This window comes from Martes martes, assembly GCF_963455335.1.
Source record: "Martes martes genome assembly, chromosome: 3".
Lineage (NCBI taxonomy): Eukaryota > Metazoa > Chordata > Mammalia > Carnivora > Mustelidae > Martes > Martes martes.
Window position 1 is genome coordinate 93,401,793 of NC_137890.1, and position 62,376 is coordinate 93,464,168.

A 62,376-nucleotide genomic window follows, 5' to 3' on the forward strand; every position below is an offset into this window, starting at 1 on the left:
GTATACAACAGGAAGCAAACAGCTACTTTTAGCTAGGTAACAAGAGACGGTATTAAAAGTCTGCTTTGAAATTTTAAGCAACATATGGTCACAGCACCATTGCATGCAAGCGGGTTTCCTCTGCCTGCTCACTCCTGAACTACCCAAGGCCAGGCTGGGCGGCGGCGGGGCCTGGAAGGTGGGCCCCCTGCCCAGCCGTCATGGTCAGGGGTGGCCACAGGCATCCCCCAAGAAGCCACGCCCACGTGGTTGTACTGTGGTACAGGACAAAATGCACTGAGTGCGAGATGGTTTCCCATGACCTCCCACCCACCGGAGCAGAAGGTACGAAAACAAGCATGGGGTCCGGCTCAGAGGTCACGGTCATGGCCAGAACTCCCTCCAACGGCCCGAGCGCCCGCCAGTCATGCGTCCACCACCCAGCTGTCTCAGACCTCTGAGGTCAGCTTGTTTGGGCTAGGAGGAGCAGTCCTTGAAGGAAAGGCCATCCTGTGTGAGCACAGCCACCAGGGCACACGGCAGCAGCCACCAAAGCGGGGCTGGGATGTTTCTTAAACTCAAGGTCTGGGTGCCCTTTGGGACCAGGCAGGAGGGCACACATTCCTGCCCATCGCCGCCCCCTGCCCTTGGAGCACTGCTCCTATTTCCCCAAGGAGGAGGACTCCGCAGAGGGGTGAGGGCTGCCCTTTCCATTCCAGATCCTTTCTCTGTCAACAAAACTGACTGTGGGAAGAGTATTGCTATAAATTACAATACAAATTGATTAATGCCATAAAAATGTGACTGAAACCACCGGCCCTTGCAAACAGTGGGGCTTATGTTGTCTGCTCAGCTCCCTGAAGGAACATTGCCCTTAAGAATTTGTGTATTGTTCGCCCTTTTTCTTGGCACACACACAAAATCCAAAGCCTATAATAATGCAGGTCATTAAACCAAACAACTGCATTTGGACCTTTTTCAAGGGAGTGATTCAGGCAAGCGCTTTCCTCACGGAATCAGTTTACATTCAGGGTGTTATCAGATGCTACCCTCCACTAAAAAGCCGGCAAAGACCAGCTCCGCGGTGTTTTCTTGGTAAAACAGACTTTTCCGTGGCCACCAGGTGGCGCTACCTGTTTACCAAAGCGGGCAGCTGTAGCCTGGGCGCCCCTCGGGACGCAGGGAAGTGTCCTGTCTTTTGTGCACAGAAATATGCACGGGAGGGAGAGGACCATTCTATGAGAAGCAGCCGAAAGTTTTATTCCGAGGAAGACCCCCCCCCCCACACCCCATGTGGCCGGAAAGGACTCCATCCCTGCTGTATTTGAGGAACCAGGAAGGAGGGGTTATAGGAGAGCCCCTTCAGACCCGCGTCTGCCGGCAGGTCCCTGTGCCCTGGGAGTCTCAGGCTGAGGACCAGCCCCGGCTCTGCCCACTAACTGTGCTGTCTGCTCTCCCTGGGTCACTGTGGCCATGATCCCAAGTACCAAGAAACGGGGCTGACGTCGGCCTGGCCCTCGAATAGGGCTGCTGGGAGGACCCAGCAACCCCAAGAATGTGAAAGCACCCTGAAAAGATAGAACATGCCTCCAACATATACTATTATCTTGTTAGTTATTATCAGAAAGCAGACTGGTAAGCTGAAGAGGGGGCATATGGCAATGGCAGATGCAAGGCAAGTCATCTTGCAAACTCAGGTTATCTGCTGCTTTTTAACATACCTTCTCTCTGATCAAACTCATTTCTTTTTTTAAAATTTGATTTTTTTATTTGACAGAGAGAGAGAACTCAAGCAGGGGGAACAGGAGAGGGAGAAGCAGACTCCCCACTAAGCAAGGAGCCTGATGCGGGGCTCGATCCCAGGACCCTGAGGTCTTGACCTGAGCCTAAGGCAGTCGCTTAACCGACAGCCACCCAGGTGCCCCAGCATGTTCACTATCCTTATCAAACTATTTTTAACTATGTATGTCAAAATTTTTTATAGCTGCAGAAAACAGAATGCTGGGTATTTAAGAGCACGCTACTGAAAATGGATTTAATGTAAGTGTTAAAATCAGTATAGAAAAGTCAGTGAAGTGTGCTATTTCCGATTCTGAGGGGATGGAACATGAAAAAAGCTTAAAGAGCATCCAAAGAATGTCAGTTTAAATCATGAAACAGGAGTGCCTGGGTGGCTCAGTCGTTAAGCATCTGCCTTTGGCTCAGATTATGATCCCAGGGTCCCGGGATCGAGTTCCACATCAGGCTCCCTGCTCAGCGAGGAGTCGGCTTCTCCCTCTGCCCCTCCCACTGCTCGTGCTCTCTCCCCCTCTCTCTCTTTCTCTCTCTCTCTCTTTCTCTCCCAAATTAAAAAAAAAATCTTTAAAAAAATACAAAATAAACCATGAAACAAAGGATCCAAAGTACCTACTTAACTAGAGAAAGTGAATCTTATGAGTAGCTTACAGGTTTTACTGCTACAATTTTTGCTGCTGTGTGAGCTCAAGCAGGTTTCTGCCCTTCTCCAAGTATCAGGCTACAACCATGGTGCCTTAAGTCCACAATGTTGATGAGGCTCTGGAGCAAGACCAGAGGCGATTAGCCTGGAAGGCCACCAGCTCTAAGCTGGGTAAACTTGCCCACTTCTGCTCCCAGATGGGTGGAGAACTGGCCCAAAAGAAGCCCTGCCGACCTGTTGTGAGGTCTGCTCTGCACTGAGGGTAACTAGCCCACTGAGGTTGTGAAGCCTGAGGGGGGCCTCTAGGATCCCCACCTCCTGCTGCTCACACCTACCCTCCAGTGCGGACAGGTGCTGTGACTTTCTTCTACGCAACACAGTATGGCTATCACTCCTGTGATGACCGGACATTGTGATCGCCACGACCTTATGGCTTGCTGGTCTTGAAGAAGCTAGCTGTCATGGGAACGCTGATGGAGGGGGCCACATGGCAGGGAACCACAGGAGGCCCGGGGAACTGAGGACAGCTTCCAGTCAACAGCCACCGAGGAAATGAAACTCACTTCTATGGCCTCAAGGAAACGAGTTCCGCCAACGACCTGCAGGAGATCAGAGGGGGGTCTTCCACTGTTGAGCCTCCAGATGAAAACGCAGCCCAGATGGCCCCTGGACTGCAAGCCTGTGACATCCTGAACAGAGGCCCCAGCTGAGCTGCCCCCATGCCCTAACCCATGGGATTCATAAGGTAATAAATGTATGCTTTCCAAGCCACTCGGTTTGTGCCGCACCAGACAACTCATAGACCCACTCCTCAAGGGTGTCCAGCATTAGAAGCTGAAGCTGCGCTGCACAAAGAGCCAGTCGGCGCTGGTGGGGGCAGAGGAGATGCAGCAGATGTATCACATAGAGGGGCTGTGGGCAGGAGGGGAGCACCAGCGGTCGGTCACGACAGCACGTTGCCCAGAGTGAGGAGGACTCCAGTTCTGCACGGGTCTGGCCCTCCATGTACACCTCTCCTGCTGACATCCTCCCGTCTCTCCCCGAAACCTGCTCATCAACCTGTGGTTCATGTCTCAGATGGTGCCCCCACAGCCTCGAGAGGCCCCCACAAGCAGAACGCCAGAAGTCATTGTGGATTCCGCACCCCCTCGGCCCCCAACCCAACCCCAAGTGGTTCTGATTTTACCTCTGAAAATGATCTCAACTGCAAACCCTTCTCTGTTTCCCCTTGGCCACTCCCCAGTTCACAAAAAGATCTCAGTCAACAGCAAGAGGCTAATCGATCCCACCCTCTCCAGTGTTACACCCCTTGTAAAACACCACACGTGGAGAGAAGGATCCATCATGTACCGTATTACTCTGCATCTACGATAACTTAAGCATGGCTCACAGATTTATACACATATACTCACTAAATCTTTCCAAAGACCCTAAAAAGAAAAGTGCCATTATCTCCATTTTAGAGATGAGAAAAGGATACCCAGAAATATTTAATAACATATCAACGGGCACAGAAATTCATTGCTAAGCCAAGACAGGAAGCTGCTCCATTCAAATCCTTCTTTCCACAAGCCACCCTCGAGCTACGAACAATCTAAATCCTTACGGCTGGGCCTGGAAGCTTCTGTGGTCCTGTCCTCAAGGATGGGGTCCCACAGGCAGAGGAGAGGAAGGACAGATTTGGTCTGGTGTTTCCTGGACACCCTTGTCTGGCACCAGCATCAACATGGTCCGCTCCAAACCTATCTGACAGGTCCCACCCCGAAGAGCTCTTGTCCATGCTGTGACCTCCAGATGCTCACCACCACCCGGCCTCTCCATTTTCCCATCAGGAAGGTAGAACCTTTTGGAGTTCCCTATATGCAGCTGGCCACATCCCTGTTCCTTCTGATTTTGTTCCTATTCTCCATTTGCCTTAAACTTCCTCTTTTCTTTGCCTCGTTGGCTCTCTCCTTTTTCATCCTTCAAGACTCATCTCATCACCACCTCTTCCGAGCAGCTTTCCTTCCCCTCCCAGACTACGTTATTTATTCCCCCGCCATTCTGCAAAACACGGACCTCACACTGCTAGCACGCGCAGTCATGTGGTTGATTACACAATAGCATGGTGGCCATGTGCACACCGCAGCTTACAACCGGACTCTTATTGGTGTCCATGCCCCCTGCCCCAACAACCTGGAAGCCCCTTGAGGGCAGCATTGTGTTTCTATTCCATCCCCAGTGCTTAGCCCAGAGCTCGGGACAGAGTAGGGTGTTGGTTGAAGTGATGTGTTCAGTCCAGGAAATGCAGCAGCAGCCCTCAGTGCCACAGCCCCGGGACTCGGTAAGCTGATTAAAGGCAAGGCTCATTTCATTCATGTTGCAGCCCTACCATCACCCACTTCAGCCCCCACCTGGCACAGGAGTTTATACAGATAGCTACTGGAAAAACACCTGTTGCATAACGGGCTCTCCCCAGCCTACCCATGAGCCTGCTGGGCTCCTGCCCTCCTTCCTGGAAGGAGAGTCCAACAGTCATCCCCATGCACGTGGACCGTGGGGCTGTACCTCCTAGGGGACATCTAGAAGCCCCTGGATGCCAACAAGCGTGGCTGGGAACATTCGGAGTATACCAGACAGAGGCAAAAGAATGACCCCAGTGGTCCTTGCTGGCTTTGTTCAAGTGTGAAGCACCAGGACACAGGAGAACATGTTCAGCTGGGAAAGATGTGGACATTTAAAGACTCTACCATTGAGAAAGAGCGCTGAGTGACATCTGAGGATTCTGACGATCACAGCAGAATAAACAGCTACAGAAATGCATAGTAAATAGTAACAAACCTTTTTGTTATTGTTAAAGTACACATCTAAGGCAGCAGGAACTAGAACACATTTCATCAATGTTTTAAAGTCTATGAAATTTTCAATTTAAAAAATGCCTTAAGGGGTTCAGTCGATGAAGCATCTGCCTTCAGCTCAGGTCATGATCTCGGGGTCCTGGGATTAAGCCCCGCATCGGGCTCCCTGCTCCATAGGAAGCCTGCTTCTCCCTCTCCCACTGCCCCTTCTCCCGCTTGTGCACTCTTTCTCTCATGCTTTCTCAAATAAATAAACTCTTTAAAAGAAATAAAAATTTTAAAATGCCTTGAGAAGCTCTAACATTCCAAACGATGTATACAGACAGTGGGTATATCATCGTGTATATTTCTTAAAAGGCATGTTTTTGAATGACACTTATCTTTAAAAAAAAAAAAAAAAAAAGTCCTCCCCTAGAATCACCAGTATTTTGCAATAGGAGAATTCGCAAGAAATGTCCCCAAACCAGGGCTCCGGCTCTACGAAAACCATCCCGCAGGTCTGCATGCACCAGCATATGCCCTTTCTCGATCCACACTCAGAACTTCCTCCCTTATGCCGTCTTCCTCCAGAGACATTGGTTAGAGCAGAAGTTCAGAACTGGCCAACTGGGTCTTACTATGTTCGCTTTCTGATTTGATTGTCTTTGTTTGCTTTGGTGGAAAGAGGGTGGCCCTTCTTTTTCTGATGGACAGGCAGAGTAGGAAAAGAAACAAACAACAAAAAATACCTTAGTTCCTTTTGTGAAACAGAAATCCCACCAGAATTTTCTCCCTGATTTAGCTCAGAAAGAAAATTTATAGCGATCTTTCGTAGTAACAGTAACATGTTAGTCCGTCCCAGGGCCTCTGAAACAGGCTGAAACATTGTCTTCCCAAGACCTAGACACTCGAGTTCAAGCGCTCACACGTGTGGGGCCACCCTGGCTAGCTGCTCCCCAGCACGCTTGCCCATGACTTAACCCTGGACCCGCCAGATGTAAAACTCAGGGAAGGCGCCCTGAGCCTTCTGCAGAGCAAACCCTCCCTCCCTCTGGATTAGGTGCCCACAAAGTCTACACCATCGGCAAAGCAGTAAAGCCCGCCAAGCTCCAGGAAGAACTCTCTTAAGTGTCAGGCTTACACGTACTCAGCACGGCCTCCTTGCACACCTTTTAGGGCAGGCCCTCTGCTGGTTACTCTTACAGTTCGGCACATACATTACACACGTAATGTTCCAGGAAGGACCTGAAGGAAATTTCCGTGTTTAAAACGGCTTTCCAGTCCCTTCCCTCTCTGATACTTAAGTTTCTTCATCCCAGAAGCTGGAAAAATTTCTAGAAAGTTCTTTATAAAAAGCAGCGTGGTGATGGAAACCACGGCGCTCTGTCACAGTTTTTGTCAATTTCCTACGAAACAACCTGCGGCACTGGTGTCCCCATCCAAAGACAAAGGCTGGCAGGGCAGCTCCATGGAATGTGCTGAGCCGGGTGACACAGGGAAGCAGGGTTGGGGGGGACCCTAACCTCGCCCGAGAGGGTGGTCTGTGGGAAAGAGGAGCAGAGACAGTGAAGGCAGGGGGCAAGGAGTTACCGACAGGATGCTAAAGAAAGAGAGACGGTATCCAGAGCAGAGGACAAGAGAGGCCTTCTGAGGTGAGCACATGGGAGGCCGAGAAGGGGTGAGGCTGCTGTGTCCCCTCAGAGGGAGGAGCGCCTTTCCAGGGTGGTGGCCCTGCGAGGATGCCTGGAACTTTATGAGCCGTGTACCGACTCTTCATAGTCTCCTGAGGAAGTCACTGCAGCCATCTCTGTGTTATGGATGTGGCCCATTCACAAAGCTAACATGAGGCAGAGCCAAAATTCAAATGGAGGGGCGCCTGAGTGGCTCAGTCTGTTGAGCGTCTGCCTTCAGCTCTGGTCATGACCCTGGGGTCCTGTGATGGAGTCTGGCGTTGGGCTCCCTGCCCAGCAGGAATTCTGCTTCTCCCTCTGCCCCTCCCCCCCGCTTGTGTTTTCTCTCTCTCTCTCTCTCTCTCTCTCTCTCTCTCTCTCATGCTCTCCCTCTTTCAAATAAATAAATTATTTTTAGAAAAAATTTTAGGGGCGTCTGGGTGGCTCAGCTGTTAAGCATCTGCCTTCGGCTCCTAGGGTCCTGGGATCAAGTCCCACATCGGGCTCCCTGCTCAACGGGAAGCCTGCTTCTGCCTCTCCCACTCCCCCTGCGTGTGTTCCCTCTCTTGCTGTGTCTCTCTCTGTCAAAGAAATAAAATCTTTTTTTTTTTAAGAAATAAAATCCTAAAAAAGAGAGAGAGCGAGCCACCACTTGATAAAGAAACTTTAATTAAGTACTTCATCAAGACGACATGACTTTATATTTGTGCTTTTTAACTCACTTTAGCCAACACTTGAGATCCTACAATGGGCCGAAAACAGTTGGAGGCCTGGAGACTGAGCTGAAGAGCCCGGGGTCTGTGTGCTCCCACGACTTACTGCGCCTTCCAAAGAGCACACAGAGAAGCAGCAGGTACCCATGTGAAGGGCTGGTAAGGAACATCCAGGAAAGTCACCAGGAAGTGGATCCCTTGGCATGTTTTGGGACTAGTGGGCAGGTGGGAGGTGTGGAGGCAGGGAAGTCCTGGGGACGATAGTGAGGAGGCTGAAGGTCGGCAGAGTGCTGGGCCCAGGCCTAATCCTGCAACTTCAGGACATTCGGGGTGAAGAGATGATCAGATCTGGACTTTAGAAAGATAATTTATTATTCACCCATAAATCTGAATTTTTTTTTTTTTATAAGAAGACAAGGAGGAGTGGGGAAGGTGGAGGAGGGGGAGGAGGGGGAGGCAGAGGAGGAGAATGAGAATGGACAAGAGTGAAGCCAGTAAAGGAATGAGACCCGGAACATTCCGAGGCTCAGGGAAAACCTGAAATGATGATTTCAGATGAAAAGAAAAAAAATGGGTAATGTTTTCCTATACCTACACAATCCAAGCATCTCTGCAGAAAAGAAAAAACCTATCCACACACCAAATGCAATTTACCCCCAGTAAAGGGCACAATCCACACAGCAGGAGTTGAGAGATAGTCAATCACATTTGGGGGTGTTGCCATTCATCAGAGCCCATCAGGAAGCTGCACCCCAGAGCCTCCATGATCGGGACACCGTCCCCAGCACCTCACTGGCTGCCCACCTCTGCGGGACACCTGCAACCCCTCCCCATGAGCTGAGAACCAGGCCGCAGCTGGGTGGTTAGCTGTGCTGAGCTGAGGAAGCTTCCTGGGCCCTGGCATCGCCCTCCCTTGGCCAGCTCACTAGAGGCAGCAGGTGACTCAGCAATGTCAGGACCAGCCGTCATTTACATATTTTACCACAGGTTTAAAATAAGGATACCGCACATTTGCTTTCACTGGGTCAGTCAGATTTTAGGAAAGCTTTTCCGGTCGCACCTCCTGAAAATACACAGGGATTATGTGGTGACTTAGCCCTTAAGAAGTTAATCAGGTTACCCTTTTGATTGCTGTGGCACACTCACCTTGAGATGCATTCGGTTTAAGTACTCAAAATAATTAAGTACTGGAAGTAATTAAGCTTTTTTATTTTTTTTAAGATTTTATTTATTCATCTGAGAGAGAGAGGGTGAGAGAGCACAAATGGGAGGAGGGGCAGAGGGCAAAGCAGGCTCCCCGATGAGCAGGGAGCCCAATGCAGGACTCTGATCCTGGGACCCTGGGATCCTGACCTGAGCCAAAGGCAGTCGCTTAACCGACCGAGCCACGGAGGCGCCCCATTAAGCTTGTTTTAAAATATAAAGTTGACAGAAGCCAACTTTCCTAAGGATTTTGGGACTCCAACATCGTTCAGAGGCCTGGCCCTTCCTCCATGTGTCAGGAGAAGATGTTGCAGCAAGAGAGTAAGAGACGAGATGATGCACAAAAGCCAATTCTGTCCTCCTGGCAGCAGGGGCTTCATTCCTGCTCAGGCCTAACCATGCGGACGCTTTTTAGCGTAGGTGGGGAATTCTCCTCAGATGGGCCATGCTACGGAGTTCCTCAGACACAGCCAAGGGCTGCGTTCTACTGCCAATGAACATGTCGGTACTGTGGACACTACTACCGGTACAACAGAATATCTAGCTTGGTGGCACACGTGTGAGTAGAAATGAACAGTTAGCGACACTACATCAGAACACGCTCTAGCTTTGAAATTAGTCAAAAACAGGAGGAAGGTGAGTGGTATCAGAGGCAGTATCTTTCTTCAGAAAGAAGTTTTGCCATAAACCCAAGGGCCCAAATTAGTTTTAAAAATTTTTTACATTCTTGGGGCACCTGAGTGGTTCAGTCAGTTGAGCATCCGCCTTGGGCTCAGGTCATAATCTCAGGGTCCTAGGATCAAGCTCCGCATCCGGCTCCCTGCTGAGTGGAGAGTCTGCTTCTCCCTCTGCCCCTCTCCCTGCTTGTGGTCTCCTTCGCTCTCTCTCTCTCAAATAAATAAAATCTTACAAAAAAAAATTTTTTTTACATTCTTTCCAAAATCCTCAAGAAGTGAAACTTAGGTAGTTACTCATAAAAAAGAAGTCAGGTAGTCGGTATCAGCAATATGCATTTTTAAAACCAGCATTGCCTGGGAGCAAGACAGTGGACAGACTGTAAATTGGCCAACGGGATACACCTAAGCCTGACGACAAAACAGATCTACATGATCCACTAACAGCACGAGTAAATCCACTCATATTTCTTGACCAGATTAACTAAGAGAACAAAGCCAACCACATTTCTAAAAAGATCGGACAAACTAGAAATCACTGCTTCATTCAGCAGTTTTATCTGTTCACACCCAAGAGATGAAAGACAAAAAACTGAACAAAATCAGGGCAGGCTTAGGGAAAATCCACGATTCCCCACTTTAAAATTGGATGACAAAAAAAGGAAATAAATATGAAATAAAAATAAAACAAAATAAAGTTGGGGGGAGCCTGGGTGGCTCAGCGGGTTAAAGACTCTGCCTTCGGCTCAGGTCATGATGCCAGGGTCCTGGGATCGAGCCCTACATCGGGGGGAGGGGGTCTCTGCTCAGCGAGGAGCCTGCTTCCTCCTCTCTCTCTGCCTGCCTCTCTGCCTACTTGTGATCTCTGTCAAATAAATAAATAAAATCTTAAAAAAAAAAAACAATAAAGTTGGTGGCAGAAGACAACCCGCCAGACCCAGGTCTGACCCCACATGATGAAGTCCACACCTCTGTAGAACAGGGATTGCCACAGACCCCCTCGTTGAGGATGAGTCCTACAGAGGCTCAGACCAATGGTTTCACTCCACCCCTCATGCAACGCTGATCTGCCGAAAAAAGGAAATAGTAAATACTTGTGAAAATGAGAACAGGTCAAAATGGAAGAGTGAGCTCAAATGTCAGTCCCCCCTGTTTCCTGACAGCTGCCTTCAAGTCCTAGTCAAGAAAGACTCCAATGGCTATGAGAATGAGAGAGGGACATTAAGTGATGCAGAAGTTTGACCGAGTTCTGGAAGCTGCACTCCAGAAGGGCACTCACTGATAGATGGAAAAGGAGGAAAGAAGGGGCTATGGAGAGGAGGGGCTGACTGCCCAGCTGGAGCCCCGAATCTGCAGACTGAGCAGCGGGCATATGGAGAGTGGCTGGGAACAGTGAGTTTACGCCGAGGTATGCTGGCAACAGTCCACCCTGCTCCTGCAGGCGACATAGCCTCTCCCTGCTCAGTGGGGAGCCCGCTTCTCCCTTTCTCCCTCTGCCTGCCACTCTGCTTACTTATGCTCTCTCTCTGTCAGATAAATAAATAAAATAAAAAAAAAAAAGAAAGAACAGAAGAGAGAGAAAAACTGGTTAAAAATTAAACAAAGGTAACTCTAGGAATAGAACTTTCCAAAGATCTAACATCCTCAGAAAGTCATACTATAGGGGGCCCTGGGTGGCTCAGTCAGTTGAGCATCTTTCTGTCAGTTTCAGTGAAGGTCATGATCTCTGGGTTGTGAGATCGGGCCCCGCCCACTGTGGAGCCTGCTTGAGACTCTTTCTCTCTCTCCCCACCCACACCCCCCACCCCCGCCTTAATTAATTAATTAAAAATCTTTTTTTTAAGTCATGCTATTGCATCCATGAGGCCAAGAACAGTTGCTATGAAAAAGGAACAATTAGAGACAAAGAAAGCTTTTGTTCACACAAACACACAAATAATGAGTTAGAAAAGAAAAGCTGATTGCTCTGTCGTAAGAGGGCAAAGGATTTCGTGTTTGGTCACTGCTGAATCTTGAGAACCTCCAACAGTGTTTGGCAAATCACAGGTGATGAAAAGAGAGGGAGAGGGAGGGAGGGAGGGAGGGCGGCTCTGGGAGAAAATAAACCTGGAACACCCAGGAAGAGATGGTGCAGATAAGCATCTAGGTGGTCCAAAAGCAGAGAACAGGAGTTCTGGAAAGCAAGCACAGAAAACAGAGGGGTGCCTGGGTGGCTCAGTCAGTTAAGTGTCTGCCTTTGGCTCAGGTTGTATCTCAGGGTCCTGGGATTGAGCCCTGCATCAGGCTCCCTGCTTAGCAGGGAGCCTGCTTCTCTCTCTGTCTCACCCTGCTCGTGCTCTCCTGCTCTTTCTCCCTCTCTCAAATAAATAAATAAAATAAAAAGCAAAAGCAAGCACAGAAAAACAGAAGAGAAGGATTATTCAAAGAAATTTCAGAAATGCATTTCTAGAGCTGAAGAGAGGTGAGTGCCCACTGAAAGATGCTGAGTGCCAGGCGGGATGAACAGGAAAGACCCATGTTCAGATCCATCATGGTGCTGTTTGGACACTACAGATAAATAGAGGATCCTCTACAATTCCAGAGGAGGGGAGAGCAGAGTGCCCAGTACAAAAGATGACAAGCAGAACAAGACCAGTTTTAACAGGAACCATATAGATGCTCAAAGACAATGAAGCAAAGCCTCCAAGTTCCAAGGGAAAATTATTTTGAGCTGAGAATTCCATGCCAAGCCAAACTAGCAATTTAAATAAAGGGCAAAGGTAACAAGACTTTCATACAGTGAGATACTCCGAAGGCTTACCTCCAATGCACCTTTTCTGAAAATGTCCTCCTGCACAACAAGTTAAAAACCAATAAGGAAGCTATGGGAGACTCAGGAACCTGGAAAGGACCCAAGTGTCTGTGAAAACCAGCCTCCATGCACCAGTTGTGTGGAGGACCTAGAAAGTCTTGGGTCCACATTAAATTGGGCAATCCGTGCGCTCTACGCAGGTCTTCCAAAGAACAATGGAATCAGATCCCAAGCAACAAAAGACAGTGGCACTGGGGAAAGAGACTATATTATTATCCTCCTCACCAGGAAAAAGCAATAAAACTTCAGGAAAAATGAGTTGGGGGCAGGGGACACTCCAAAGATGAAGCGAGCTAGAATGTGGAGTGACTCGGGCAACTGAGGGGGGTGACCACGTGACCGGACACTAAGGCCACTCTCCTTTGTGTGGTATCACCAGAACTGCTTAGCCTGAAGGAGAGGCCATCACCACGTGGTGTTTGGCCCAGCAATGAGTCATATTTACGTAAGTCACCGTAATCAAATTGTTGTTGACTGGTATTCAACTTTTAAAAGTAATCTACTGATAAAGCCAGGAACCTTGAGTGATGGTCACAGAACGGAATGTTCATGTCATTGACCTTGACAATACAAAAGTGAAAGGTGTCACAGAGAAGGAAGAGGTAGGAGAGGGTCAAGAGATAAAGGGCAGGCGTGTTAATAGCCTCACCTTTCAGAGTGGGGAGCCAAGAGATGCTGTCAAGTGTTGCGTGAATAATAAATAAGTACTATGGTTTTTTATATTTGTTAAAATATAAAATTAAAATTAAAAAAATAAATATTTGTATTTATTAAAACAAATAACATAGTTTTAAAAGGTGTAACTGTCACCACGAGAGGAATTAAAAGACTCCTATGACTGTCAAAAATGGAGTAGGGGTAAGGGACACAAAGGAGCTACACCCTCATCTACCACAGCAAGTCATCTCGGGGAAAGGCTAAGGTCAAAAACCAAGAAATCAAGGCCTAAGAACAGTATTGAGAAACTCAGGAGTACCTACTGAATGATTTGAGAATAGAAATGGTGTGGAATCTGACTTTTGGGGAAGAGGGCTGGAATAGGAAGACTGGGACTAGAGCTTCCATTACAAACACTTCTAGACCATTAGAATTTTGAAGCGCATGCAGTTACAATTTTGATTAAATAATTTTAACATATTTTTAAAATAAAAATATCTACATCAAATTTACTACTATAACATTAACCATATATATGTGTATTTTCCCCAGTTACTACTTACCCACTGTTCAGCTTCTATTGTATTGTAAGCTTCTAGACTAACAGAGGTGAATTCTGTATTTCAACTGCCATTGAAGTTTACATTCTGTTAATTCCCCTCATCTCAAACATGCAGTTTTTCCCACACCTTTATGTCACCGGAGTCAGGATGGGCTCACTTAATTGGCAGGTTCTTTTTCTTAGTGGTATATAAATTATGGTGACATCTTGCAATTAATGGCGTCTTGCATTTGATGAAACAGGATACTTGTAGCAAATTACACGTCTAGGTGTTTTTCCCCTACGTCATGTTATGAAACCATAAACTGCTACATTTTTTCTACTACTCGGCTCCTCCCTCATTCATCTCCAGCCATATGATCTTTGGGGTCTTTTCCTGAACACTGTTGGGCCTTTGGACCTGCCGTTTGCAAGGCTGGGCACCTGGCTTCAAGGGCAGGCACTCTCAGCTTAAATGTCACTCCCCTGAGAAGTCTGTTGACCATGCGGTCAAAATCAGCTCTACTGCCCACAAACGTTTGCTATCGTATTACCTGGTTTTATTTTCATCAAAATGCTTACCCTGGTCATTTTCATTTATTTGTCTCCTACATCACTGGAGGATAAGCTCCAGGAGAACAGAGCTCTTGCCTACCTTGTTCAATACCACATTCCAGCACCTAGAACCGAGCCTGAAACCAAATAGGTCCTCAAATATTTCTAGAATGAATGCTTTAGGAAAACAATGGTGGGCTCTTGGACAGAATAGTTCATCATTTAGCAAGGAACAGTGTTTCAAATTTATAAATAACATTGCACCCTTATTTTTCTATGTAAAAGAACCTCATATATATAAATTCTTTTGTTAGAAAGATACATTTCTTGGGACGCCTGGGTGGCTCAGTTGGTTAAGCAGCTGCCTTCGGCTCAGGTCATGATCCCAGGGTCCTGGGATCGAGTCCCACATCGGGCTCCTTGCTCAGCAGGGAGCCTGCTTCTCCCCCTGCCTCTGCCTGCCTCTCTGTCTGCCTGTGCTCACTCTCTCTGACAAATAAATAAAATAAAATAAAATAAAATCTTAAAAAAAAAAAAGAAAGATACATTTCTGATTGCTATCCAGTTAAATATAATTTTAGAGATACACTAATAGCACACACCAAGAATAATCTCTGTATCATGAAATAATTCATACCATCTTTAATATATTTGTACATCTTCCAAATCTACCTACTATTGACCACAACTGATATCAAACAGGTAGCAAACTATAATGAAAAGAAAAAGATTGTTTCAAAAACTTCGGGTGTGATTAACTTCAAGCTTTCAAATTTTACGAAGAAAGAGTAGTCTTCTCTCCCAAAGGAAAGATGAAGTTAAAATTACTGTTCATACTTAAACTATATTTCCCACAACCCAGTTCAAAGGATTAATTGAAACAAAATTTGTCTGATAATACAGAACATTTAACAAGATCAATAATGAGTAAGTTACTGTCAGTTTCTCTAATACTTGCATTTTACCTGTATGACAAGAGGAGAAAATAAAAAGGCTGAAAACTTGAAAAAGTGTTATTTGTCTGCTTTTTTTTTTTTTTATTAAAAAAGACCATGATTCTTTAGGAGGTGATACAAGATTGCTTTCCTTTCAGATCATAATTTCCACAATTTCTGTACTAACTATAAATTTGAACAGTTCCCACTCTCCCCACCCCAGTTCACTTTTGGCACCTATATGTGGAATATCACTTCCGAGAAATGGGGGAAAATGTGCTGAATACTGGGTCTAAGTACTCCTTTCCTGAGGAAAAATTTTCAGGTTGCTAAATTGAGAATATTGATACAAGAAAGCATAATAATATCTCAACAATAAAAGCCTTTTTCTAACCAGCTCTAAGGCTGTCTCAGAAGAAAATTATGTTAGAAGTAGCAGCCAATTCTCAGAGGTACAAGGGCAATGGCTTATCTTATCCTTTCCCTCTTCTCCTAAATTTAAATTTAGAATTACAGAGCAATTCTATGAGAGGTAGCAGAATGTCTGGCACAGGCTCTGGCTTCATGATTTGAGAATACAATTTCAACTCATCACATTCTTCAGAAGAACTCATTATACTGAAAAGAAATAAAAGAAGAGGCTCTCTTGACTTCTGAATGCAGAAACGTTGACCAGAAGGACAGATATTGGTTACCAGCAGAGGAGGAAGAGCCTAACCATGTCTGGCCATTAGGAAAGGATGTATCCCAAGATATATTCTTAATCTGATTAGAAAACTGTGCCATTTATAAAGTATACCAGTCTTGAGTCCTCGCTTGATCTGCTAAGAAGAAGCTTCTACACAAAAATCAGGATGCTACAGGAGAGAAATAGACAACACGGGCTATAATTGGCTGTTTAAATATGAAGAATTCAACTTTCATTTTTCATATGGGTGAAGGGTTTATGAGCTTATTACTGACCTATTTGGCCCGACTCATATTTATTTTTATTTTTTTGCTGTGCTTCAGATCCACAGGGTAGTGCCAAGAAACTTATCCCAAAAAATCTCTGAATTTTTATTAGCGCTTAACGGATTTTTTCAAGTACTTCTGTCAAGCTGATGAGAGTTAGGGAGGTTCTTATCCTACCCTCTCCCCAAAACTTAGTAAGACCTTTTCATTTCAAAATGGAAGACAGTGATGTTATAAAACTAGGGAGGGAAGTAAGATGCTATGACAGTACATTTCTTTTTTTAACAAACACTTATTTCTTACCTATACACTACGTATGTGATTAAACTTTCCGGAGGGAGGAGGGGAGGGAGAAGGAAACTGCCAAAACCTCCTGACAAAGTAGCTGTTCCAATGCATGGACAAGGGCTTATTTCTTCTGCTAGCCACTGGTTCACAAACATTTCCCCCATTTAAAGAAGTATGTGTGAATGAGGTTGGGGAGAGCAGGGAACACACCAGGGAGTCGACTATACTCTTCTCTTAATGAGCCCACCCCATGTCCTTCGCGGCGATCGACTTCATCCGCCATCTTGGTTTTCACAGTAAGCAACACCTTTCTTTAAAACTTTTCTTGTTCTTGCTGCTTTTCTTGCCATTCTTGTCTTTGTTCTCAGACATCTTTTTGGCTCTGATTTCTCTCATTAGATCAAAGAACACCTGGGTTGGGGAGGAAAAAGCCATTTAATGATTTCATGAAGTAATTCCACTAAGTAGGCTATGTAGTTATATTTTAAAGCATAAAGAAAACTTATTTTTATCAACCCTGTGCCAAATTTTGCATCAGACTTTCTAGCATCTCCAGCCACCGGGCAAGGTTAAGAATAGGAGTGCCTGCCACTGGGTACTTTCTTAGATACTACCATGTCATCCTTATCATGACCTTATGAAGGTAGGAACATCATTATGCCCAACAGCTTCCCCGGCAAAACTAGAAGACTCAGAACATGGAGGGGTGGGGAGAAGGGGGATAAAGCATAAACAAACTCAGTCTCCTGCACCAGGAAACTGGGGAGATGGGGAGGAGAGACATGCTGTCCCACACCCTCCCGCGCCCATGCCCCTGCCCTCCTTCTCAGGAACAGCCACTGTTCCATTCCTTGTGATGTTCACTGAAAGGAACTTTATCAAGAACTGATAGAAGGCTTGCCCTTTGAATGGCAGCATGTTATTCAGATACAAATTATCATTAGTCACAATAGTTTGGGTTTTGCCCGCTGCTACCAGCAATCATGCCAAAGTGCCAATGATACCCAAGCAGACAAAATACGCTTCCTACAAAGAAACATTTCAGATTTCTTGGAGGGAATGACAGAGACTAAAAGTGTGAGACTGGGTGTAGGCTTTAATCTTTGGATGTTCACACAAAAATGCAAGCTCCTTTTATTTTCATAGACATATCTTCTTGGTGAAAAGGAAGACCAACTTTCTGAGTGGGGGACTCCCTGTGCATCTACCACCAGCTCAGGGCACAGAAAAAGACCTTCTTCCTCCCAAAGTGACCTAAGCAGCCCACCCACCAGGGCAGCAATGAATGGCTTCAGATGTTACAGCTTTTTCTTTTTGTTCTAACAGCAAAGGCAGGAGGGAAATGGAATGTGTCCAATTCAAAATGATGACGAAGTTGTTCATGGGCTGATCTTATCAACAGCCTCCCATCCTTTCGTGTAAATTGTTTACGAGTGAATACAATGCTGCCAGTCATAAGTTTCTGCTGGGTCCTGTTTGGCAGGTCAGGCTGGTCCAGTGGAGGAAGGGGTGATGGAAGGTGCCTGGCAACGGCCCCAACCACCAGCACCCTGTCAAAAGACTATATATCCATGGTTTCATGCTGAGAAAGCCTTCCTGATTTTTTTTTTAAATAAATACAATGTCTGGATTTCCTGTGCATTCCTACAACTAGGACACAATTTGATAGAAAGAGATTTGGAATAGCACAGGAATCAACATAAGAATTGAGAAATAATATGAAGAAAAAATAGCTAACAAGTGAACATACTTCACGTCACAGACAGATTTATATTGTAGATGCTGCCAAAGTGCTTCTAAAGTGAACCCCTTCTGAGGAGAAATAACAACGGACACCAGAAGATACAAAGAATTACAAGAAAATATTTAAAAACGCTATGCCAACCAATTAGACAACCTGGAAGAGATGAATAAATGCCTAGAAACATACAATATTCCAAAACAGAACCAGGAAGAAAAAGAAAAATTTGAACAGACTGATCACTAGTAACAAAATTGAACTGGTAATCAAAAAACTCCCAACAAACAAAAGTTAAGGACCAGATGGCCTCACAGGTAAATTGCCCCAAACATTAAAGAACAGTTAATACCTATTCTTCTCAAACTACTCCCCCAAAAAAATGAAAAGGAAAATTTCCAAATTCATTCTATGAGGCCAACATTGCCCTAATACCAAAACCGCACAAAGACACCACAAAAAAAGAATACTACAGGAGCACATGGGTGGCTCAGTCAGTTAAGCATCCCACTCTTGATTTAGACTCGTCATGATCTCAGGGTCATGACATCGAGCCCACACAGGGTTCCATCGCTTCCAGCTACATTGGGCTCAGTGCTCAGTGGGGAGTCTCCTTGAGATGCTCTCTCTCTTCCCTCAGCCCCTCCCCCACGCTCTCTCTCAAATAAATAAATAAATCTTAAAAAGAAAACTACATGCCAATATCTGATAAACATAGGTGCAAAAATCCTCAACAAAAATATTAGCAAACCGAATTCGACAATACATTTAAAGGACCATTCACCACAATCAAGTGGGATTTATTCCAGAGATTTAAGAGTGGTTCAATATTTGCAAATCAATCACTGTGATACATCATATTAAAAAGAGAAAGGATAAAAACCATATGATCATCTCGAAAGACCAAGAAAAAAATCATGTGACAAAATACAACAACTGTTCATGATAAAAACTGCCAACAAAATGGCTTTAGAGGGAACATACCTCAACATGATAAAGGCCATATATGAAAAACCTACAGCTAACATCATACTCAGTGGTGAAAAACTGAGAGCTTTTCCTTTATGATCAGGAACAAGAATGTCCACTCTCATCACTTTTATTCAAAATACTGGAAATCCTAGCCACAGCAATCAGACAAGAAAGAAAAATAAAAGGCATACAAATTTAAAAAGAAGAAGTAAAATGGTCACTATCTACAGATGACATGATACTAGTATAGAAAACCCTAAAGATACCGTAAAAAAACCCTATTAGAACATATAAATAAATTCAGTAAAGTTATAGGTTATAGGTTAATACACAGAAATCTGTTGTTTCTATACACCAAAACTGAAGCAGCAGAAACAAGAATTAAGAAACCAATCCCATTTACAATTATACCAAAAAGAATAAAATACATGAGAATAAATTTTACCGAGAAGGTAAAAGACCTATACTCTGAAAACTATAAGACATTGATAAAAGAAATTGAAGATGACAAAAACAAATAGAGAGGTATTTCGTGCTCACAGACTGGAAGAATTAATATTGTTAAAATGTCCGTATTTACCAAAGCAATCTATAGATTCAGTGTGATCCCTATCAAAATACCAATACCATTTTTCACAGAACTGAACAAATAATCGTAAAATTTATATGGAACCTCAAAAGACTTTGAAGAGACAAACTAATCTGGAGTAAGAAGAATACAGCTGGAGGTATCACAATCCCAGGTTTCAAGATATATTCCCAAAGTGTTAGTAATCCAAACAGTATGGCCTGGCTCAAAAACAGACACACAGATCAATGGAACAGGACAGAGGGCACAGAACTAAACCATGATTATATGGTCAATTAATCTAAGACAAAGAAGGCAAGAATATATAACGGGGAAAAAAACCCGTCTTCTCAATAAATGGTGTTGGGAAAACTGGACAGCCACATGCGAAAGAAGGAAACCGGACCACTTTCTTACACCATACACAAAAATAAACTTGAAATAGACTAAAGACCTAAATGTGAGACCAGAAACCATAAAACTCATAAAAGGAAGAACATAGGCACGAACACCGGGTGATGTATGGAAGTGCTGAGTCACTGTGTTGTACACCTGAAACTAATGTTACACTGCATGTTAACTACACTGGAATTTAAATAAAAACTTGAGAAAAAAAAAAAAAAAACATAGGCCGTAATTTCTTGTACATCAGCCTTAGCCGCATATTTATGGATCTGTCTCCTCGGGCAAGAGAAACAAAAGCAAAAATAAACTATTGGGACTACCCCAGAAGAAAAAGCTTTTGCACAAGGAAGGAAACTATCAACAAAAGAAAAAGACAACCACTGAATGGGAGAAGATATTTATAAATCATACAGTCGATAAGGGGTTAATGTCCAAAATATATAAAGAACTTACACAACTCAACAGCTAAAAACCAAATAATATCATTAAAAAATGCACAAAGGACCCAAATAAACATTTTTCCAAAGAAGACGTAGAGACAACCAACAGGCATATGAAAAGACACATCACTCAGCCTCAGGGAAATGCAGATCAAAACCGCAATGAGAGATCACCTCTCACACCTGTCAGGTTGGTAACAGAAAGACAAGAAAGTAGTGTTGATGAGGATGTGGAGAAAGGGAAACGCTTGTGCACTGTGGGTGGAAATGTAAAATGGTGCAGCCACTGTGGAAAACAGTATGGAGGTCCCTTAAAAAATTAAAAATAGAACTACTGTATGATCCAGTAATTGTACCACTGGGTATTCATCCAAAGAAAATGAAAATAGATATTCAAAAAGATATATGGACCTGGTTTTTATATTTTTATATTTTTTTATTTTTTTATATTTTTATATTTTTATAGCAGCATGATTTACAATAGCCAAATTATGGAAGCAACACAGGTGTCCATCAATGGATGGATAAGGAAGATGTGGTATACACACACACACACACACACACACACACACACACACACACACACAGGAATATTACTCAGTCATGAAAAAAGAATGGGCTCTTGCCATTTGTAACAACATGGATGGACCTATAGGGTACCATGCTAAGTGAAATAAGACAGAGAAAGACAAATACCATGTGATTTCACTTGTATGTGGAATCTTAAGAAAAAAACAAACCAAAACAGACTCTTAAATACAGAGAACAAACTGGTAGTTGCCAAAGGGGAGGAGGGTGGGAGGATGGGTGAATTAGGTGACGGGGATTAAGAGGTCCAAACCATCAGTTATGAAACAAATAGGTCACAGTGATGAAAAGCACAGCATAGGGCATTTAGTCAGTAATACTGTAATAACACTGTATGGTGACAGATGGTGACCACACTTATCATAGTAAGCACTGAGTAATACACAGAATTGTTAAGTCAACTTGTTGTACACCTGAAATGAATATGACACTGTATGTCAATCATACTTGAATAATTTTTAAATAAAGTGAGTCCCTTCTAATGCCAACATTCTCAATGTCGATGTTCAAGCATCACTTCAAGCTAAAGTAAGCTTGATTACCAATCTGTCCCTCATCAGGGAAGAAGTAAAGAAGAATTATTTCCCCCTAAGAAAGAACAACATAAGAGGCACTTTGGGGGATTCAGATGCTGTCGTGGCATAGAACAAAGCATATATAGCTGCTGCAAGGAGGCCAAAGTAAATGGGTTTGGATATTTCAAGAGCAGGGATCATGAAGTAAGAGCTAACAAACAAGGTGAAGGTGAAGGAAAAGCCATATGTCTAAGGCTGTCTACTTGAACTGTGTGGCAACCACTCTGAACCTTAATTCTTAAAAACAAAAAAGCAAAACAAAACCAAAAACACACCCCAAAACCTAACGATAGCAATCACTGGTAGGTGGATTTTCAAAAATTGTCAACGTTCATCATTGTCAAGGTCGCCCTTTCATTGGCATCAGAGATCTGAATGAGAAAGTATGCAGAGGATGGGTAAGAGAGAGAAGAGAAGAGAGATCCCTGGAGAGTTGATTCCTGAGAGTAAATGCTACTGAGAAGCTAAGTTATAAAGACAGAACACTTTGGCCCTGCCAGTGGCCGGCAAGGTGAAAAGAATGATTCTGACCAATCAAGGACAGCAAATCAAGATACGCCGTGTGTCTTGGGGGACTTCCCTGAGAACCTGCTGAAGAACTTGACCCTGAAGAACAAGAGGCCATGGTAGATGAGAGCACAGGAACTACTCATGTCCACCCACACAGTCTGCACAAAGCCAGGGTCTCATCTCGCCATACTCCCGAGGGCCGTGTCAGCACTAAGCATACCCCACAAAGGCTCCTAACAAAGTGAGAGGACTCTGCGTTTTTTTAACTCCAGGGTCAAACCCTCCCAGGGCTTCTCACCGTACTGGCTGAGACATCTGGAAAAGGCAGTCCTCCCCTACTTTGCATAAACGGTTCCTCCAAACCAAGCAGACGAGATGTCTACGTTCTGCTGTTTCTAAGAAACACGCACAGAGTGCACACCTACCTTGTCCACATTGGCCCGTGTTTTAGCCGATGTCTCCACGTACTGCACGCCCCACTCCTCTGCTTTACTCCTAGCCTCTTCGATGGGCACCTGCCTCCGCTCCTCTAGGTCGGACTTGTTTCCCACAACAAGCAATGGAATTTTATCTTCTTCAGCCTTAACACGGAGGATCTGTTCCCTGAGATAGCATCCAAACAAACAAAACCAAACAACACAGCTAAGACAGCTAGAATAAGAACCAACTTCATTGATGCTTCTCAAATGAAAGGCTTTCCTAGGGCAGAAAAGCTTATTACGCTCAGGGCATGTTCCAAGGACGCACTCCCTAGATCCTTCCATAAACGAGACAAGTGTTTGCCCATATCAGAAGGATGTGGGATGCTTATCACAAACACAGATTTCTGGGGCCAACAGGAGTCCCACAGAAGTGATGTCTGAGTAGGAGCCCAGGACTCTCTCTGCATTTCAACAGGGTCCCCCATTTACACTTAGGCACCAAAAATGTTTAAGGAAAAGAACAACTTGGGAACCTCTGGGATAAAAACAAGGTAAGAGAAGTATCTTCACACATAAAATGCTTAATAATTCCCCTGAAAAAATGGTATGATTACGTTGTGAGAATAACAGCCACAAAATCAGTGTTTTTCATAAGGAAGGCGATGGTCCATTAGATCATGAAATCAATTTCATGAGTCACAACCATAATTTTTTTCCTCAGTGAAAGAGAATATTATAGAATAGAATGGAAACATCAGAAGGACTCCTGAGTACAAAAGTATGGTTTTGTGAACTTCTGTTCAACCAAATCTGTATCTGTGTATGCCTCTGCTCCCCCAAAGATAGTTTGCATTTAGATACAGTAAATGTTACAGCCAATAGAACAGGGTTAGTTATGTTAAGGAGTAATCAGATTTTAGTGCATACTATGTTTCAACTACAAAGTAAGAAGAAAAGAATCCAATTAAATTTTACCTCTACTAAAGCTATCAGCTATCTAAAATTATTAATCAAAACCAAGTATTACACAAATTAAATATTCCACTTCCATTATTTTGGTCCAGTAAAGACAATTCTACTTCTACACTTCAAAATATTCCAAAAAAAAGACCCCTTCAAAAGTGCATTGTGTGGAGCTCTGCATTGGTTTTATATGATAAAGGGTAACATTTTATAATAATAAAAATATTTTAAATTTTTTCCATTAGAGTCCATTTAAGTATAAGCAAATATTTTAAGAAAAATGAAAAGGAAGAAAAGCAGATGTTTGAAAATTGCCTTTAGGTAGCTTTACTACAGGCTACATGTCAATAGAGGTCAAAGAACATACTACATTTATAAGTTAAATGATCAACACAACTATGAACAAGAAAAATTGACAGCTCTCTGACTCATTAGTCATGCACAGGTTTGTAAAATTACCTCATTAATAAACATATTAAATAAAAAATGGGAGTACCAAGTCTGGTCTCTTATTACAAACTGATTTTTCTAGCTTATTTAATATTATCCAGGGAAAGTTTCAAGGAAGATCGAGCATATTAATGTTTTATGTCAGGATCTTCCCATAAATACAGAAATGCTACGTTTGAAAACTGCTAAGAGGCATAACATGAGTTTAGCCACAAAGGGTCAGATACTCTACCTCCATTCTTCTGCTTCCAATGCCATAAGAAACCTGGACAGCCCTGCAACTTTTATCTGAATGTCCAGAGTTTAAGTCAGAAGAACTAACTTGCCCTTGTTTTTCTTTTAGGTAGTCATCTGTCCTTTTTCTTCTAAGGATCCCTGTTCTCACATAATGACCGAAACCCATCTCCCAAGATGAGATGAGACCCTGCTCCAAATCTCTGGGAACGCACGAATGGCGTGTGTATGTGTGTGTGTTGCGCGCGCTCGCACATGCATGTGGGATGGCGTGGGGAGACAGGACGTCTGTTCTTGGGACAGGACTCTTCCACTACCCATCATTTCCTTTCTTGGTGAGTCATGGGGGTGATGGGAAATCAAAAGGCTCAGAATATGCAGGAAAATGAGAAAGTGTGTGCATCTGTCGTGTTTTATCCTCAAGGACAGATAAAAACAGAATTCTGTAGCTGCAAACACAATTTTATGAATACTGGGGCTATTCTCACATAGAGAAAACTCTAAGTATGTTGGGAAGTCTGAAAATTAATAGGACCACTCAGAAGAGTCCTGGTCATTTAACTGATCACCACGACTCACACACTATAGTACCAGAGAATTTAGATGTTCCACCTTTGAAGACTTGACTGCATGGTAATGGAGACCGACTTTGTTTACCTTCCACTCACTCTGCTGGTTTAGCTTGGATCACCCCTTGAGGCCTTCCTGGCTCAATGATGCCTCCCCCCAAATCTTAGAGGGATATTTAGTTTCCTCATTCTTATTTTTGGTTGATTCTTTGATTTTTGACCAGAACTTGCTGAAGAGTGGGAAAAAAAATCTTTCCCCCTTTCTTAGTTCCCTGTTAGACTCTAGATCTGGTTCTTAAAATCAAAAGTCAACTGGGCAGATATGTTTATAAGGCGAGTCGTCGAAAAAAATATAACGGTGTAAGAGAAACAAAAAGCGTATGGGATAAAAAGAGAAAGACGTCCTTCCCATTAGAATTCCTCTTAGCTGGACACTGGGGAGGGTATGGGCTATGATGAGTGCTGTGAAATGTGTAAACCTGGTGATTCACAGACCTGTACCCCTGGGGATAAAAATACATTATATGTTTATTAAAATTAAAAAAAAAAAAAAGAATTCCTCTTAGGATCATGCCTAACAGCTCACTGTTTTTTTATAATGAAATGAACTTAAGGTATCTTTAACTGCTGCGTTTGAAATGAATTACAGCAGTTAATGTTCTACTCGCTGTGTAAGCACTCCCTGCATACCCTGTGAGAAGGCCTGGGGACAGCACACGGTGCAGGTGTCCACGGTGTCTGCCCTGAAGGATTTACAGCCTAAAGCATCATTTCATTTCATCTCATCAACTAACAAGTGCATTTTCAGATAGAGAAACAGAATCTCCAGTGCTGAGTAAACTTGCCTAGGGTCACAAAAGTGCTAAGGGGCAGGGCAAGGATTCAAACCCAGATCTGTCAGATTCTAAGGCTGGGTTCTTTTCTACTCGCCTAGGCTAACAGTCCTTATTGTTGCAGCAAATGGTCACACGGACCCACAGCTTGCAGTCTCCTGACAGTGTTTCATCAACCTCAAAATAGAGCAAAATGATTACTTTTCTGGCAAAATTATAAAAAAGATATGAACAGTTGGGGCACCTGGGTGGCTCAGTGAGTTAAGCGTCTGACTCTTCATTTTAGCTCAGGTCATAATCTCAGGGCCCTGGCCTGGAGCCCTGCACCAGGCTCTGTGCTCAGCAGGGAGTCTCCGTGCTCAGCAGGGAGTCTGCTTGAGATTCTCTCCCCTCGCCCTCTGCCCCCCCAACCCGCGTGTGCACGCTCTCACTCGCTTGCTGTCTCACTTGCTTTCTCTCTCAATACATTAAAAAAAATCTTAAAAAAAAAAGTGAACGCATCAATCATTGTCCCTTAGGATTTACATGAAAACAAAATTACAGGGGCGCCTGGGTGGCTCAGTGGGTTAAAGCCTCTGCCTTCGGCTCAGGTCATGATCCCAGAATCCTGGGATCGAGCCCCACATCGGGCTCTCTGCTCAGCAGGGAGCCTGCCTCCCCCTCTCCCTCTGCCTGCCTCTGCCTGCTTGTGATCTCTGTCTGTCAAATAAATAAATAAATAGAAATCTTAAAAAAAAAAAAAGATTAAAAAAATAAGAAAACAAAATTACAGGTTCTTGAGAATATGGAATGGCATTGTCCTCTCTAGGGACAACAGATTCTTCAGATAATTTATATTCAGAAATTATAAAACATGGCAACCCCAAGAGACTATAATAACTGGTGGACTATAATGTGCCAAGATTCAAAAAGTCACAGAAAATTCTTTAGCGGAATTCTCCCTAATAATGAGTTCAACCCTCTACTACTGTGCTCAGCCCCAAAGTCCTGCCAAGGTGAACCTGTGAGAAAGAAAGGCAAAAAGCCTCCCGGAGTCTGGAGTCTCTTTCACTTGAAACATACCTGAATTCGGCGGTTGCCGTAAATGATTCGTGTTCTGTGATTGAGAACACGAGGAGGAAACCTTCCCCGCTGCGGAAATAGTTATCTCGAATGGCTGCGTAGTCCTCTTGTCCAGCCGTGTCCAGAATATCTATCTGGACTTCTTCTCCATCAAGAACCACTTTCTTCCTGTAACTGTCAGCTTTCGTAGGTTCATAGTCTTCTACAAACTGAGGAAATAAGCAGCATTATCAGTAATGAACAAAGTTTTAAGGGAAAGAAGATCTGCCAAAAACATACATTTCAATATATGGGCACTTTGCCTCCAATCAACTGCATATTTACCGAGTGCCTGTCATTACCACACTATGTACAAAGCGTTATGAAATAAAAATCACTCCTCATATACCCCTTCTGTTCTTTATCGCTCTCAGCTCTGCCTCTTCTTATTTTGTTTTTAAACAGGAGCAGAAATTCCCATTGATGAGGAGTCCAAGCACAGGGCAGAAAGAACATTTGGCAATATTATTCTCAGTATAAAATTATACAAACACGGGCAAGGGTGAGAAACAGAAGCTCTTATACATACTCAACAGAAGTATAAAACTCATCTGAAAAGTAATTTGGCAAAAGGGACTAAGAAGATTAAATATACACATAATGAAATATAAAAGTAAACCCCTCAAGCACCAGAAGAAAACATGGGTGAAATCCTTTTATTACCTTGAAGTAGGGAAGGCCTTTTTAACTATGACTCAAAATCCAGAAGCCATGTAAGAAAAAATCGATAAATTAGACTACATAAAAAATGTTAAAAACTTCCGTATGGCACAACACACTATAAAAAAAGACAAATGACAAACAGAGGGAAAGTATTTGAACCCACATCACAAAGAGCTATGTTTAAACGGTTCTTAGAAACAGAGAGAAAAAAAGATCAGCAATCCAATGGGAAAAAGTGGCAACAGACATAAACAATTCACAGAAAAATAAATACATATGATGTTAAACATACGAAAAGATGTTCATCCTCACTTAATAGAGAATGGAAGTTGTTAACTACGTGGAGACACCATTTGTCACCTACCAGACTGGCAAAACCCCACCGTCGGACAACACACTCTGGGGAAAAGGCCCTCTTGTACACGGCTGGTGGGAGGAGAGAACAGTGCAGTCTTTATGGGGATGAATTTGGCAAAATCTAAGAGCACTGGAGTAGCACTCACCCTGGGTCCCAGCCACCCGGCTTCTAGGAATCTAATCTACAGCAACATACAAGGTGATCCCTGTGGCACCGTGTGTGACAGCAAATGATTAATAACCACTCAAACGCCCAGCAACAGGCGCCCACCAATGGAATACTATGCAGCTATAAAAAATGACAAAGAGAACTACGTACAGATACAGAACGATCTCCAGATTATAACAGCCTACCTTGTGCACAAGTAAAGAAGTAAAGTAAGAAGAATAAAGAATAAGAAACGTGTGTGTACGTATAGTGGTTGTTTGTGTATGTGTATACGTATCTTAATAGGTACGTATATGCATAGGTATGTTGTTAGGCATTTGCCAAAAAGATACCCTGGAAGGACAAATAAAACAAATTTAAAAGCTGTGAAACAGAGAGACTGAAGCAAATGAACCTAAATGAATATTAAATTGGCAATAGAGCCAAACAGAGAAAGAATTAATTCAAGAGACTTTAGCACAGAATATTTTGATTTTGTGTCCCACAAAAAGAGACTAAGGACAAAAGAATTTCAAATAAATGCTAAAGTTCCCTTGGTGCTTGTATTACTGAGTAATAATGATATTAATATTTCAAAGCTCTTTTCTTTTCATTGTGGTAGACATCAAGTAAGTAATTATCTTAATGATGTCAGAAGCATAGATGTTTAGGAAAAAACTAAATTAATGACAGCAATGTACTATCAAAATTGAATTAGTGCTGGTTTAGGCAGATTCCCACATGCAAAAAAATGAAGTTAGATCCATACATCACATACAAAAATTAACTCAAAATGAGTCAAGACTGAAAAGTAAGAGCCAAAACCCCAAAACCCTAAGAGGAAAACATTGGTGTAAATCTTTACGACCTTGGATTTGGCAATGTGTTCTCAGATGAGACATCAAAAGCACAAATAGACTTCATCAAAATTTAAAACTTTCATGCTTCAAAAGACAGCATCGAGAAAGTGAAAAGATAACCCGTAAAATGAGAGAAAATATTTATTAATCATATATCTAATAAGGGACTTATATTCCAAAAACATAAAATACTCTTAAAATTTACCAATAAAAAGACAAATAACCCAATTTAAAAATAAAGGACCCAAATAAACATTTCTCCAAAGATGAAATACAAATGGCCAATAAGTACATCAAACAAGGCCCAACATCATTAGTCATCAGAGAAATGTAAATCAGAACCACAATGAGATACCACTTCATACCTACTAGGATGTATAATCAAAAAGAAGAGACAATGGTAAGTGTTGGCAAGGGTATGGAGAAATTGAAACCCTCATTCATTGCTTATAGGATTATAAAATGGTGCACATACTATGGAAAACAGCTTTGCCATTCCCAAAAAGTTATACGTACAGTTACCATAAGACCCAGCAAGTTTTGTGCCTCAATATATTTATGCAAGAGAATTTAAGACATAGGTCTACACAAAAATTTATATACAAATGTTCATAGCAATGTTATTCAAAATAGCCAAAGAAGCAGACACAATCCAAATATCTATCAATTGATGAAGGCATAAGCAAAATATAGCATGTCCAGACAATGGAATATTATTCCATGATAAAAAGGAATGAAGTACTGGGGCACCTGGTGGTTCGGTCAGTTAAATGTCCAACCCCTGATTTCAGCTCAGGTCATGATCTCAGCATCATGAGATAGAGCCTCACACTGGGCTCCATGCTGGGTGTGGAGCCTGCTTAAGATTCTCTCTCTCCCTCTGCCCTTCCCCCCACTTGAGTGCATGCATGCACATGTGCTCTATCTCGAGTAAATAAATAACAATCCAAAAAAAAAGGGAAGGGTGCCTGGGTGGCTCAGTCAGTTAAGCATCTGCCTTCGGCTCAAATCATGATCTCAGGTTCCTGAGATCAAGTCCCACATCAGGTTCCCTGCTCAGTGGGGAGTCTGCTTCTCCCTCTCCCTGTCCTGCCATGCCCCACTCCATGTTCACTCGCTCTCTCAAATAAATAAAAATCTTCTAAAAAAAAAAAAAAGGAACAAAGCACAGATACAAGTTACAATATGGTGAGCTTTCAAGACATTATGCAAAGTGAAAGAAGCCAGATATAAAGATTATATGTTATATGATTCAATTTATATGAAATGTCTAGATAGGCAAATCCATAAGAATAGAAAGTGGTTATCAAAGACGAGTGGAAGCAGGGGAGGCAGTAATGAGGAAAGATGTTAATATGTAGGGTGTTTCTTTTCTTTTTTTTCTTTTTTTGAGAAAATTGTTCTAAAATTATATAGTGATGGTTGCACTTCTGTGTGAATATATTAAAGTCATTGAATTGACTTGTGAATTCACACTTGAAAAGGGTGAATATCATGGCATGTGAATTATACCTTAATAAACTATAATTTAAATTTTTTAAAATATGTTTTTTTAAAGGTTTTTATTTATTTGACAGAGAGAGCGAGCAAGGGAGGGAACACAAGTGGGGGAAGCAGGAGACAGAGAAGCAGGTTCCCCACTGAGCAGGGACCCCAATGTGGAACTTGATCCCAGGACCCTGGGATCATGACCTGAGCCAAAGGCAGACACTTAACCCACTGAGTCACCCAGGTGCCCCTAAATTTTAAAAATTTAAAAATTGAACTGAAATTATCAATTTGAACTTATGGGCCCTTTGAAGAATACCCTTAAAAAGAGCCTCATGGCTGGGTGGCTCAGTGGGTTAAGCCTCTGCCTTCAGCTCGGGTCATGATCTCAGGGTCCTGGGATCAAGCCCCGCATCGGGCTCTCTGCTCAGCAAGGAGCCTGCTTCCCCCTCTCTCTCTGCCTGCCTCTCTGCCTACTTGTGATTGCTCTCTGTCAAATAAATAAATAAAATCTTTAGGGAAAGAAAAAAGAGCCTCATACTGGGGCACCCAGGTGGCTCAGTTGGTTAAGACTCCAACTCTTGATTTCAGCTCAGGTCATGATCTCAGGGTTGTGAGATCAAGCTCTTCATGGAGCTCTGTGCTCAGCAGGGAGTCTGCTTCTCTCTCCCTCTCTCTCTCTCTCCCCCTGACCCCTCCCCACACTTGCACACATCCTCTCTCTAAAATAAATTTTTAAAAAAATAGCTTCATGCTGACAATTAAAAGCCACTGGTCCTTCAAGTGATTTTAAATTTCAAAACAAAAAACAAAACAATTTTTAGTATTAGGTTCTTAAATTTGTAGTAAAGGTATCTTAAAATATATAATACGTGAAAATTGACCTATGCTTCACACAGTGTCCTTTTAACTCCTTTCCGAAGAGACAAATCCATGACCCCAAAAAAGCCCACCACCCCATGAAAATCTCTGAATATCATCATAAAGCATCTCAATTGTTCATTTCTGAGCTTTCAAGGTCAAAACAGCAAGAGTTCCAGGGACTCCTGGAATGCGGGAAGTCAGATATCCTGATACAACGGCATACCTCCATGCCAGGAAAGGTGTGCAGATTATTAGAACACAGATTGCAATCTTGATGTTTTCTTTTTCCCACTAGAAACAGGAAATCCCTACAGTCTTTGTATCTGTTAAGATGATCCAGGCCTTGCAAGGCTGTGTGTGATTCAGTTTCATATGCCCAAGACACACAAAACTAAGACAAACTTCATGGAGACCCCCTTCTTACTGAGCATGACTTAGCTAGCCACTCAGCCAGCCACTGACAGTCTAAAGAGTATAAGAGATCAAAGATAAAAAGGTTAAGATCTCCCACCAATTTTTCTCAAAGTCAGAACTTAGACAAAAATAAACACTTTCTGGAACCACTGTTCCTCACATAATCCAATTTTCACAGCAATTTTCACCATAATCTTGATTTTTTTTTTATAACTTGGGGTAAAGCACAGGACCAAGAACAAAGAACATGGGCAGCCTGTGAGACTTTAGATAACTGGCATCCCCGAGCACAGGACCCAGCTTCCTCATCTGCGAAATCAGGCTTGACTAGCTCATGTCTCAGGCAGAAGTCGCCACACTTGCCCATATGTCAGAAACTCCAAGAGAGCTTCTTAAAAAGAAAGATTCCCATTTTCAAATCTAGAAATAGTATCCAGAAGGTGTTTTTTACAAAGTTCCCCCCAGGAGATTCTGCGATCAGCTAAGTTTGGGAATCACTGCTAAGGTTTCTTCAAGCTCCAAAATTATGATTCTGGATCTCTATTGCCCAATATAATAGCCACTAGGCACATGTCATGGAGCTCAGGAGCCACACATGTGGACAGCATAAATACAGAACATTTTCACCGTGGTAGAAGGTTCTAGAAGACAGCACTATTTTAGAAAATCAATTAAAGACTTCTCCAAACATACATCGCTTCATCTCTACACTTTGCTTGCTCTGATTTTATGTTATCATTTTTTCAACAACTGCTGCTCTCCAGTCCTCAAATATGATAGCCCAAGAAAAAAACAGACTAAGATCAAGCCTAGCTTTCCGTGTTTTCTCTGAAGATACTGGAAAAAGGGGGCAAAAGCCTTCTGTGTGCATCTTTACCCCTCCCTCTTACCACACACACACACAAACATACATAATAAAAACACAAATCCCGATCTGACTCTCCTACTTCATCTCGTAGAGTGTCAGCAGCCCTGCTATTGACAAAACTATCTGCATTGGAGAATTCGTTGTTGTGGGATCTCTCCTGTGTGCCGCAGGTTGCTTAGCACCATCCCTGGCCTCTACCCTGCTAGTAGCACCAGTCCTCTCATTGGGACACCCATAAATATCTCCAGACATTGTCAGTGATTCCCTGGGGGGACAAAATCCCCTTCTTCATCTCGATTAACAAGCTACTCCTCTAATCCTGTCTCCATCTTAACTCTTTTCCTCACCCTCTCTTCCTCCCAGAGTCCACAGAAGAAAAATTAGGGAATTTTTAGTAAGCAAATTATGTTATCAAGCAGAAACAAAGACTTCCAAAGCCATCTTCAAGACATGCCCCACCTCTTTTATGCAAAAAAACATTCTGAGCAAATCAAGCAGATTCCATGAGACTTCCCCACTTTGGCCCCTAGCACAAGATAAAGAGAAGCAAACATCAAAAGACAAAGGTTTCTCATTGTGAGATATAAGGAGGGAATGACCCAGGAGGAAATCAAGGTCTGAAGCTTATTCATTCAAGGAGGAAATTTGGTCTGAAACTTATTCATCTTTTTTAAGGACAGAATATAAAATGACTCATATAATATTGGATACAAAAGTGAATATCTAGAGTGAGAAAAGAAATCATAATCCATTATAAATTTTTTTAAATGGACAACTACTATGGCAAATATACCCTCAGGGGACCCTCAGTGAGTCATGCCCTGGTAAGATGCTTTCCCCTTAAATACAGAGGAATCTGTGACTGGCTTCTAACCAACGGACTATGGCAATGGCCACAAGAGCACCCTGTGATTTCATTTGCTTATATAAGAATCTGTCTTAGCTAACCAGACAGACAGTCCTACTGGCCCTGAAGAGGCAGCTGCCATCATATGAACTACCTATGGAAAGGGCCTGGTGGCAAGGACCTATGGGCCTCCAACCCACGTTTGCAAGAAACCAAACTCTGTCAGCACCCAGAGCGTGGAAGAGGACCCGAGCCTCCACTGAGCTCACAGCCACAGCTGACACTGCCGCAGCCTTGTGGGACCCCGGGAACAGCACCCAGCTAAGCCGTGCCAGAACCCTGGAAACTAGATAACAAATGTGTGTTGTTTGAGGCTGCTACATTTGTAGGAATTTGTTACATGGCAACAGAAAACCAATACAAGGGGCTCCTGGGTGGCTCATTCAGTTAAGCATAGGATCCTGGGCTCAAACTCCGCTTCTCCCTCTCCCTCTGCCTGCCGCTCCCCCTGCTTGTAATCTCTCTTTCTCTGTCAAATAAATAAATAAAATCTTTAAGAAAAAAAGAGAAAAACAATACAAATACTACTTGTATCACAAAATCCAGCAAAAAAACATTTTTGCTAATTAACTGCCTGGCATCTCTCTAGCATACCTTCCTGTTGGTTTGTTTGTTTGCCGTATACTCTGATGATCTCACCAGACATGCCAGTGATTCTGTACTACTTCCTATAACGAATAAAAAACAATTTAGTCTGTCCTCTAGCATAATCAGGCCGAATTTCTCTTTTCTTGAAAGTTTAGAAGAGTTTTTTCCAGCTTCACAATGACTTGACATCACTAGTCATAAGAGCTGTAGGATTATTGTCAAATTTAGGAAACCTCTACTGAATTTCCCTGTAAGAAGCTGTAAGATCTCTAAGAACTTTCCAGACCAGTTTCCAGACCAGCTCTATATGTCTCGATGCTCGTGTCTCCTCCACGGCCCACACATTTTCAGAGTCAGGTGCCACGGGACAACATCCACACCACGATACACTCCTGGCTCTGTATCTCATGTCACAGTGCCAGGTGAGTTAGCAGACTGGGTGGTGGCCATATTCCTGGAAGCCATGCCAATAGTGGGACGGCTGGTAACAACCACATGCCAAAGTGACTCCAAACCACATAAATATATTCCACTAATTCCCAGCTAACAGTATCCCTACTCCACTTCCCTAAGCTAGATCCCAAAAATGGTCATTGCCACACCAATACCATCCAACATCAGTGGAAACTGGACAGGGCAAGTCTAGGGAAAACAGATAATGATCTTAACCAACTGTGGCTACAGGTCACTTCTGTTTGCAAATCTTGTAAAGCACACACCCTTGTGAACAGAATGCAAGCTCTGGTCAGAACACTCTGCCTGTAATACCAGCCAATGGCCATCAGGCAGGGATGTTTGTTGCCACAGAAGTCAAAACTGTTGTCACACTGGACTCGGCACCAGCTCTATTATCTACATTAAGTGATACCAATTTAAGGCAAGGATGGTTCAAGCTTCCCCTTGCTGTGTGGGAGAACTAGAGAGAATTGGATGTCTATCACTTGGGGAAAGACTGTCTTACGACAACTTAGCTCCCTTCAATATCTCCCCAAATTGACTGTTACAAAGCTAAGTATCTGATCTGTTCTTTAGAAACAGCCTCCTCCCTTGTGTCAGAAAGAAATCATAAAGGATGATGGAAATCATGCAAGCAGGGACCCCTCACATCCCTGTCACATTTGAAATTACTTACCAAAAATCAGGAACCCAGGTCTTATGCTGGTTAGACTCCCCCAGGAAGCTATTCAGAAACCAAGTTAACACAAATTTGCCCATGATCCTCCATGCGTGTGGGGCAATGAGCACATGGACACAGTTGGAAAAGGGACATTGTTACAGCAGACTCGATGATGAAAGCCATCTGTGCCTGGTATGTCTTACCTCATCATACATGAACTGAAGCGTCAGGGCCGACTTGCCAACCCCTCCACTGCCAACCATGATCACCTTGTGAAGGGCCAAGGAGCTCTGGCCCTTACTCTTGTTTGCAGCCATCCTGCTGGTTTTCTGAGGTTGCAACACACGAAGAGAAGACCTAGTTGAAGAGCTGCCAATGAAGAAGACAAAGACTTAGAAGCAGTTTGATTTCTGCCCAACTAAAAATCAAATGAAATCCACATGCCCCAGAAAAGCCTAACCCAGACATTCCAACAGAGAAATAAATCTTCTAGGTTCCACACAGAGATAAAACAACCCCTTCAACAACCCTGCAAGTCATGTAGCACAGCAGAGCCAGAGAGAAAGCAGGACAGAAAGTGGGAAAAAATAGGTATGCACATCCAATGCCTGTATCTCTGGGGTGGGTAGGGAAGGACAACCTGCCACCAGAAATCAATATATCCTCAAAAGTGCTTCACTGAAGTGGAGTGACCAGAGAGCTCCCACTTTCCACCCCTACCTCAAGTCATCTGGTACCCCAGAGAACACCAGCACTCAGGGACCTCAGCCTCCACCTCTTTATTCTACTCCTCACTCCACCTTGGACCTCTACCTCCCAGCACAGACACTCACAGAGACCCCCACATGGGCCAAGGAGGTGCTTGGGAAGGGGATGAGTAAACGCAGTTTTTATAGTAAGTATCTGTTTGTGGCACATGACAGATTTCAGAGAAGGAACTAAATTATTTTCCCCAAGCGTATTTAAGGTGGTGAACTAAAATGAGTTAAACTTTCCTATAATAACAATTGATAAGTCAAAATCAGTTTAACATCAGATGTGAGATATAAAGAGAGAAGAATCTCTGGTATTAGTGGGAAGATAAGATTTTCCAAATAAGTAAATTTAACAAATATCTGGAACTTACTTTAACCCCAGTGCCAATTTTTACTTTAACTAATGTGTATGGAAAAGCCATTTCACATATACCACAGGGTAAAGAAAAGGATATGGTGTTGGGCATCTCATGGGCTTGAGCCTGAGTCTGTCATTTGTGAGCTGTGAGACTTAGAACTATTTGATTTCTCCAAGCCAGTTTTCTTATCTGCCAAAACGAACCACCCCCTACCTTGCAGGATTCTCCTGAGGATTAAATGAGACAACATATGTGAACGACCTAAGCACAGTGCCTAGCACCCAGGAGGAACTTAATAAAGGTTGATTTCTTTCCTAGCAAATTCTAGCTTTTTAAAATTTTTAATTTTTTTTCTAATTACAAAATGACAGGCTCCTATTTCCATTACTGTTGACCAGGTAACTTGAAAGCATCAGCACTAGAACAATAAATTAATACACACAGCACACACATAAATCATCCAGGCAAAATAAAACAACATTGCTTTAGATCAGTGGTTTCCATCCCTGGCTGCACAATGGAAATCATCTGTGGAGCTTTAAAGACATCCTGATGCGTGGCTCCCACCCCGGAGCTTCTGGTGGAATTGGCCTGGCATGCAGCCTGGGCATGGGGACTTCTAAAAGCTTCCCAGGTGATTACAGCAGACATCCAAGGTTGAAAAGTTCTCTTACATGCACAGGTGAGCTCAAAAGAAGAGTAAGAAATCCCCATGGTAGGATAAAAACAATCAGGGCAGTAACAGCCACTATTCCTGCAGTCCTGAATAGCTGCTGTTCTTGGTAACTTCGGATTTAACAAACACACAGGGCTAGAAGACCAGCTGCCCAGGCCCAGTGGGAGTTAGAACTGAGACCTCTTCTCAGTTGAGAACCGAGAAGCCAAGGCCCTTGGGGGAACACACCTACAAGGTAAAAAAAAAAAAAAAAAAAAAAAAAAAATGGACTACAAAAACCTTTGTTGACCAACAGGGGGCAATGACAAGGAAGTCTGTCTGACTGGGCCCCAGCTGCATGCAAGTATACCCAGAAAATCTGTGACCACAGCATTTCTCCACATTAACATAAGAAGCATTCCCTGTCTAGTCATGGTGCTGGAGCATAAGGCAGAGTAATAAATAAAACCTCTCTGGGAGGACAACATGCAATAAGACAGATCAGGATAGTCACAGCTAAAACCCACAGAAAGGAGTCCACAATTCCAACCTACGACAAACCTAAGAAAATCACCATACATGGGAGTCCACATCCATAACAAGTAGGATTTTTCAGACAACTACTATAAAATGTACATTCTGAGCATTTTTAACAAAGCCAAAATCAAAATGTTAGAAAAATGACTTTGTCAAAAGACCAGGAGGTGAACAAGAACTGCTCTCAACATCTAAAATATGTTTTTAAATATTAAAACAAAAAGTTATAATATTATAGAGAGGGGGGGGAAAAAACTATGGTTTTTCTCTACCTAACTGGCTAATTGTCTGGGGCCCTGCAGATTTAACTGACCAAAAAACCAGATTCACAGAGAAAAACAAACAGGAGTTTATTCCAGTGCGCATCTCACACACACAAACTCAGTGATGAGTAACTCAAAGGAGCAGTTAGAATTTCGGCTTACCTAGCATCATAAAAATAATAATAATAAATTTCGTAGAAAAGTGACAAGACCAAAAACAAAGAATTTTGCACTTCTAGGGGCAACAAGTTGTGGGAAGACAAATACTATATAGGGGAAACTGACGGGACAATAAGAGCTGGTGAGTACAGAGTGTTTTGCAGGTTCCACTGGTGCCTTCTCTGGGCTGGTTAAGAGTCTAGAGCTCTCAAGTAATTCAGAATAGCCCTGCTCTTCCCGGTAGAGAGGGGGAGGCACAGAATTTTATTTTGGTCTCTTACTTTTCAATTGCCTTCAGCTCAAAATAATCCTATGTCAAAGCAGCATATTTTGGGATAGCATGCTCTGAACCCTTTCAATCCTCAATAGAAAGTTTAGAAAATAGGGGCTTCTGGCTGGTTCAGTCAGTGGAGAGCATGACTCTTGATCTTGGGCCTATGAGTTAGGTGGAGTTAGGATCTTGGGCCATTAGGTGCAGAGATTACTTTAAAATCTTTTAAAAAATAAAGAAAATTTAGGAAATAACTATCTTTAAAAGAGAAAAAAATCACTTATGATTCTGCTACCCAGAGATATTCACTATTAACAGAATTCCTGCCAGTATTCTAATCTATATATTTCTATATTTAAAACCTATTTGAAATCATATTTGTGAAGTCTGGCATGTTATCTCTCATGTATTATATCCATCTGTCTTCTTAGAGCAGGCTGAACATAATTAAATCTTTCCTTGACGATTTAAGGACCATCCTCAGCACAAGATCAGTTATGTGAGTGGCCTTGGGCTGATGTGAGTAGACTCAGATGTACGCGCATTCAGCCCCCTTCCATGGAACCTCAGCTTACTGACTTACCTATGCCAGGTCTTCTTTCCACTGCTCCTTTTCCAATTATGTGCTTTTTAATAAGTGTTCTAAGCAATTAACTAGGTAATTAAGCACATCTGAATTGTGACTAAAATAGAATAAATGGGATAAGGCGTGGGCCTCCCCAGAAGGCTTCACTTTAGCAAAGTGAAACGGCTTTTGGCCTAATTTCTGGTCCACAAGTGTTTCCCAGAGAGCTCAGGTTGGTTCATGAGGTTGGAACTTCCAGACCATCCATCACACAATTTCTCTGAAGCAGCCTTGCTTCCATGAATTACCACAGTTGTATGAAAATGGAGAAATAATCTTCCAGGTTGGGGTCGGGAGGCTTTCAAACCCAGGTAGACATCTATCTAATTCTGAGCTGTTATTTTCCAAAAGCAAAGTCAATTTCTCTAGAAGAAACCATAATAAATGAACTGAAGACTGTTCAGCAAGTCTAAAGATATCTGCCAAAGTATCTGTGCTCAAAGCTCAAAAACTGAAATAACCACAGTGGGTATTTTCAACCCACATAACCGCTTTGGTCAACTTGACCTGATGAAGGGAAAGAGAGGAGAAAGGCAGAAGGGCCAGCCAAGTGCCCGTGACCAAACCAATCCTGGAAACTGGAAATGCGGACCTCCAGGCTCCTGATGCTGGATATAAATCCTTATCAGAAATAATAAACCCTTATTTGTTTAAGCCACTGTTAGTCCACTCATTGTTGTTGTTGTTGTTTTCTTACTTGTACCGAAAGTGTTCCAGAAACCTCTCTAGTCTTTGACTCAAGAAACTCCAAGTCGAGTGATTCGGACAGATTAGTAAACGACCACAGTGCAGGATAATAAATTCTGTGGCAGAAGAATGACACAAGGGGTGCTCTGGGAACACAGGGGAGAGACGTCCAAATCAGACTGGAAGGTCAGGGAAATTTTCCTAAAGGAAGCAACATAGGAACTGGGATTTGAAAGCGCTGACTCGATAAAGGGAGGAAAAGAAATAACAGGAAGAAAACAAATCAGCACGGTTCAGGAAGTGCATGTTGATGATTCAATGTTTTTAATTGACATGCCTAGCCAATAAATACAGTCTTAAAAAATAATACAAGTATCCTTTTTTCTCAACATGTTGTTATGAAAAGTTTTAAACTTTCAGCAAAGCTGAACAAACGGCAGGGCAAGTCTCTATATCCACCACCTGGATTTTCCAATGAGCATTTTGCTCCATTTGCTTTACCACAATCCCTGTCATTTGGCGTCCCTCTCCCCACCCATCAATTCGTCTTATTTTTTTATACATTTCCATGTAAGCCATAGACAGCGGTACACTTCATCCCTGACTTCGGCAGAAACATCATGTTTTACAAAGCAATTATGTTCTCCCCCACTGCCTTCACTAACAATTTCAGAACTCTCTCTAAGAGGTTAGCAATCCTCCTAAATCACTTCAACAAACTATTTGGGTTCGTGACCAATACATGAAGCCACAACACAGACCTACCATGAGGGGAATTTAGGTCTGTCTCACCAAGTCCTGGCATGGCTCTCTCTCGGTCAGAAGTCTTTTACAGGGGACTTGAGAAACATGCCAGGGAACACCTTTAGTAGGTCTCTACTTACTAATAGGAAAATTCATTTTTGTCCAAAAAACATTTAAGTGGTACTTTGTGCCAAATCGTGAGTCTCTGTCCTTAGGAAACTTAATTCCTTAAGGTTAGACATACAACTAAAGCATTTTAATGTAATTTCCCACATGCAATGATGAAAATGTACAAGGTATAATGGAAGGAATAATGAACTCTGGGGAAGGATAATCAGCAAAGGCTTCAGAATTGAAGAAGAATTCACTCAGCAGATAGGGGTGAGAGAAGGGAGCTTTCCATGCATAAATGAGAATACACAGTAAGGAACAAAGGCATGAAACATCATAGTGGGTACCAGGTATGGGGTGGGGAAGTGACTGGGGGAGGAGTCTCCAAATAGAGACATGTTCATCTACAAATGGACCTAAGACGTGATCTTAAGAAACCTGTCTTGGAGGAAATGAGAAGCCATTGCAAGGTGTGTCCTTCACCCCTGACAGCGTGTAAGTCATTGGATCAATAAGAAGAAACACACATATTCCCGTACAGAAAAATGAGCCATTCCAAACTTTAAAAAAAGCTTCATTCAGATGGCTGGGCAGGGAGGCAAGGTTTGGGAAATGCTTTCTCTATGTCATGTTGTATGATACATTAATATGAAGTAGGGCTCTCTCTACCACTCAGCATTAATTCAAAGACCAGAATGCACTCACTTGCGAAGTAAAGTTTGTTTGTTTGTTTGTTTTTAAAGATTTATTTATGTATTTATTTATTTGACAGAAGGAGATCACAAGCAGGCAGAGAGGCAGGCAGAGAAAGAGGAAGGGAAGCAGGCTCCCTGCTGAGCAGAGAGCCCGATGTGGGGCTTGATCCCAGGACCCTGGGATCATGACCTGAGCTGAAGGCAGAGGCTTTAACCCACTGAGCCACCCAGGCATCCCCGAAGTAAAGTTTTTATAGCAAATCACAATATATAAACCAAGCAAATGCATGTTAGGAGGAAGGAGTGGTTTCTAGTGAACCTTAGTCCCAGAGGCTAATAAATTCATCAGTATTCTGTTAAACTGAGGCTAGCAGAAAATGAGCTGGTAGATAGAGTCGACATGCCACCTATGTCTGTATCATAGGGTTGTCAAGAAAATCAAATGAGAATTTGAAAATGCAGAGGAAAATTAACTCCTCCAGTCTCCCTCATAAAATTCAAGTGTCCTAGGTATATGGCCCACAAAGCATATGGGAAACTCTCAAACACTGTACACGTGCGAAGATTTGCACTTGGCACTTTTTTCCACATACTATAACTCGAAGGTAACTTGGATATGTACTTCAGTCTCCCAAAATATTATCCATTTTTTTAATTAAATTCAATTAGCCAACATATAGTACATCACTAGTTTCTGATATAATGTTCAACAATTCATTAGTTGCCTATAACACCCAGTGCTCATCACTTCACGTGCCCTCCTTAATGCCCATCATCCCAGTTACCCCATACCCCCCCAACTCCCTTTCCACAACCCTGTTTCCCAGATTCAAGAGTATCTCATGGTTTGTCTCATGTATTTAATCCATTAAATAACAATCAAAAAGGAGAACAGTCCTAAATCTGGGGCAATTTAAGCACCAAAGTAACTAAGGACAGTAATAAAAACAGACCACTGAAAAACTAGAAATTTGTGAATCCATACCTAGAATAAGTATTAATAAACGAGGGAAGAGGCAGGCCTCTTGCTTCCAGTAGAACACCAAAGGCAAGACTGATAAATGTAGAGAGCGCATCTGAGTTGGGAAATCAACATTTTATAACTAACATAGTAAAGACTCGTTCCCGCAAGAATCATTAATAGATGCTAAATCTAAAGGGGAGATCTGGAGATCTGGATGACGAGCAGGATATTTGCATGGTCTTAAAGTGTCTCCATACATTACTTGTGAATCAGAATCTGCATTTTAACAAGCAGCACTGTTTAAGTGTCAAGGCAAATCCCAATTTATTCATACCACTTCCTGTTACAATCCAAATTCGGAACGATCTGATCTAAATTAGGGTCATGAAGCACCCTCCCCCCCCCAAAAAAAACCACCAGCACTTTCAAATATGAAGTCACACAGGAAACAGATGGATTGCAGGGATTGTAATGAAAAAGTAAAACGCAATGATACAGTCTACTCAGTAGACGTCATTTCCACTAGTATTGAAAATAGACATGGAATCTTATTTCTTAGCATCTAACACCAAATTTATCCAATAGTTGTAAGCAAATAAACAAGCTGAGGGCTGGACATAAGTGCATGGGTGTGTGGTGACAGCACCTCCCTTCCTGCGTTGAAACCCTATATCATTGTCATCTTAATGACACACAAACTTGTGGTTATTGCTCAAGAGTCTCAAAGGCACACCTTGAGGGGAGAGATAGTGGCTTATTCCTATGTATGTCACCAGGATCTAGAACTCTGGCCTCCAGTGGGTTAGAGACGGAACCGCCTAGAGGATAAATAAAGGGATGAATGAATAATGAGTTTTAAGACTTTTAAGAGTGTTTTGTTTTTTGTTTTTAAAGATTTTTATGTATTTATTTGGCAGAGAGAGAGACCACAAGTATGTAGAACAGCAGACAGAGGTGGGGGAGTGGGGGGGGGGCGGGTGGGAACAGGCCCCCTGCTGAGCAGAGAGCCAGATGCGGGGCTTGATCCCAGGACCCTGAGATCATGACCTGAGCCGAAGGTAGAGGCTTAACCCACTGAGCCACCCAGGAACCCCAAGAGTTTTAAGAGATTTAAGAAAGGAAAACACAGATACATCTTTTTTTTTTTTTTTAAGATTTTATTTATTTATTTATTTGTTTGTTTGTTTATTTGACAGAGAGAGATACAGTGAGAGAGGGAACACAAGCAGGGGGAGTACGAAAGGGAGAAACAGGCTTCCCACTGGGCAGGGAGCCTGATGTGGGGCTTGATCCCAGGACCCTGGGATGATGACGTGAACCAAAGGCAGCCATTTAACAACTGAACCACCCAGACACCCCAGGAAAACAAGGATGCCTTCTAAATTATTTTCCATGACACATACTATACCACATTTTCTCATCAATGTTCCATGAAGGAAATAGTGTCTTGAGTGTTCTACTGTGAACATTGATTCTAGAAGGTACATCATTAAAGTAGAAGCCCTCCCCAGAGGTTCTTTGTATGGCTTAATAATAAAGCCGTGAACTACAAAAGTAATCGTATTTTAAAAATACATCTGTGCACATGCAGACACACACTCAGGAGGCCAAGGTGAAGATACTAGTCAAAGATGGACAATTAAAGATCAGTAAAGACAGTAACCACAATGGATTGAAATATATCAAATTTTTTCACAATAATACTTTAAGCGTACCTTATTGGTCACCGCTGGAGAACTAGGAAAACAACTCATTTTGAAAACTGGTAAATACAGGGAAAGAATTAATAATGCATCGTGCTTCTCCTATACACTGTACTATTAGGTGACTAAATACAGCGGATTCTTGAACAACATGATGGCGTTGGGGCACCGACCCTCCCAGACAGTCAAAACCCCATGTATAACTTTTGACTCCCCAAAAACTTTACTACTGAGAGCCTACTGTTGACTAGAAGCCTTATCAATAACACGAACACTCAAGTAACACATATTTCGTATGTTTTATGTATTCTATACTGTATTCTTACAATAAAGATAGAGAAAATGTTAAGAAAATCATTAGGAAGAGAAAATACCGTAATGTTAGCAGCCTTTGATGCTCAGGGCCTAGATTTCCTTAATCTGTGATGAAGTGCAAAATGGTGATAGCCCAAATTCTATTATTCTTTGATTTGTTAGAAGATTTTGTGAAGGGAAATGTTGTTTCATCTGTTACAGTTGACCCCTGAACAACATGCATCTGAACTGGGCAGGTCCACTTGTATGTGGATTTTTCTCGATAAATACATTACAGTATTACAGACAACTTGACATTATGAGCACCTTGAAAAAGACAAATAACTGTCAATGATGTAGTCTTGTGAAGAAAGCTTCTATTTCTAACTGCCGATTTATGGGAAATACAGGAGACAGGAATATGGTGAGCATTACCACACAGACACACCATCAGCAACATAAAAACTGAGGAAGCTCTATGGAATAAGCCACCCAGTTTCTTCAACAAATAAATTCCAAGAAGAAAAAGAGATGGAGAGGGAACCCATAAATTACGAGAACTAAGAGACATAAAGTGAGAGAAACATACGGACTTCAATTTGGATCCTAAATGTATAAGAAAACTGAGGAAACCTGAATGTTGACAGGATTTGCTAATATTAAGGAAATATTATTTTTAAAAATTTCAAGTAACTTAATGTAACCTCAGTACAAATGGAGTGACATGATATACAGGATTTGCATCAGTTATCAAGGAGGAAGGGACTTGGGATGCAGACGATGTTTAGACTGGCCATGAATTGCTAATTATCAAACCAGACTGATGGATATAATGTTGGTTATATAAAGTTGGTTACATTGTTCTCTGTACTTTCACACACATTTGAAAATATCCACACTTCAAAATTTATAAAAAATAATGACAGAAATTTAAATGCCTGTGTCCCACTCCCATAGGGATTCCAATTTGGGAGCAGGTCATTCTGACACCCATGTTCTAAGGCTCTCCAGATGATTCCAGCTCATGCCCAGCTTTGAAAACCATTCCACTGGACCTGACGCTCTTTGAGAACAGATTCTTTATCTTTCCTAAGCAATGTTTCACTCATGACCTATCAGAGAAAACATACTTAAAGATGAATCGAATTCATTAGTCAGAGCCATTATCTCACCTTAGTTCTGTGAGTAGAACATGCATTGGGATGGCACCATGAACCTACCTTCAAATGAAATTCTTATTTTCTGTTGGTCGGGTCTCTCTACAACCAACAACTCTCCGACCACCTTTGTTTTTGCAAGGACTGTGCTACGTTACCATCTTAAGAAAACTGATTCACTTTTCACAATCTGATTTCAAAATTTTTGTGAGTTTTCAAAAAAATAATTTTTCATGTGAGTTTTCTAGTATCTGGTTGGTGATGACAAAATGTAATCTAATGTCACCCGTAGAGGCATTTAGTCTTAATCAGTCCACAAATGAATGTTTTCCTCTTCCTATTTCCCTAACAACAGACCCTTTTTCACACTATGGTTTTCTATTGATCTCCTGTTCTTCAAACTCAAGTACAACAACTTCCATAACTTTACTCTATGGTTCTAAAGTCTTCAGAAATAGGGGAGCCCCAAGTAAATGAGAAAGATATTTTTTCAATGATTGTCTGTCTTAGGAAAGCATCGAATTTTACCAAGGATAGGACAAAATGATGAAGACTTAAATGACAGACTCACTTCAAGTAATGAAATACATTCAAAGAAACAAAAAGTGATTCTGATTTGAAAATGAGTTCTTAGATTTTCACACATTAGAACAGAACAGAAACTCTAGAAACCAGGAAATCGTTTTTTTTTTAAATGCTTTACCAAATTCTATCAATATTTAAATTTTAATTTTTACTAAATTGGGTTTGGAAAGTTGTTGGTACATCTGTAGCAACTTTTTGCAATCTTAGCTTGAATCATTCATCAAAACAAATGGATAAACCATATTACATCATAGGTTCCAGCTGAAATGCTTAGTTTTGATGGGCACAGTCACAGGACTGAATTATCACGATGTACATGGCCCCATCCCCTGGGACAAACCGACTGATCCCAAGGAGGGCACCAGACCCAAGCTAGGGAATGGGACAAAACTGAGCAGCTAGACCCATGATGAAAAGAGCAGGAACCCTCCTGTGGCCCTCTGCACAATGTATGGCCCTTCCCAAAAGAAGCACCTGCCGATCGCGGGGACTTAGGAATATTAAATTTCTGATTCTTGAAGAGATGCCAAAAATGTGGAATTTTATGTGAAATCACCCTTTTTAAATGTTAATAATTAAATCCATTTTAAAACCCCTGTGAGCAAACAAAGCATGTCCTCAGGCCACTCCTTTTTGCAAACTGGCAGCTATGTATTTTTGCCAAGAAGAGAAAGCTGATCTAGAGCAAGGAGGAGAGACAAAGCCAACACACGGGGAGGAAACACGGGGACAGTCTTGGCAGCCTTCAGGGGGCTGGTTCCAGCTGCTCCTGAGTCCCCGCCGCATCCTCGGCCCCTTTCTTGGCTTGCTTTTTCATTTCTCCGCTGAGTCAGTGACATGCGTTGGGGTCCACCCAATAAATCCCGCTTTGTGGTGTGAGCTCATGTGCCTTACATTTCTATCACTTCCAGCCAACGGAGTCCCAACTGACTGCATGGAATGGCTTTGAAAATACACATACAATCCAAGTCCAGGGACTCGGACCCAGGCAGGGCCGGGGCGGAAAAGATAATGACACAAAAATACTTCATTCTACATGAATAAAGCATGAGCTCTACAAATAGCAACTCCAGCTGAAGGTGCTTCCAGGGAATTCAAATAATCTGGCCCCCTTATGGGATGAGGACGCTTATCTACAATGAAAGACAATGTCGCTTCCTCGGAGAGGCCTTCCAGGACCCCTGCACCTCAGGTAGACCCTCTCATCCCTTGGCTTCTTTCACTGCACTGATCACAACTTGCAATTCCTTTCATTTTCTGCTTACTAGCTTTTCGCTGATTTCTTTCACTACTATTAGGGCTCCATGAGGCCGGGATCCAGGTCCGCCCTTTGCCCTCTTATACTCTTGTAGGGTAGGAATATTTCCCTGTTATCACATAAACTGTGCTGCAGCCTAAGGAACATAAAGTTTACCCAAATTAGGGTCATCATAAAGATCTAGAAGGCTGTGTACACTTAACACTTGGGTGGATTCATGCAGATCTTATTTCTAGTACTCACAGCCAAAAGCCTAAAGTTTAAGTCATCATTTCCTTGTTTCAGTTTCTTTTTTTTTTTTTTTTAAGATTTTATTTATTTATTTGACAGACAGAGATCACAAGTAGGCAGAGGGGCAGGCAGAGAGAGAGGAGAAAGCAGGCTCTCCATGGAGCGGAGAGCCCGATGCAGGGCTCGATCCCAGGACTCTGGGATCATGACCTGAGCCGAAGGCAGAGGCTTTAACCCACTGAGCCACCCAGGCGCCCCCCATTTCCTTGTTTCAGAAGCCAACTTGGGCAAATGGATGACATGAATTTCTATTTTTTTAAGCTTTGTGAATTTATCACTAAAGACTTGGACTCCCTTAAGGTTGTTATTTAAGTATGTATTTGAACTTATTATGGGGTTGTCATTATTGATAACACAGGCCCTTACAACAGAGACTTCCAGATCACCATGTTAAGTAAGTTTACTTATCAAACAAGTTTCACGGTAAACAAAAAAATCATTGCCTTAGGGACTGGTATTTCAATACAACAGGCCAACTCCCCATGGTTATTAATAAAATTAATGAAAATTAGAGCAACCTAGTATTCATGAGAATCTCAACATTTCACCCACTGATTTAAGTAAGGATTTCCAAGAGGATTTTTGAACATTAATTGATACTCAATTGGCAGTGCCTTTTCGGATTGACCATCTTCTCCTAGGACTTTGCATTCTGAGAAAGGGGCACAGGCCCTTGCAGGGACGAGCACAACGTGATGGGGTAAGCGACCGGAATCACGGGGGACGTGGCTCACAGCCCCTCAGCTCAGGGTACTACCAGTCACCAGGCAAAGAACGTGTACCGGTTATCTAACAATCTCTTCACCGACACAAACTCACTAGGGCGGCTGCTGAACCTCTGCTAAATCTTTCTAGTAAATGAAAACACTCAAGTCTTGACTTCCCTATTTGGTAAATTTGTATTTTTTTACTGCTTTTCACGGACTAGGGCACACCAGCAGTGACAGTCCCGGGAAGACACATCTTAAGTCATCAGAGTTCTCGGTGTTCCTCTTTCTGCGTGTTCAGCCTTGCCTACGCATACTTACTTAAAGAAGGAAACTCAATTTTCCCTTCCCTTGTCCAACTGCTATTGTCATTAGCACCAGTGGATAGAATATTTTTATATTGTTGTCCACATATGACTCAGTTTCCATGTCTATAAAAACAAGGAAGTTGAATTAAATGATCTAAGTTCCTTTCCAGTCTTTTGCTGTTTTTTTCTGAAACTCAAGCTGCAAAACAACTTCAGTAAGTGCCCCTGAGTGCCTAAGGCAATTTGTTTTAGGTCTTTCTGATCCCTAATGTTCCCCTGCCAAAACACACATACCCCTAACTGAACAAAAGCTAAATTAACTAAAACAAAACCCAGAAAGCTCAGAGGTCACCGTCAGAAGTACTCTGCTTCTAGTTTGTACCCTTATGCATATGTGATTCCCTCTGCCAGGACTGTCCTTCCTCCTGATGGAGGATTATCTATAATTTAATACTTCGCCTAAATACTTCCTCTGCCACCTTCCTAGATCTCCCGGAGCATGGCTGACCCTCCCGAAAGTGGACCCCTTGCCTGCCAATAAGCCTACTGTTTCACTGAGATAAACCAATAATTTCCTCTTAGATGAGGTCTATTTCTCCCACCACACTGAGGGCTGCCCATTCGTCCTTGTGTGCTCAGCATGCCTAGTACTTAGGAGATACTCAGTCCTTGGCAAAAATAACCGAGTTCTCCATCTGGGTTGAGAGGTCTGGTCTCAAGAGGATATCTGGTAACTGGTAAACTTTAAAAAGTTAATTTATTTCTATGATGACTTTCCTGAACTACAAAGCAACTGAACTACAGTGGGAGGTAATTTGCAAGCTCTGGCTTTTTTTTTTTAAGTATACAGTATTTTTGAAATAAAGTCCTCTTCCACCATATGCTCACCCCCAATGGAATCCAGGATTTCACTGGTCTTGGAGAGGTCTACCAATGTATACAGACTCCAGTTCCTTCCACCTAAAAAGGCAGCCTCAAAGGTCCACTTTGTCTTGGGTGCCTGAATGGCTCAGTAGGTTAAGCACCTGCCTTCCGCTCAGGTCATGATCCCAGGGTCCTGGGACTGAGTTCTGCAGGGAGTCTGCTTCTCCCTCCGCCGCCCCCCCTCCATGTTCGCTCTCCCTCAAAAATAAATAAATCTTTAAAAACAAAATAGAACTACTTTATCTCTCAGTAGCTGCAGGTCAAATCTGGAACTAGCACACAAGGCCCTGTTCTAAATTACTCATCCAAATACAGTCCAGTTTAGAAATGTACTACTATTATTTTCACTTCTACAGCATCTACTAGTATATCATAGCACTCAAACAGAGCTTGGAGAACTTGTAAGGTTACTTAACTAGTCTTGGGAAGGCCTAGAACCCCAGCAGTCTGGCTTAGGAGCCATGACACGGGGCTGCTCATTAGTGGACTGGGGTAGGGCAGGGAAGACCTTCGAACATGGTGTGAAATAGTGGAATTTTTAGCAATGACACAGAACCGCGGAGCAGAAAGTTCATTAAAGAGAGAAAGACATAGGCAACTAGGGGACAAGTTCTAGGAGGAAAGAGACCACATAAAGCAGTTCTCATTCAGCCTAAAGAACTGAAAGCAGAGATTTGAAAAGATGGGTCCACTCATGTTCATGGCAGCACTGTTCACAACAGTCGAAAGTGAAAGCAACCCAAGTGTCCACTGATGAATGAATGGAAAACAAAACGTGATCTACCCATAAGATGGAATATTATCCAGTCTGAAAAGGGAATGAAATTCTAACAGAAGCTCCAACACGGATGAACCTTGAGGACATGAGGCTAAGTGCAATAAGCCAGACACAAAAGGACAAAGACTACACGATTTCACAGAAGAGTCGATTCATAGAGATGGAAAGTTGAATAGTGGTTGCCAGGGGCCAGGGAGGAAAGTTGAATAGTGGTTGCCAGGGGCCAGGGAGAAGAGGACGGGAGTTTGTGGTTAAGGAGCGCAGAGTTGCAAAATGGGGATGATTGACAACGTTTTGGAGCTAGATGGTGGTGGGTGATTGCCCAATGCCGTGAATGTACTTAATTCACGCTTAAAAATCACTAAAAAGACAGAGAGACATGCGACAACTCTTGATCTCAAGGTCATGAGTTCAAGCCCCACATTGGGTGTACAGCTGACTTTTTTAAAAGATGCTAAAATGACCAATCTTATGCTATGTATATTTCACCACAATTTTTTTCAGTAGTTCTATACCAACTACAGTGTGGGACAGGAGGAAAAACATTCAGTTTGAAGTCCAGAGCCTGCCACCAGGCAGTTAATGCCCTTAGTTCCCTCAGTGAAGTCGCTTTCCTCAGCTCGGTCTCTTCTGTAAAATGCACAGGGCACGTGTATCCTCAAGTTATTATGGAGACTAAATAAGAAACTACCTATCGTAATACCTGGCTCAGAGTAAGCACTTATCTGGTTTTTGGACATCATTCTGATATTCTAGAAAGTCCTGAGAAAGAAATTGATCCAGCAGCCAAACAACTTGAAGGCAGGATGAGCTGCCAGTCCTTAAGAAGGACAAGAATAGGCCAGGGGGATTCCTATGCCGAGACTCAGTCCTCGGAGAGCAAAGATGACACCAGTCCAGACACCACACTGGGAAGGAAGAGGTCTGGCTTCTAGACCTCGTTCAGCCCCTCACTCACTGTATGACTTCACCACACTCGGCCTCCATATTCATCCCGTCTGTCTTTCAGGGTAACCGGGAAGGAACAAACGGGAAAATTCGTACAAAAGGCTTTGGGGCCTCGGAAGCATTTTCGATGTAGAAACAAGGAGTGTTATCACCAGAGGCCCTCCAGAGCTTTCTCTCTTCTCCATCACCCAAAAGACAGTATCACTCACCCTCGGAGGCATTGCCAGTGGGCATCTCCAGACCTACCCTAAATCTCCTCCAGCAGCTCTGGAAATTTCTCTAACAGTCCTTCATTCTCTTTCCTGCTAGGCCGCGTATGAAGGGATAGGGAACCTAGGGAAGCTGCCATCTAGCCAGCTGTGACTGGGGAGCTACAGTGCCAGAAGAGGGTCCACCTTCTCTCCGGGGGCAGCATACAGAACATCCAGTCCCCACCAGAAGTGCAGATGTCACCCTCCTTCCCTCATTACTAGAACTCTCTTCCCAACAGGACTGCCGCCCTCCTCTGAAATGACTCATTCCACCTTCCAACCCACCCAACCCCCCAAGTGCCAGCCAATTCTTCAAGACCCTCACCTCTTCCAAGAACGCTCTTCTGTCTTTTAGCTTTCCGGAGACTTGGGTGTGCCCTGGGACACCTATCTTAAGCAGATACTATCTTCCTCTCCCACCACATGCCTCAGGGCCAGGAAGAAACTGTCCTTCCTCCCTCCCACTGTTACTTCTAGCAGAAGACTTCCTTCAGAAAAATACTCTCCTTCCTCTTGCAAAAAGCCTGCAGCTTCAAGGCATGGGCAAGCCACTCCCCCCTCCCCACCCTGCTGCCCTCCGGTATCTCTGGACCTGGTCACCTCCCTCATCTATTGCTGGTATTTGCTTCCGGTTCACAGACTTCCTTTCTACTTCATCTCCTGTCATCCTCCTCAGGGACTTCCAAGTTCATAGGCATGACCTGTCACAAGGCTCCACATCTCCCAAGTCCTTGGCCTCTTCTCTGAAAACCATTTCCTTCATTCTCTATAACACGGTTGTGCTCAGGCCCTGAGCATCGCCATTAGAAACAGCTGTCTCCTCCAGCCTCGGCCTCCTTCCTTCTAGCTCTCTTGCTTAAATACCCACTACCCTACCACTGCCACAGTTCCCTGCCTGCTGGTCACATGCGAGCACAGACCTCTAGGAGAGGACCTCTAGCACTTTCTCTCCAGGCCCCACTCCGTCCTTCAGCAGCTTAGGTCTTGCAATATGAAAGCCCTCCTGCCCTCACCCCTCTCATTGCCTGCCATCCCCAGTACCTGGCAAGCCAAGGAATGTTGCTGGAAAGGGAAAGAATCTTGCAGCCAGCCTCCCAAAGCTTCATATGAAACGCATTTATGACCCTAAACCAGGAATGGGCAATTCACTCTCCACTGCCTAGAAATTTTACTGTGATTTCCCCCCATGCCCTCCCAAGCTCACTCTGGACAGATGACCCTGCCTCATTTTTCCCAAACACAAGTCATCAGGGACAAACTCTACAAACCCCCCAGCATGCATGTCCACGTCCTCCCGTCTCCTGCTACAGGGATAGCGCACGACTGCTCTTAGCAACAACCAAGCACGCCACACAGGCTCTAGACTCAATCTGCCCTACCTCCATGCCCAGGAGTGTCATTCCTGCCTTTATTCCCTTTACCTGCGTCAGGAATCAGTCTTTACCTCTGTAGGGGATCACCCCTGACAGCAAACACTTTCTACTTAATCTCCATCCTAAAGACACATCCCCCCCTCTGATGGCCGTATGCCCTCTAGCTAGTGACACAATCTCCCCCAGCCCTGGTTATCTATACCAGGGCTTCTCAAACTTGAGTTACCTGGGAAGCTCCTTAAAGTGTGTATTCTGATTCAGTAGGTCTGGGGTGGAGCCCAAAGGTGGTCAGCACTGCCAACCAACTAACCAACTCCCAGATGACTGGGGGAGGGGGAGGGGGCAAGGACCCCACTCTGCATAACAAGGCGCTGGGTTTCCTTTACTCACAAAATCCCTTCTAGTGTGGCTCCCTCCTCCAACAAAACTTCCCTGAAACTGGGCTGGTCAGGATCGCTAATAAACCCCACATTGCAAACTCCAGTAAAAACTGTTCTTTCTCCTCGCCCATCCCCTCCCGCCTTTTACAAAGGAGCTTGTAACAACCATGAGAGAACACCGCCTGGAAAGGGGAAAGCCCATAGGAGGCTAGTTCAAACCCCTCTCTTAGGCGTCTCCCTCCGGATGGGGTCTGGCCGGCCTTGAGAGCACCGCACTCCCCCACGGGCCTTGCAGCTTCTCTGGCAGCATCGCTGGCCAGCCCTTCCTCCTCTTCCTGGCATCTAAGTGTCAGACCCCTCGGAGCTCCGTCTTACACCCTCCCCACCCCTACACTCTCCTTTAGCGGCCTCAGCCACTCTGATGGCTCTACAAGCAGCTCCCAAACCTTTCAATCGCAACCCAAAGCCTTCTCCTGACCTCCAGTCTCCTCTCCCTCTGCCTGACAGCCACTCCTCCCCACACAGGTGTCCTGCATGAATCTCAGACATAACGTTCCCGAACCAGAGCTCTTGATTCTTCCTGCCCCACTTCAAATCTGCTCCTTCTCTGCTATTCCCCACCTAGTAGTCACTTAAGTAACTAGTCGTATCCAAGTTATTACTAAAGCCCAAAACCTGGGAGTCAACTCTGACTCCCCTTGCCTCTCCCCCAACTCAGTTTGTTCCCTCTCCAAAACCCATTTTACATCCGTCTGCTTCTTCCACCTCTGCCACGCCCGAGGCCCGGGGAACTAACCAGTGAACGGCCACCACTTTCTAAATGACCCGTCATGGCCACTTTGGCTCCTCTTCAATCCATTCTGCACACAGCCCCTATGGTGAATTTTCCAGAAATACAAATAAAATTGTGCACAGAGCCCTTTAATGGTGCACCAGGAATAAAATCCAAACCCGCCTTTCACCATGGCCTACAAGACCCTACACAAGCCTTTCCTTCCCTAGCCGGCTTTGCCTTCTTTCAGTTCCATGAGTGTGCCCAGTGCTTTCCTACCTAGGGTCCCATTCACATGCTCTACTCTCCTCTTGGACTGGTTTTAGGAAGACCTAAAGCAAGAGGAAGCAAGGAACACAATCTCTTAGGAAGCAAGAGGAAGCAAGCGAAACACAACCAAGTGACTGAAGAAGACTGTCCTGGCCACCTGGAATAGAAAGCAAGCCACAGAGTCCACCATGAGATGAAATGACAATGGGAAAGGAAAGGCCAAGATCATTTAAGACCAGGCAGGCCCAACAGTTTAGGGATTTGGGACTTTCTGCTGAGGGCACTGGAAAGCTACCAAAGTGCTTTAAGCACGCGGGTGACACAATCAGACCTGCAGGTTGAAAAGCTCACTCTAGTGGGAGTCCGGAGAAATGGAAGCGGCAAGAGCACATGCGGGGGATAAAAGGCCTGGCCAGAGACGATGGTGGCCTGAGGATGACAGCAGATCTGAGGAAAATGGCCAGATGTTAGAACTATTTCAGGATGCTGTGACACTGTAATTTATAAGAAATGCTCCTTCAGCTGGCCAAAATATATTTCTCACATATATATGGTCTGCATCCAGTTTCTCTCAAATCCATGGATCCCCAAACCCTTGGAATTTCCTGAATGCTAAGGCCAATGGGAGCACCTTTTGTTATAATATGCAGTCTATTGTCCTCGGTTCCTGAAAAGCTTCAGAGCCTTAAAGGTGAAATGAGGGTCTTGTTATTCACAACAAGGCCTTTCCACCACAACTGGGTTCCTGCTAATGAGGGGACCTTTAGACCACCTAGGACAAGGGCTGGCTGCCAGAGGAACCAACCTTGAATAGGGGGTCAGAACTTCCAGTCCTACCCCCTGACCTCTGGGGAAGGGAGAAGGGCTGAATGGTGAATCAATCCCCAATGGCAATGAGTTCACCAATCTGGTCTAGGTAATGAAGCCCCCAAAAGGTTTGAGAGCTTCCAGGTAGGGGAACCAGACAGAATACTTCCATGTGCCACAAGGGCGGGCCACCAACTCCTTTGTTTAAGACCTGACCCTATGTATCTCTTCATCTGGCTGTTCATATCCTTTAAGATCCCTTGTAATAAAGCAGTAATCGAGTGAGTAAATGGGTTTCCCGAATTCTGAGAGGCTTTCTAGCACATTAATCAAACCCAAGCAGGGGGTTATGAAAACCTCTGATTTATAGTGAGTCAGTCAAAAGCACAGGTAACAATGGGGGCTTGCGGCTGGCATCTGAAAGTGGAGTGTGGGCCTGTGGGACCAAGTTCTTAATCTGTGGACTCCGACGCTGTGTCCAGGTAGATAGTGTCAGAATTGAGTTGAAATGTAGACACCCAGCTAGCGTCAGCAGAGGATTGTGCGGTGGGGCCGGAAAAACCACACACATACACCCCACCTTGGAACTGGGTACAGAAACACTTTAGATGTGAAAAAAAATGGCAGAAATTAATGAATGAGCACATATAATTTTAGATTTTAAAAAGGCTTAACACGCAAGTATGAGTAGAGAGCCACCTTAACTAAATCCACTACTAAGAAGAGGACCAGCCAATCCACACTCTATGACCGCCCACCCATCCTTTCCTGTTTTTACTGGCAGAGTCGGGTGGGAGGAAGGAGAGGGATGATCAGGAGGCAGGATGAAAGAAAAGAAAAATACTAGCTCACAAATGAGGGCAGCAAATGCGACAAAGGCCAGAAATGGGAAGAAAGGAAACACAAGCTGTGCTGAGTGTCCAGTCTGCCCCACAATGACTCGAGCAAACTTCAACTGGGCTGGGATGAACAAAAGCCATTCTCACCAGCCTTCGCTTTCTGAAGTTACATTTTAATATGATTTATGAACTCTCTCATTCTAAATATGCGTCATTCCAAGGATGTTTGTTAAATGAAAATACTACAATCACAGAAGTTTCAGAGATGGAAGGGAACTCAGAGGTCAGTTAATCAGGCTTCAGGCTCAGGATGCCTCCTCTCTCCACCTCTAGATTTCATCTAGAAGCTAAAAGAATAAAGTCCTTGCAGCCAGGTGGATAATTAAAAAGTATTAGGTTTTCAAAAGAGAAATGAAAAAGTGCTGGCTAAATAAATATTGTCCAAAAATTTAAAATAATGGGGGGGGGAAGGAGCGAGCAGGGTTTAGGTTCTCTAAGATTTTTTTTGTAGCTACTTTGCCAGTGAGTTTTATTTTTAAAAATACACAGATGATTAATGACTAATTTTAAGCTGTTCATCAAGGAGCTCATTTGGCAATAATTTTTTTTACCAATTTGTTTTAGGGTTTAAAAAAAAAAAACTCAGCTGTTCCATTTGCTTTAGGGATCAGCAAGATTTAAATTTCTAATTTCCAAAGCTACTGCATATTTGGCTAATTAATTCGAGCATCTGACAAAGAAGAACTAGAAGAAAGAACATAAAGTTAAAAGTCTAATATTAAAAGTTTCTAAAATGGTAAAAACTCCAGCTGCATTTTATTCTCCTGGAGTACATACTTTAGTATGCATGTGAAACAAAGATTTTTCTCAGTAATGTCTAGTCTAAACCTTTGAAAGGAAATCTGGTGGCCTCGGACAATTTCAAGGGTCCTCAAGCTCCCCTCATGCAGTCCCCTCCCACATTGTGCCACGTCTGGTCTATGTCCCAGTAGAAGGGATGGTATGTCACCTCCAAAATTAGATACCAAAATATCATACTTTCCATCTTGATGGTCCACTTTCTATCGCTCCCTCTCTCAGATCACTTGTTCTGGGGAGAAACTCAGTGACCATGTTGTGAAGGGTCCTACGGAGAGGCCCACACCGTGGAGATTCCCACCAGCAGCCATGTGAGTAAGCCAGAATCTGGAAGCAGATTCTCCACCCGGTCTAGCCTTCAGATGACAACTACCTCAGAAGAGACCCTAAGCCAGAAGCACCCGCTAAGCTGTTCCCAGATTCCTGAACTTCTGAAACTCTAGGAGATGATACATGTCTATTGCTTGAAGCTGTTATATGTGAGCTAATACAGTATGCAGGAGAAAATTCATTCAAGACAGACAGACTACAGATGTGGCCAACTACACGGGCCAAACTTCTATATATCCTTCAACTCATGCCATATACTAAGTAAAATTACATAGTTTGACATGTTTTCATTTGGATCAGACCTCACTTGAAATTGTTTTATGTCAATTCCCAATCTGGTGGGCCTCGAGTATAAATATAGCAAAATTGCCCACAAAGCCCCGGCAAAAGCAATCACAACAATATATTAGCAATTATTGGTTAACAGCACTATTTCCTGCATTTAGATTTCAGGTTTTTTTTCAAATAGCATAAACTCCCCAAAGATTCATTGACACCCATCACAGAGAACACTAACACAAATCATAAGCAGTTCCTTTTTTTAAAAGTAACACAAACTTGAAATGCCTTCCCTCTTTGACTTCCCACTTCCACATTCTTTTCATCTTCCCATTCTCACCCATCCAAAAGCTCATACACCCTCTTGCCCACTGGCCCCTCTCCTTTTTGAAACCTGTAAGAATGTGTAGACATATACGCCCATGTTTGTATTCCTAAGTAATCAAAAGAACTGAGGAGCCAAACGAGTCAGTTGGTGACCAAATCTCCAGGCCAGATATGTATCTGGTATTAGCTAGATCGGTGGGTCTGTGCCAATGGATAGCAGATGCTCAATAAAATGTTCATTTCCCTTCTCTTCCTTACCCACCTCCCCCGTGATTAGAAAAGAGTTCTATTTTCTCTGGTACTCTGGTCTCTCTGATTCAGGCTTCTCAACAACACATATTCACTTGAAAAAAAAAAAAAAATCTCAAGTATCTTCCATATCTAACAGCAGGGGCTGTGTGTTTGGAACTGATTGGAGCCAATGAAAAGTGGGACTCTTGCCTATCATCTCAAGACAAGTTACACTGGGAACATTAGAAGAGTTCACCAAGATCTCTTCCAACACTCTTGTTACACTGTCTACAAATTTAGCTCTCAGAAAACGTCTTCACCAATGTTTCTAACTTCCATAAATTCCATGAGTGGAGAGGAATTTAGTAACTGAATGCCAACAGGCATTGTGGGATTGGGCGAATGTGGCACAACGGATTACCTCAACTCTCTGGCTTACAAATTTCCAGAGGCTCGAGCCATCTCCAGCCAAGGCAAGATTACCTTTAAGAATTAAGCCGAGAATTTGGGGCGCCTGGGTGGTTCAGTGGGTTGGGGCCTCTGCCTTTGGCTCAGGTCATGGTCCCGGGGTCCTGGGATGGAGCCCCGCGTCGGGCTCTCTGCTCAGCGGGAAGCCTGCTTCCCTTCCTCTCTCTCTGCCTGCCTCTCTGCCTACTTTTGATCTGTCAAATAAATAAATAAAATCTTTAAAAAAAAAAAAGGATTAAGCCGAGAATTCAGAACTTTTCTACTTCTTCCACTTTCCACCAACACCTGTCTAGATCCCATCTGACATTCGAATTCTTGTCTTCCTACCTATGTGTCTTGGTCCCATGTTCACAAAGTCCTGGGAAAGTTTCTACCGCTAGGGAAATCTTGCTGAGTGAGATCTCAGATCTCCATTGTTTCCAATGGGAAATACCATGAAAAGAAAAGGAAGGAAAGACCCAGATATGGTCAGAAGAAAGCAGACGAGGGGACAGGACTAAAACCACACACAAGGAATGTGTATCCCTGGCTTTATTCCTACCCCTACCTCCATCCCACCCCCACTACCACAAAGAACACCTTCAACATTCCTAATTTCATGTAATCCTAACAGGCAGGGACAACTATTGCCACCTTCTCACTGCTGTAGACTAAGACAGCTAAGACAGGTGAAAACAGCTAAGACAGGTGAAAAGTCACGCTCAAGATCCCACCCTTAATAAAGTTTCAAAACCAGGATCAAACCTAGGTCTTCACAACTCGACCTCCTTTTCTTCCCAATATTCCATGCTGCCTCCATAGTCACTCTATTTCTGAGGACTTCCATGTTCTAATTCTATTGCTGCAGATTTAAGGGACATTGCCTTCACCTGTTTTGGGCTTTGACATCCAAGAACCTCACTGCTCAGCTGTAGAACGTGGGTCATTTACACACCTAATGAAAGATACGCTACAGTCTTTGACAATCAGTGCCCACCATCCATCCCCAAAACTTACAAAGAAATGAGGTTAGAAAGCTAGGTCAAAGCAGAAAGTTTCCTGGTCTACAAAGGTTGCAACCACCTTGCAGGGAACGTAAATGAAGAATCAGCCAAGTCTCTTCCAGGGGCAATTCCAAAGCAGTCTCCCAGCCCCAAGAACTTCTCCCCCAAAGACTCACCTGAAAAAATATCAAAGCTCCAACCTTTCCAATATCCACCTGTAAATTAGCCCAGAAAGGACACTGCTCAAACAAGCAGTCTGGGCACACCCATCTCTGCCACTAGCAGTTCTGAACCAACCACGACCCGGATAACCTTATACACCCTACAAGAGGGCAAGAAAAGAGGCGTGGGAGCCTGGTCCAGCCAAACAGTTCAAGTCCGTGGTGCTTCCTATTAGAAGCTACATCGGGTGTCAGCCTCTATCAGAAAGGAACTAAAGGGTGGGGGGTGGAGGGGGAGCAAAGAAACAACTTAAGGCTCACTTGCAAGACAGGAGCAAAAACAAACAGACCAAACAACTTTTGGAACACGGCCCCGGTTCAGTCCAAGTTCTTAAGGTACTAATAAGTTTTTGCAACACGATTATAGCTCTCACCCTGCCCACAGCGGCAGCTAAGGAACTGAGGAAGTGGACTATCCTCGGACTGGAGGCCCGAAAGGGCAGGAAGTGGAAGCAGAGGCCATTTGTGGGAAAAGGGAAGGAGCGGCGAAAAGGGAGAGGCTGGGGCGCAGCCCCCATTTCCTCAGCCCCGGGGCCGCTCTCCGAGGCTTATCTCCAGGGGACCTGCGGGGACCGAACGCGGCCGGCAACCCCGCGTCGCCCTCCGCCGCCGTCCACAGCCTGCACGCCGAGCGCGGGGCCAGGCGGCCACGGAGTGCCGGGCGGTGCACCCCACCTCCCCAGCCTGCGCCCCACTCCGCCCGGAGCGGGCCTGTCGGGGCGCGGGCACCCTTACCTGGGACCGTCCCGCGCCGCCTCGGCCGTCCGCTCTGGTCCCGCAGCTCTTAAACCTGCCCCGCCCTCTCCTTCGCCTCCTCCCGGGGCCGGACCCCAGCAGTCCCCTGCCGATTTGTCATTGAGCAGCCCTGGCTCGCTTCCCCACCCCCGAGCGCGCCCCCGGCGTCGCCTAGGCAACCCCGCCTCCCGAGAGAGCGCGCTTTCCTTCCGCTCCCGCCCTCCCCCTGGGGGCCACGCCTACTGAGGGCCTATTAGCCAGTCCGAAGTGGGGCTGGGAGGCTGGGGCGAAGGCTCTGCCAGTGAGAAGCCGCCGCGGGCGGGAGGGGCGGGCTCGGCACGCCTGCCTCGCCCACCTCCTCTTCCTCCTCCTTCCCGCGGCCGGACTTGCTGCGCGTGACCGCTGCTGCAGTGGAGGAGTAGAGTTGGGCCGGGGACTCTGGGCGTGGGCGGATGGACAGCGCTCCAGTCATGGATTTGGGTCAGAGCGAGGTCAGACTAGTGGAAAGCAAAAGGGAACAGCAGACCGATATAGAAAAACCAAAATTACGATGCGGCGCGGGCGTGTCTCCGGATCCAGGCGGCTGTCGGACGCCCGCCGGGGGCACCTGAGGCAGCGGGACTTCCGCTTGCCGCCACGACTGGCTTGGCTACAGGACATCCCATTAGCAGTAACGGAGTTACTTGACCAGTGCCTAGCAATAGGTGCTGATCCAGATCACATACGCGGGGGAGAATCCTAACCCCAGGTTCCTTGCGGCAGGAAGTGCAGTAGGCAAGCTCACAGACAGGTTTTTCTCCCACAACTTGCCCGCGTCATTGTCCTCCAAATCCAGGGAACTTGTCATTTTCTATCCAAATAGGGTTTCACCTTGGGTTGATTTTCCTAATTCCCCGCCCCTCCCTAGAGCTGAATCCTCTTCAACCCCCTTCAGCAGGATTTGTGGCCCCACTGACCCTTACACAAACCACATGGCCTGTCACACTGTATCACAATTGTCTAAAGGCCCGCCTCTATAATCTCTAGGGATGGAGACTCTCTTGTTCAAGTTGACATCCACAGCAGCTAGCTAATTCTCTCCTTGTTAATAATTATACGTTACGATGCATGTGTGTTTTAAGAGAGGCTTTGTGCCTTGATTGAATTGCTACGTAAAAGCAACTAACAGACTAGGCCCTCCACCAACAGCTGTACCAAAAAGCACAGACCTTTACCTTAGTTTTCAACAGCAGGCTTAACAAAAGAACGTGTGACTGGAAAGGTATCCTAGTATTAGACCACCTTAAATTTTCTGTTTTATCTTTCTCATACATATTAAAGACTTATTGTATATGGCAGAAACACTGCTAGGTACTGTAAGGGAGAAAGGGAAGAGGTGTCTTAAAACGGAAGTTCTCCAGTATTTATTAGAGCCTACAAGAAGAATCAGACGCAAACCTCTTCTTACGGAGTAATGATTAAGTGCACAGGTTTGGAATCAGGAAGCCGAGGGTCAAAGGAGGACTCTGCCGTAGAACTAGCAGTTGCTTTAGGAAGTTACTTAACCTCTGTGGGCCTCAGTATTCCCAGCTGCCAACAGGAGCAGTACGTCTACTAGGAACTGGGGAGTGCTACGATCTTGGAGAGTGGCCAACAATGTTAGCTTAAAGAGTGATTGCCACCAGAGGCCACGAAGTATACTCAACCCAGGGACAGCATTTCCTCCCAAGGCCCATGATATCGGGGAGTGTGGGACACCACCATCATGCAGCCAAAGCTGTGTGCTGCATGGTGGAAAGGAGCTGCTGTCGTGATGCCATTTTATCCAGTGGAAGTTTAAATAAGAGAGCTGCCTGCAGCATCCTGCCCGAGTGAAATGAGTTGTTCAGGGTCATGGACAAATTAGGATTTTCCCATCCCCACACCGACAGCAATCACGGGAGATTTTCTCACCTTTCCTGGGATGTATAACTGCCATTCCTTTGGATTAGTAACGGGGTGTGATGCAGGATGGACGGTCTCTTAACCCCCAACCACCTGTCTACCTGCCTCAGCCTCAGTACTCTGGGATTGTGGACTCTACCAGTAGGAGCATCAGTTCAGCTCCTGGGGATGCCAGGCGCTAGCTGAGTGTGGTAGGTTCAGAGGATAATGGCAGGAATCTTTTGGAGAGGCTGTCTCCCAGCACAGGAACACGTCCTACCAGAGAAAGAGCATTGGCAGACCCTGGCTGTGGCTGCCTCTAGGATTGCTCCTGTCAGTCCTCAGGATGCTCTTGTTCGCTGGGCTCTCAGCTCTTGAGGGAATTCTGCCTCCCAGCAGAGCCAACGGCCTGAGAAATAGGAATACAAGATCCCCAGCAGGTCCTGCAAGGTTCCTCTAGCCCTCGGCAGCTGTGGAAAGAACATTCTAGACATTCCCTCCTTCAAAAGTATTTACAGAGTATTGTGTGAGTCTTTAGTGCTGTTTAACTAATATTTCCACTTCTGTCTCCTGGGCACTGGATAGGATGGAACTTTCTAGCTCCCTGTGTGGGATGAGGCTGTGTGATTGACTCCAACCAATGACTTGTGAGTGGAA

General features: G+C 43.8%; 1 protein-coding gene across 1 annotated transcript; it reads right to left on the minus strand.

Annotated features, from left to right (window-relative positions):
* Nucleotides 1-14,652: 14,652 nt before the first annotated feature.
* Nucleotides 14,653-59,999, minus strand: RALB (RAS like proto-oncogene B). The gene is made up of 5 exons (XM_080798417.1): nt 59,818-59,999; nt 35,119-35,284; nt 26,603-26,811; nt 22,495-22,672; nt 14,653-16,684 (listed from the first exon to the last, which is right to left on the minus strand). The coding sequence occupies exons 2-5, from the start codon at nt 35,230-35,232 to the stop codon at nt 16,565-16,567; spliced, it is 621 nt and encodes a 206-aa protein (XP_080654543.1). The 5' UTR covers nt 35,233-35,284; nt 59,818-59,999; the 3' UTR covers nt 14,653-16,564.
* Nucleotides 60,000-62,376: the final 2,377 nt, after the last annotated feature.

Excerpts from the sequence above, each read along its gene's own strand:
- RALB (XM_080798417.1), bottom strand. The coding sequence starts at position 35,232 with ATGGCTGCAAACAAGAGTAAGGGCCAGAGCTCCTTGGCCCTTCACAAG. Across the intron at positions 22,673-26,602 it reads ACGGCAACCGCCGAATTCAG|GGAACAGATCCTCCGTGTTA; the intron begins GTATGTTTCAAG and ends ATGCTATCTCAG. Across the intron at positions 16,685-22,494 it reads CACGGGCCAATGTGGACAAG|GTGTTCTTTGATCTAATGAG; the intron begins GTAGGTGTGCAC and ends TCCCCAACCCAG.